Raw genomic sequence first — 72,089 nt, 5'->3', positions numbered from 1 at the left:
GAAAAGTATAAGCATGCATACTATATGTACTCAGTACTTGGTTTGGGCCCCTTTTGCAGCAATCACTGCCTCAATGCGGTGTGGCATGGAAGCTATCAGCCTGTGGCAGTGCTGAGGTGTTATGGAAGACCAGGATGCTTCAATAGCAGCCTTCAGCATTGTTCGGTCTCATGTCTCTCATCTTTCTCTTGGCAATGCCCCATAGATTCTCTATGGAGTTCAGGTCAGGCGAGTTTGCTGGCCAATCAAGCACAGTAATCCCACGGTCATTGAATCAAGTTTTGGTGCTTTTAGCAGTGTGGTCAGGTGCCAAGTCCTGCTGGAAAATTAAGTCAGCAACCCCATTGAGCTCATCTGTGGAAGGAAGCATGAAGTGTTCCAAAATCTCCTGGTAGATTGCTGCGTTGACCCTGGACTTAATGAAGCACAGTGGACCAACACCAGCAGATGACATGGCTTCACAAATCAGCACAGACTGTGGAAACTTCACACTGGACTTCAAGCATCTTGCAGTGTGTGCCTCTCCATTCTTCCTCCATACTCTGGGTCCTTGGTTTCCAAATGAGATGCAAAATTTGCTCTCATCAGAAAAGAGGAGTTTGAACCACTGAGCAACAGACCAGGTCTGTTTTTCTTTAGCCCAGGTAAGACGCTTTTGACGTTGTTTGTTGTTCAGGAGTGGCTTGACAAGAGGAATACGACATTTTGAAGCCCATGTCCAGGATCCATCTGTGTGTAGTGGCTCTTGATGCACTGACTCCAGCCTCAGTCCACTCCTTGTGAAAGTCCCCAACACTTTTGAATGGCCTTTTCCTGACAATCCTCTCCAGGCTGCGGTCATCCCTGCTGCTTGTGCACCTTTTTCTTCCACACTTTTCCCTTCCACATAACTTTCTATTAATGTGCTTTGATACAGCATGTTGGGAACATCCAAGTTCTTTTGCAATTACCTTTTGAGGCTTTCCCTCCTTATGGAGGGTGTCAATGATGGTTTTCTGCACAACTGTCAGGTCAGCAGTCTTTCCCATGATTGTGATTCCTACTGAGAGACCATTTAAAGGCTCAGGAACCCTTTGCATGTGTTTGGCTTAATTAGCTGATTAGAGTGGGACACTTTGAGCCTAGAGAATATTGCACCTTTTCACAATATTCTAATGTTCTAAGATTGTGGATTTGGGGTTTTCATGAGCTGTAAGCCATAATCATCACAATTATGACAAATCACGACTTGAACTATCTTCCTTTGCATGTAATGAGTCTATCTAACATAGTAGATAAGGTTGAAAAAAGACTGAAGTCCATCGAGTTCAACCTATACAAATCTAAAATACTTACAAAAAGCTCCAGTTAAGCTTAAATAACCCCATTAAAATGTGACCCATTTAATACTAGCAATCATATCCATGAATTTTGTTTATATACAGAAATTTATCCAGACTATTTTTAAATGTATCTATGGTATTGGCATTCACTACCTCCTTTGGTAATGAGTTCCACAATTTTATTGCTCTTACAGTGAAAAAACGTTTCTGTTGCAGGAGATTAAATCTCCTTTCCTCCAACCTTAAATTATGACCTCTTGTCAGAAACAATTTTCTTGGAATAAACAGAGCTTCTGCCATCTCTGTAAATGGGCCTTGAATATATTTATATAAAGTAATCATGTCACCTCTCAAGCGCCTTTTTTCTAAAGAGAACAGACCCAGTTTGGCAAGCCTCTCCTCATAGGTTAATTTCTCCAATCCCCTTATTAGCTTTGTGGCCCTTCTCTGAGCTTTTTCTAGTTCTGCAATATCTTTTTTAGCAATTGGTCCCCAGAACTGCACTCCAAACTCAAGGTGAGGTCTTACCAGGGCTTTATATAATGACAGAATTATGCTTTCCTCCCTTGAATCAATGCCTCTTTTAATACATGCTAGTATCTTATTAGCCTTTGAAGCCGCTGCCCTGCATTGTGCACTCATCTTTAGCTTGTTATCTATTACTACTCCCAAATCCCTTTCCTCCTGTGTTTGGCTAAGTCTTGTCCCATTTAAAAAATACGTAGCCTGCTTATTTTTACTTCCAAAATGTAGAACCTTGCATTTTTCTGTATTAAATCTCAGTTTCCATTCACTTGCCCATAGTTCTAATTTTAGCAAATCCCTTTGTAAAGAGAGTTCGTCCTGCTCTGACCTAATGACCTTACTTAACTTAGTATCATCTGCAAAAATAGAGATGTCGCTATTTAATCCTTGCTCCAAGTCATTTATAAAAATATTAAAAAGAACAGGGCCCAGTACTGATCCCTAGGGGACGCCACTGATTACCTTTGTCCAATCTGAGTATGATCCATTTACTACTACTCGTTGCTCCCTATCTTTTATCCAGTTTTTTTATCCAGTTATTTATCCAAGATAAATCTCATATATTAGTTTCACCTTTTAAGTTGGATTAGTGAAATAAATTAACTTTTATACGATATTCTAATTTTTCGAGTTTCACCTGTATACACAAAGAAGAAATGAAGTGCGGAGTCCCTAAAAAGTGAGAATATCACAAGTAATGTGTTTTCTAGGTGTAAAAGAATATTTCATCAGGTTTATAGAGCTATGAAACGCGTTGCTTGTATTTGAACCTAGACAATACTGAGACCAGAAAGTTCTATGTAGGTAATTCAAACTTTCTATAGATATATAGACAGCTGGTGAACAGCTTGTGCACTAGCATCTTATTTAAAGGGACATGAAAACCCAAATTTTCTTTCATTATCCGCATACAGAATACAATTTTAAAAAGGTTTCCCATTTACTTCTATTATCAAATTTATGGGTTTTTTTTATTGAAGAGATACCTAGGTAGGTAACGTGCACATGCCTGAAGCACTACATGACAGGAAATTGTGCTGCCATCTAGGTGCTGCCATCTAGTGCTCTTGCTAATGTATAACATTGCAGCAAAACTGCTGCAGACACGTGCACACTCCTGAGCTTACATCCCTGCTTTCCTTTAAAGGACAAGGACATGAAGAAACTGTAATAGAAGTAAATTGGAAAGTTGTTTAAAAATGTTATGAACTGGTCATGCTCTAGGAGAGAGAGAGAGGCTGGTGGGAGGAGCACAGGTGTAAGGACCTGCACACACCTGTTCTCTGATTCCCTGTAAGAGCTGTTAGCAGAACATAGCGTGCTTCAAACCCTTGCCCTGGGTGGCTCTTTTTGTAAGTGGAAAAGAAAAACTTATCCTACTCCCAGCACTCTGACAGTGCCACCCAGCGCACTGGGCTGCAAACTGCAGCAAATGAATGGACTGACTGTATTACGGTAATACCATCTAAAACTCTAAACTTTCTAAAATTGAGAACCCATAATAGTACCCAGGGCATATAAACCCTTACCTTTATCCAAAGACACCTAAGTCCTGGAACAAGAAAATCTTATACAAAAAGATCAAACGACAGGTACTAAGACTCTCCCTCCCACCAGTGCTGCGTGAGGGGGGGTCTAGTAGCGCTGTATGCCCTACACCTGGTCCGGCAATCTCCGAAACAAGAAAAAGCAAGAAAAATAAGAAAAATCTCTGAGGATTGCGCTCACCTCCACCAGGGGATCCTCATGGTTGCTTGCCTGAACCGGGCCTGAGCGTGGCCTATAACAGAGGATTTTGACGCTTGCCCTTGCTGCAAGGAAGCCGGTGAACAGCTGGAGACAGGGCGGCTCCTTCCGCGAAGAAAGCAGGATCCGATAGTTGACCTGGTGACGCTGTGGATCGTCAGTGGGAAGGCGCGCCCTGCGCTGTGCGTGTTTGGCGTTCTGCCGAATTTGGAGGAGGCTTGACTCTGATCTGTTTGGCGTCTGGCTGTAACAAGAGGAGGCTCGACTCTGACTTCGCTCCCCCCCACCGGTGCTGCGTGGGGGAGCAGTGGAACTAACGGGGTGATTGCCTCTTGCGGTGATAGTCGTTTGGATTTTAAAAACTCCAGGTGAAGAGACAGGTGCTTCTTTTTGAATTAAAGGACATTCATTATCTATCTGTATTAAGGGTGCCCTGGGTCATTGACTACCTCTTACTTTTAAGACAAACTTTTCCTTGGATTATTGAAATTAAAAAAGGAACTTGGACGATGTGATAAACAGTGGCAGTTAATATCACTGCAATAATTCCTTACTTACAAAAGTATTGTGGGCTATACTAATTCTGGCTGTATGGAATATTTTTAAATGAAGGGGGTATTGTTTTTCCTTTTCCACAAAATTCAACAGGTATTAAGCAAAGTGCATTAATAGGGCTATCTAGCTAAAGCTCTTACAATTTGATTAACCTCATTATTAGACCCACCATTAGACCTAAGTGTGCAGGGACCATCTTAGAAGGTGATATTGATATCAAACAAAAGGAATAATAAGTAATCCCTGCTAACGATCTAACTCCAACCCCTTGAACAAGACATTAGTGTTTTAATATCTCAAGGAATATTAGGTACAAAGGCAAAGTGGCCTACAATAAGTCTGCGCGGGTAAGGGGAAGAATATAGAAGGGGAACATTAATTAAAAAGAGAATTATTTCTATAAACAAAGGGCATTGATAAGGCCATCCATTTAAAGCCTTGTTAACCTCAATATCAGACATAAGTGTTTAGAACTCATTTCAGTGGCTGGCACATAAGGACAGCATTAATACCTGTTTTAAAATAAGGCAAAAACGTTTATGATATATGAAGTAGGGGTAAATTGCACTGATTAATGTGTAGATATCCTGAGAGCTTGTGTTTTCTTTGCTTGAACCACATATTTAAGAATCTGCCCATTGTTTGAAATTTGAAACAAACTACTCACAAAAATAACTAGGGTTATATTATCCATCTCTGTTTGAAAAGTTCTGAAGTGAAAGGGGAACTGTTTTTTCTTTTTCGTTTTGAAGGGGTTATTTTTAAGCCTGGTATACAGTGTTCTACAATGTAAATATTGTGCATATAGTGTTACATATTTGGTATATAGTGGCATATAAGAGTGTTATACACTGATATTATGAATGCATGTTTGTAAAACCAGGTGAAAATGATCAGACTCTACAGAAGATTAGGTAAACGGTACTGAGCAGGTATTGTAAGAGTAAGCAAGGCTGCAGAGAGTTTCCCCATTGTATGGCCAATAAGTAATTAGGTTAGAAGGGGGAGAAAGTAAAGGGAAGGAAATCAACCCCTATTATAGGATTAACATAAACTGAACACAGAGTTTAAGAACTACCTACTGTATTAAAATCTAAATAATAGCAGTAAGAATCTCTAACTAAACAAACCTCTACTTCCTGAAGAGTTAATATACTTTAATATATCCAGCTAAACTTAAAATAACAATAGAGAACAAGGCCCAATTTTTTGAAACAGCTAAAGAGGCTGAAAGATACATAACACAGCTCACACCTCGAGCACAAGGGAAAAGGTGAAAATAACCACCGAAACAAAAATTAACTCAATGGAGGTTTTTTTTCTTCTTTTCATATTCTCTTTTTTTCTTTTTTTTTTCTTTCTTCATCCAAGCTCAATAATGTACACTCAGTCTATAAACTGGGATGATGTGTCGGTCAGAGTCATTCTGATTACCGATGCACTAATTAGGGATCAAGGCTACCGGGACTACCCACTAGCAATTGGGACCGAATTAGGAGGAGGGGGGGATAGTTGGGGGGGAAGGGTGGGTATGAGGGGAGAGCTTCGCCTTTTTTTAATTTTATTTTTTTTTCTCTTTTCCTTTTCTCTAGAGAATAATGTCTGAAAATACTTGTATAATGGCCTCCTGGAACATTGGAGGGCTAACATCCCCTATAAAAAGAAACACAATCATAGCTCAGCTCAAAAAAATGTATGTGGATGTGGCCTTCCTCCAGGAAACCCACATTAAGATAGAAGAAGCATACAAACTGAAAAGGTCTTGGGTCCGGGAAGTCATAGCCTCCCCGGCGCTAGGAAGGAAAAGAGGGGTAGCAATCTTATTAGGGAAAAAAATAAAAACAACATCCACAGTTTTCGAAGTAGATCCAGAGGGAAGGTTTTTAATAGTAAAGATTAAAATTGTTAACACTACATATACACTCTGCAATCTATATGCACCGAACATTATAGATTATGATTTTTGGGAAAATCTGCAAAATAAGATACTGTCAAAAGCAGAAGGAATGTTAATAATAGGAGGAGATTTTAATATGTCTCCGCATTATGCTGTAGATAAATTCAGACACAATACTACAATTCTGAAAACCAAGAAAGACAATCTAGAAACAAAATTTTTTAATAAATTATTTAATAACTTAAGAGTTAAAGACATATGGAGGTCTCAAAATTCGAATGGTAGAAATTTTACCTGTCTATCAAAAGCCCATAAGTCTCTTTCGAGAATAGACTTATTTCTAATTGATGAAAAGCTATTGAATTTTAAAATTGAAGCTAAAATTCTCCCGATTACAGTCTCGGATCATGCTCCTATAACTATTGAAATTAGTTCATATGATTCTAAAATTAAGAATAATCAATTTCACTTTCCTCAATACTTGGCTACTGACCCAGAATTTAAAACAATGTTAAATTTAAAATTTGAAGAATATGTTTATTTAAATAGAGAATATAGTAATCGTCCAATGATATTCTGGGAAGCTGCAAAGGCAGTTATGAGGGGAGAGATACTGGCATATAACATCAATAGAACTAAAGGTTATAAAAAAAAGGAAGAAAATATTATAAAAAAGTTGTCAAATGCCTATAATAGTTATATAGTAAATAAAACATCTGAAACCTGGAATAACTATATACAAGTCAAGAAAGAAAGAGATTCTTTTCTCTTGCATAAAGCAACTCAACGCGAACTGAGACTCCAAGCGAAGTTGTATAAATATGGGAATAAGGCAGGCAAATTACTTTCTAGATTAGTTAAGCAAGATAAAGGAAACACTGCAATCGAACATATTCAGAAAGATGATAAACTTCTCTCAGATTCAGAAGAGATTTTAAAAATAATGGTAGAGTATTATCAAGGTCTTTACTCTTTAAGTACATCAAATAGCAGAGAGAGCGAGGAGTTTTGGGAAAAGATTACCTGTCCAATTATTTCAGAAGAATTGAACGAAATGATGAATCTCCCCATTACAGAGATAGAGGTTGTGAAAGGTATAGAGGAACTGCTCATTAATAAAGCGGCAGGACCGGATGCCCTGCCTAGTGAATTTTATAAATTATTATCACCTTCCATAGCCTCACACTTAACAAAACTGTACAATGACATGTACAGGGAAGGAAATCCACCCTCAACCACTTTTTCAGCCTCTTATACCACCCTTATCTTAAAACCTGGGAAAGACCCAACACAGAAAGAGTCATATAGACCTATAGCTCTGCTCAACACAGACTATAAACTTTTGACATCTATTCTGGCACGTAGATTACAAATCCCCCTTGCACAGATAATACATAAAGATCAAGCAGGTTTCATGATAAATAGAAACTCCTCAGCTAAAATTCGTGAGCTATTCCTTACGATTGATTTTTTTAATGCACAATCGAACCAAGCCCAAGAAGCAGAACATAGTATTAGCGATAAGGCCATTATCACAATAGATGCTGAAAAGGCGTTCGATTCGGTCTACCATGACCACCTCTTCCATACACTTTCTCAATTTGGTTTTAGAGGTAATTTTTCTAAATTTATTGAAAATCTTTATAAAACAGCCTATACTAGGTTACTAGTTAACACCAGACAATCAACTATTATACATTTAGCCAAAGGTACAAGACAAGGATGTCCTCTTTCACCCTTGCTCTTCAATATTGCAATTGAACCTCTTGCGATTTTAGTTAGACAAGATGTCGAAGGAATTAGAATAAGGAAAAAAGAACTCAAAATGGCGCTCTACGCAGATGACATCCTAATATATATGAGAAATACCCAGTTAAATATCCCCAAACTCTTGTCTATCATAACACAGTTTAGCTCATTTTCGGGATACAAGATAAACACTAAAAAATCAGAACTTTACTGGTTAAGACCCCCAGATCAGCCCTTAGTTAACATGCCCTTTAAAATCGCAGAAGATGCATTTAAATATTTGGGTATTATAATTTCTTCAAACCCAGAACAATGGTACTCTCTCAATATACCTCCAATTTTGAAAGTAATTAGAGAAACAATGAAGATCTGGCAAAACCTACCTATTTCACTTTCAGGCTGAATTGCTCTATACAAAATGATATTATTCCCAAAAATCATATATATTTGCCAAAATATACCTATCTTACTAAAGGAGAAAGATATTAAGATCTTAAACACGGCACTTAGAAAATTTCTATGGCAGGGCAAGAAACCCAGAATATCTCTTGAAAAACTCTCCCTACCCAAAAATTATGGAGGCTGTGCTTTATCTGATCTACGGATATATAATCTTGCCTTTTTAGCCCGTATAGTAATAGATTGGATCTGCCTTAAAGACTATGCAACAAATAATGACTTAGAAAAGAACATAAGCTTTACCTATCACCCTGTAGCTCTAATACATACTAGAAGTGGTGAAATTCCAAAGGAAATTAAGAAACTTCAGTCTATTTTTGTTCCAATTAAAGCTTGGTTAAAGATCTGTAATATATTAAAAATAAATGAGAAAATCTATAATTACCTACCCTTAAAAGGAAGCCCACAGTTTGAACTAGGGTTACAAATATCACCCCTTCTAAGATGGGAAGCAAATGGTCTTGAAAGAGTAATGCAATTGATTGATACATCAAGGAAATGTATTAAATCATTTGATGAGCTCAGAAATGAATTTGACATTCCACAAAAAGATTTTTTTGTCTATCTCCAGGCAAGACATTATACTTGGAAATTAATAAGCGAAGCAGGCTGGAATTGGTCTCTGGGTTCATTAGAAAATTGGCTATTACTGGCTAATAGGGGCCAAATGTCAATGTCTCCATGTTATCAAATGCTGAAGCTAAGTAAAGGTGTAAATAATATAAATAATATTGAACTAAAATGGGCTCCAATTATTGAACCAATCTCTATAGAAGCAGGATACATTCGAACATCTATCCTAAAGGTAAATCAAACAACATTTTCCTCTACTTGGAGGGAATCACACGTGAAACTTCTGTACATGACTTATGTAACCCCTGAAAAGGGACATAGATGGGGCAACACGCAATTTAACAAATGTCCAAAATGTTCAATGGGGGCGGCCAATCTAAAACACATGTTATGGGATTGCCCAAAGTTAAGAGAGATGTGGAAGAAAGTGGAATATTGGTTAAATAGAAAGCTTGGCATATCATATGCGATTCTCTCTTTCATAAATGTAATTTTTCTTAAAACAGATGAAAGACTCCCCCCAGATAAGGAAAAAATAGTAAATGTCACTGTATTAGCAACAAGATACCTGATTTTTAAAAAATGGAAAGAAACATCAACCCCTAGTATCCCAGAGATAAGAAACTGTATAAAAAAGCAATGTATACTTGAACAATATGACACAAAACTATTTGAAACCCAAGATATTAACAGGTTTTTCCAAAAATGGTCATCATTTATAAAAATCTTTCCAAAAAAAGAAATAGATCATCTAATTTACCCCTTTAGGAATTCAGACTTCGTTCTTTTAGGAATCTGGTAGGAACAGAAGCCAGTCTCCTTTCCCACCCCCCTTTTTTTTTTTCTCTCTCCAGTCCTGTCTCTCCCACTGCCCCCCGCTGCTCTCTCCTCCTCTCATATACATTCTTTTCTAACTCATCAAATCAAAACTTAGAATTGAACTGGGTACCCCGTAAGCCTAATAAGGAAAATTGAGGAAGTCCAATGCAGTTAAAAATAACAGTGATAAAACTCGAAGTTTTAAGAGACCTACACAGGTAGTAATTCAAGATAATATAATAGGTTAGATCAAGTCAGATGGAATTAGTCGATATACAAGAACAAATTGGGATTGGCTCTGTCTTGTCATCTGTATTGTTTTCTTTTTATCTTGTTCCTGCTGATTATAAGTATTTTTGTTTACTTTTCCTTTGATACAAAGCCCTGCAAGGCGCAACAGGAACCTACATGTAGTAGGACCCAAACTGATATTGTATTGGAAACTGAATAAAAATAAAAGATTTAAAAAAAAAAATGTTATGATCTATCTGAATAATAAAAGAAAAATTTGGGATTTTATGTCCCTTAAACTAAACAGACACCTAACTTTACCTTTGTAATTTCACCCAACTCTCATCCCCCAACTTTAAAATATTTTTTAATGGGGGCGTGTCTCTGGGCAGCACCTTGAATGGTAGCAATATTGGGAGCTCTGTGTGGATCACTGATAATTTGCCTGTTACCAGTGAATTAAATTATCAACTAGTCATATCATTCTAAAATTCAGACTCTACTGATCAAGATAGTTTGACAGCTGAACTTTTTGTGAGCATTCCGCAGTTGCACTCCAATCCGGAGCATTGAGGCCTAAGGGAAGCTCTTAATTGAGAGGCTCTCAACACCCCCCACCCCCCCCGGTAATACTACAGGCCGGGTAATCAGTGCATAGTCACTGTAAGAACTACTTCACTTCAAACCAACATTATTTGTGATTCTTCAGTACCGTACATGCTATACACTACAGATAGGAGAATTGAGTGCCTTTTCAACAACGCACGCACCTGTTAAAGATGGCGTCTGGCGCCAGCATCCTACTTGAGGCTGTGGCAAGCTTACTCCAGGAACACCATGAGAAGATTTTGCAATCCTGGTCTGCTGAATGGAGTAACCTCCGTGCGCTAACTCAGCGAATTAGCCAGCAACGTCTGATTCCAAGCGAGTCACCAGAACAACCTGACAAAGTTTTAAATGTTCGGGAGCTCATCCCCGGCCTGCCAAACCCTCCACCCCAAGCCCAAGTTCAAGTTAAGGCAATCCAGAATATAAGTATACCCGTAAGCAATCCCCAGGCTAATTACCCAGAGGGCAGCTTAGACAAGAGCGTTAAAACTATACCCCTCAGTGAAGCAACTTGACTTAGAGGCGACTCACCGCTCCTCAAAGACACAGACGAGCTGTTTCACGAGCAGGAAGACTTGGAGGTCGATGGCCTTGCAGAGTTACAGACCATAGTAGTGCAGCCCAATATTGCGGAGGGGGAGATAGTGGCCGGGGGAGACATCTCAAGGTTCGCTTTACATGCGGCTTCCACTATGCAGCGTCCCAGGCGATACATATTAGAGAAGACTGGCCAGATAACAGGATATGTTTACCATAGGGCAAACTCGGATCCTATGAGGAAACCCACAGTAAGAGACACTTACACCTCCTTAATACCAAGAAGCTCACAGAGGGATCGGCTTTCTAGGTGGACCTGCGGGACTTCATTAAGCTTCTGCAGCGGTGAAGGGTCAGCTGGACAAGAAACAGCGAGTCGGCCCCTGAAGACACGGTTTGTAGGCACAGAAGTGGCCAGCTTGACTCAGCGATGTGGAGTGGGTTAGAACATATACTCTGGGGGTCTTGTTGGACATACTTTGGGTGCTTTTTCTTTCGATTTGGACTTCTTTTTTTTTTGCCTATGCTTATGTTGTCTGTATGGGCAACATGATTGAGTCAGATCCAGTAAAAGTTTATATCTTTTTCTTTTTTTTTTATTCATGTTGCTAGTGCATTTGGTATATGCTGGGCAATGTGCAACTTGTATGCAGCTGTATAATACTCTATGCAGAGCCGCGTTACAGTTTAGCCATATTAACCCAAATCCAGTATTTGTAGACAGGTAATGGTAACATTAGGTTGGGATCACTTGCTACTCACCTCATATAGGGGAATGGTTTTTATGTAAGGATATTATAGTAAATCTTATGAGCACGCCTCTGAAATATCTATGGCATTTTAGCTAAAAAAATTACTAAGACCTTAAGTATTCAAACTAAGAATAAACAATGCCCGAGATACTCAATATATCTGAAACTGATAAGGTGGCCTTTTAGCAGATTTTTGAATGTCTACTGCTAATGTTTGATTGTTATGTACATGTCTATATTATTTTACTAGCCTATTTACCATCAATTATATTTTGCAATAGTACATTTTAGTAGTTACAAATGTACCCTTAAAAGGCAAAGGACACTCTAATCTATAGCTATCTGTATTATATTATAGAGCACCCCCCACTAGGGGTCAGATAAGATTTCCCCTGCTTCTGGGTAAAGTTTGTGTGACTAGTTTTATAATAGCACTCACTATGTGTATGCCATACTGTCTGGGTACTAAGTTTTCCCACCAGATGATAATGCAGTTTCAATCATAAAATTTACTTGGGCAACACAATTTACCTAGCCTTCATGTGACATAAGGCTTGTAGATTCTTATTAGACCGGCGTCTTTCTTCCCACACAGCCTTTCCTGTCATTTACTAAAAGTTGAGAAAACATCCGCAAGCGCTATGCTTACTTATGGCCCGATTCAAGTGGTACCTGTATTAGCAATGCACTATATTTAAGTGTTGGTTAATCACCTTTCTAATTCACATATTGGGTCCAAGAGTGGCCCAGCTTATTATTTTCTTTCCTCCCCATTGCCCTCCATTATGCCATATTAACAGCTTAGGGGGTCCAAGAGTGGCCTCTATAATTCTCTGGGGGTAACCGTTATATTTCATATTTTATTATATTCTAATTTGAGCTCACTAAAACAGAAAACATGAGGTTTTTTATTATTATTGCATTGCTAAATTACATTTATATCCCTTTCTAGCCTTGACTGTAAATCGAGATTTTGTGCAAGTTAATGCTTTTCCCTTTTCTTTGCCATTGATATGATCTCTTTTTCATGTCATGCAAATTACCGTCTAATGATTATTGTAAGTATCAAACCTCAATAAAAAGGTTTTTAAAAAGGAAAAAAATTAATATTTTTTTTTAATGGTCATGATTTAACTTTAGCTAGATTTATAGCTGTACAAAAGTTCAAAATGATTTGCCTCAGTATTTTAATATTCCAACACCCCATCCTTCAGTACCTTACATAAGAGCACAGGAACTATTATAATCAAAATTGCTAGATAAATCTGTATCTATAAACCACACTTTGGTGCATATTGAGAACAAAACCCCTAAAATGCATAATTTGTGCTAAATGTATCTCTACCTAACCTACAATTTGTTGTATTCCTGTAGCTATACTAGAGTGCAGACCAATCTTATGAAGTAGACACATTAGGAGCAAAAGGTTTTACACTTTTGTAATTTGTCCAGACCTCTTAAAGGATTGAAATCGGGGGTCTCAAATCAATCTCAACTTACTCATAAGCCGCTGACTTAATTGTTGCCTTTGTGGGCAACGAACAAAAATATATATATATTTTCCAAAAGTTTTTCTTAAAAAAATAATTAAGTTCTATATATCTTTAATATACAATTTAAACTAAAACTCAGTTCTAACTGCTAGATGTTTGGCAGTGTTTCTGGAAAGCCACATTTGCTTTGAGGGAGTTGGCAGTATATACAGCTGACACAGTCCTGGAAATAAGCATCCGTCTGTCTAGATTGTTTATTTTGTAAAGTTTATAGGTTGCTCTCCGCCGCTCTCAAGATCCTACATAAGTGTTGTGCATGACCAGCTTCCAGCCTCCTCAGGCTGTAAACCTCTTTCTTCGCTGCTTTTGACTGTTCCATGCAACATTTTTTTTGTAGTTTTCGTCCTTCTAAACAGATTTAGGGCCTGATTAAGGCTGGGTCTAATTCAATTTAAGAAGATGACTGAAAGGCTGCAAATAGCTTGTAAGCCACAAGTTTGGGATGCCTGACTTAAAGGGACACTATACAGCTTGTAATAACAATACATTTCTTTTGTACTGTTAAAGATCATCATATTAGCCAACTCTTAACTTTTTTTGAGACAAATTAACATCCAATTTCTGCAATCAACTTAAACTTCACTTGACTTATTTGGAGGAGCGAACCAGGCTAGCTACAGCCATAAAATTAGTATAAAATGCATTTATTGGCCACTATCAGTTAATGTCAATTAAGGACAGGTGTCTAGCAGAGTTAGCCATAAGAATTAAAGGCAATTCAAGTTCTGAGTATTATGAATTGTTCAATTTTTCAAGCAAATTTACAAGAAAATGGGGCAAATTAAATAATGAAAATATATTGCAAAGTAGTTTCATTACACAAGCATTTTATATACAAATCTCGAGGTATTTACTGTCCCTTTGAATCTGTGTGTGGAGATAAAGAATCATATTAGTAAAAGGGAAAGGAGCCGTTGGGGTATTTTAATATGCATTTGTTTTTCCCTTCTAAAGCCAGCGTTTTTAAGTATCAGTTTTCAAGAAACTACATTCACTAATTCATATGTAGATTCTTTTTAGATGTTCTTGCATGCACCATAAACAAATGTCATATCAAATAACACCCTTACAGGACACATACGAGTACATAATATTTGTAAGAATGTGGCTAAAGTTTTAGTGATGAAAATTTTTTTATATCTTACCTGATAAATTAATTTATTTCATGGTGGCGAGAATCCATGACCTGTTACATATGGGATATACATTTCTCACCATGCAAACCACCCCTCTCTATTCAAGGAATAAAGACTATTAAAAATGTTGTATATTTTAATGTGGCAGGGAAACAGCAGCGCACAAACAATTCAAATAATTTAATATTGACTAAAACTTAGTCAACAAGGATAACAAAAATAGTATAATCCATTTCATCCTTGAATATAAGGCAGTGACTTTTAAACATGGCAGATTTCACATTTACAGAAGAGGCAGGAGAGTAGGCAGTGTGCAAACATTTCTTCCAAGATTGTAACTTCCACTTGTAACATGAACAACTACAGCTTAAAAGAATAAAATTAAAAACTAGACATCTTCGTAATATCTTTTAAAATTAGAGACCCAATTTTCCCAGGAAAAGTAGAGCAACCATCATATAGGACCAGTACTTAAAGATGATTTCAATCAGAATTGCAGCAATATTCATGTATCATGACAAGTGAGGCCATTATGGCTTAGGCACCTTGACCAGAAATCCCTGACCTCAGCTAATGATCCATTTTAGGCATTCCTATTTTATATATACACATCATAAAGCAGGGAAGCAACAAATTAAAATATTCCCTACTATGTCCACATAAAATTTGAATTACACTTTAGTCAATATTCTGGCAGTGAAAAAAAGGCTGTTGAAAGCTGCAACAAAGCACCAGTGTGCAATACAAACATGTCGGACAGAAAAAAAGAAGTTTCTGCTAATGAACAGGTGCAAGTTATTTTCTAGAATCAATGTATAAAAGTGCTTATTATTTCCAAGTATATTTGTAGTCCTTCATGTCTAGCTGACGAATTGATGATTTTCCAAGCACTGAAGCTTGAGCCAGTTGCTGTAACGTTAATGGATGAAGGCCACAATTTCCAAGTTCTGTAAAAGTGCTCTGAAAAAATAAAATTGAAAGCAGAGGTTAGTTTATCTAAACACAGAACAGTAGATGCAGTAAAACTAGACAGGAACACGTACACATTTAGATGCCAAGAGTATCAGTTTTTAACCCTGCTGAAAATCCCGAAAGCAACAAAATACTCCTGGTATAACAAAGTACTGACCTGGGAGGCTTCTTGATTAATTGCTGTATTGAATACTGCTGTTGGCTCGTGTGTATACAGACCGGCTGAAAAAGAGCCACTCTGAGCAGCTTTGAGCAAAATAGTCAGCAAATGCAAAGAATGTGGCATAATGGGGCCGGTTATCTCCAGACTAAATTGATCCTTGTAAGTGGAATGAACCTGAGCCTTGACATTGACACTTCTGGCCTAAAACATAGAACACATTATCAAAATTAACTTGCAGCTAATGAAACTTCTTAAAATTATACACATACGTCTGTAAAGCAATATAAATAAATTAAAAAAAAGAGATAGTCATCTATATGGTGGAGAGAGTGTGGGAAATTGGGCTCGCCAATTCATATCTTGTGGGAATGCCACAAGATTAAAAAATCTTTGGAGATTTGTTTTTAACTTACTCCATCGCCTAAATATCAGCCTACCCATGAATCCTTCCCTAGGACCCCATCATGGGTCCTCTAAGCTTTCAGTTACTGATGGATCTCTTCTGATTTACATATTAATGGCCACAAAGCTGACAATTGCTAGAGATTGGAAGCAAAAGACTACTCCCTCCTTTTCTAAAATTGTAGATTTAGTTGAGTTCATTAGAGACATGGAATCATACACGTTTAAACACACTGGTAAAATGGAGCTTTTTCATAAAATTTGGCGAGGGTAGGACTCTTACGGGGTATCACCCAAGTAGACGGGGTGGTCCACATCCCTCCCTGTTTTCACAAGAGATAGCGGTACTTTCTGGACTGATGAGACCTAAAATTTCCTTCCCTTCCTCCCCCCGGTTTCCCCCCCCCTTTTTTTCCCTCCTATTCAAGTGTTGCTGGTATATATAGGGAGACAGTATTTGACAGTAGCTCAGGCAATATACCCTATTATTGTAGTTTGTCCACTCTAGACATTATTTCAAGATATTATTAAGTTATGATTGTCTTGGTTTTCTTTTTCTCTTTTTTATGGCTATCACAGTTATAGGGGTAACTTTGCCTATATCGGTTGGTCCATAAAGGACCAGTATATTAGCCATTGGTTAATAAGCTATATTTGATTAATGTATTAAAATATGAGTTCCTAAAATGTACATAACCTTATAACGGTTTAAACGTTTGTTGTGCAGTTTTATGTCACATTGTATAACCTTGTACCTTTGCAAACAGAGCCATTTTGACAACTGCACCTGTATTGTATTTGTCTTATTTACTTATGCTACCATTGTATGTATTTTGAGGTTCTCAATAAAAGATTTAAAAAAAAAAAAAAAAAAGATAGTGCAGTGTTCTCACTATTAAATTAAAATTTGAGATGCAGTGCCATATTTTTACTGTTTCGCCTATCAGAGGGATAGATAGAAAATATATAATTTTTTAATATTGGCAATATTGGCAAATCCTTACATTCTTAATTATAAAGGTATTGGTATTCTCAATATCTGATTTAAGCGTTTAAAGGGACAGTCAACTTTTTTTGTTTTAAAAAGATAGATAATTCCTTTATTACCCAATTCCCAAGTTTTGCACAGAAAACAGTTATATTTATACACTTTTTACCTCTGTGATTACCTTGTATCTAAGCCTCTTCTGACATCCCCCTGATCACATGACTATCTATTGACTTGCATTTAAGCCAATTAGTGCTGTGTTGTTGGAACCAACGGGCATCAGCACAATGTTATCTATATGGCTCACATGAACTAGCTTCCCCTGATGTGAAAAGGAAATACAAAAGCATGTGATCATGGGGCTGTCTTTAGGGACTTAAAAAGACAGAAATTTAGAGGTTTAAAGGTTATAAATTATGTTAATATAACAATGTTGGTTGTGCAAAGCTGGGGAATAGGTTAAAAAAAAAAAAAAGTAATTATCTATCTTTTTAAACTATTTTTCTGTTGACTGTCCCTTTAACGACAGGGTTAACTTGTCTACATCGGTACAACGTTCCAATGTAGACAAATTGAAATCCCGCGATTGTGAGATTTCAATGATAGGATCGGGTCGGGGGGCGTCCCTATGAAGCTAGGCATGCCCTACAGACAGCGATCCCATCCAGGAAGCTTCAGGACAGTCAAACAGCTTGGACTTTCTATTCCACCTGAACGGCGCTTAAGCCCGGCACAGTTAGGACGGAATAGAATGCTGCAACGGCGTTAAAAGGTTAATGTGGCTATATCTCCATATGCAGCGTTACAGTTGCTAAAAAAAATAATTTTAATTCCAGTGGTAAAACTTCTCTACCTTTAAGGTCTGCATTGTAGCTCCCCGGAAAGCAATTGGCGAGAGCAGAGTTGGTGGGAGTCCTGCCTGAGAACCTGCTGCAGCCACTATGCTCTTGCAGTTAATTAGAAAATTTAGTAAAGTGAAAGTGTTTGTCCCTTTCACCAGTACAACAGATTCAGGCTTGTGGTCCAGTTTGACTTCGTTCTTTTCTTGCCGACTAGTTCATTTAAAGTTAAGAAAATATATTACACGTTGATTGTTTAACCATCACACGCACATATTAGATAACGGATTCTCAAAACCCAATTGAGAAAATTGCAAGCTTCTTTATTTATATAGTTAAAAGGATACAGTTTTATAGAAATAGAATCTGGCTTTTTAATTTTATCTTGAACTCCCATTTCCTCCAACCAAGAAAAGCTTTCATCCTCCTCACTGTCTACCAAAGCCCTAAAAAAAAAAAATAATTAAAAAACAGTGGTCACACGTAGCTTATTTATTTAAAGGAAAAATACATTCTACCATTTAAATAGTTAAAATGAGAAGTTATTTTATTATGCCAACCCTTGCTTATTATAGATGGATTACAAAATGTATGTTTTCAAAATATAGTGATCTTCTGATATTACAGGAAATATCCCTCATGTCACCAACATGCCAAATCCCTGCTTCTGTCACAGATAATATCCCACAATACAAATTGTCCAGCCAGTTAATAAAATGTAATTTACTATAAAACAGGCAAAACACAATATATGTATAATGCCACACAAGGTGTATATAATTCAAGTGTTTGTGTAATTAATAAATCAGAATCATACTTTGTATATTTCTGTGTATCTTACACAAATTGTGTTGTGCTCATTTTTTTTGTGTGTGTGAAATAAGTGACAGTGTAAGAAAGTGGGAGGGACAGGGGAGTTACCTGTGTGTCTGAATCTCTCTAACCTCTATGTTTTCTAAGCAATTTACGGCTGCAGGTCTCACTGATTTATATCCCCAGGTGTATGCAGGTGACGGATGTTCAAAATACACAATGCACTTAAAGTCTCTTCCTATGTCAAAAATGAAGAATCTGGCTTCCTCCAATCACGGCTTGGACTCAGGCAATGTTGCTCGGGGTGGTGGAAAGGCACAGCCGTGGTTGGAGGAAGCCAGGCAGGGGTGTGGAGGAGAAGGAGGAGGATAGCACTAGAGCGGCTTTCAAGAATAAAAAGTATTTTAACAAAACAAGTAAAATGTAAAGTTTGATGAATGAAAGTGCCTCTGTTTTGAATAGGATTTTTAAAATCCAGGCACACATTCGTCAAACTTTACATTCACTTTAACTTACAGAAAAGTATTGTGTAAAACAAGAAGCAAATGCAAGTTACATTGTAATACATTTCAATTTAATGTGTACTTGCTTCAAACTCAGAATTTAAATCTGCCAGGTGGTGCTCTCTTTTCAACCCTCCATCCCACCTGCTACATTTGTGGTATGTACCAGTTTTAATGTGAATGCTCAATGAACACAAATAATGAAACTTTAAACATTTACATCGCTGAAATGATTATGCACTGTGTGTATTAAAAGTTATTACCGATAGTGCACTAGTTTTTGCTAAATGATTATCATGTTCTTTAACTGTGTATATTTTACACTGGAGCAATCAAATCTTTGAGACATTAAAAAGTTTTGATTTTTATGATTCAGGTAGAGCAAGCAAATTTTAAAAACCTTATAAATTTACTTCATGCTCTTAGTATCCTGTGTTGAACAGCATACCTAGGTAGCCCCAAGCATGTGCATGTGCCTTCAAGCACTCTCAACGAAAGCAACAATACTGTTATGCATCATTGCAAACACTGTGGCCATTGAGAGTGCCGAAGACACATGCTTGAGGCTACCTGGGTATACTGTTCAGAAAAAAAAGATACTAAAAGAAAGTAAATTGGAAAGGTTTTTGTTCATTTTAAATTCAGTTTGTAGTTTTTAAAAATTAAAAAATAAGTGCAAATCAAGCGTTTAATAAACTTTCAATGTTAAGCTTTTTATACTATATACATACACTGTGGCAAACGTTACCCTGTAATCGTGTTAGCGACAACATTGCCACACTTACTCATCTCCTCCACTATTATAACCAGTTTGACTAGTGCCATCATCATTTTTCAAGGTTGACTCAGAGTTCTTTTGCCTTTTGTTAGGATCCTCTTCTACCAAAGGAAGAGAGAATTCAATACCTATAAAGAAAAAAAGGTTTTAAATCGCAGTGTGGTGCGCAGCGGCATTTAGCGGCCTTCTAATTACCATAAAGCAATACCAAAGCCATATATGTCTGCCATTTCTGAACAAAGGGGATCCCAGAGAAGCATTTACAACCATTTATGCCATCATTGCACAAGCTGTTTGTAAATAATTTCAGTGAAAAACCTAAAGTTTGTGAAAAAGTGAACTTTTTTTTGCATTTGATCGCGTTTGGTGGTGAAATGTGGCATGAAATACCAAAATGGGCCTAACTATTGCTACTTTTGAAAACATTCCAATTTACTTTTATCATCAAATTTGCTTTGTTCCCTTGGTAATCTTTGTTGAAAGCTAAACCTAGGTAGGCTCATGCTAATTTCTAAGCCCTTTAAGGCTGCCTCTTATCTCAGTGCATTTTGACAGTTTTTCACAGCTAGACAGCGCTAGTTCATGTGTTCCATATAGATAACAGTGCTTACTCCCATGGCGTCAGCACTTATTGGTTAAAATGCAAATCTGTCAAAAGAACTGAAAAATCACAGAGGTAAAAAAAAATGTATTAATATAACAGTGTTGATTATGCAAAACTGGGGAATGGGTAAGAAAATTATCTTTTTAAACAATAGAAAAATCTGGAGTAGACTGTCCCTTTAAGGGTGAATATTTTTGGAAGAAGAATAGGTTATGAGTCTCTGAAATGCAGATTTCTAGGACTTGATCCCATAAAATGATTATAGATCAGAAAAAATTAAATTTAAATGTTATTTTCCGAACACCAAGTACATACATTTTCTATCAAGCAAATGAAAAAGCAAAAAGGACATGTTAAATATGCTAATCATTTGAGTCACAAGTACTAAGTTAATCGTTTCCCAAATACTGGTATATGGAAGCTTAGTTTATCAAAGCGTGAAATTATATCCATGGACAGCATCAAACTGCTACAAAATCTGCTTAAAGTTTTACAGAAGACAAAATGTACATTTTGTAATTTCCTCTGTAGCTGTATACCTGAAATCCCTTTGGTTTGAGGGCATAATGTGGGGTCTATGTGCATAAGAAGAAAAAAAAAAAGAAAAATATAAATCTAAAAACTGGGGTACGGTTAAAAATGGTAAAAGAATGGGATTAAAATAAAAAAAAACTGCTATAATTCCAGCAACAGAAAAATAGGCACTGTACATTCATATTTAGCTTGGAATTCAAATGCGTGTTAAAGAAATAGACTACCATGAACCCACATGGAACAGTCAAATTATTTTGCAAAATTAAACAAAATAAAGAGTTTGATACCGGATCATTGAGCATAAAAATGATATTCAAGAGTTAAATGGCCATTATAGTGAAAATATTACAGGTTCTCATTTAGAAACTGAAGCTGAGCTAACCAGATTTCCAGAGTCAGTTGTGATCAAAATTACATTTTTTTTCACTATAATGGCCCTTTAAACAAGTTTGAAAAGCAACACGCTTAAAAGATCAACACCTGCTTCAAGAGTCCTATAAAACCATAAGAGATCTTTGGTTGTAACATCAAAAGTGTTACAAGTCCTCTTGTTTATTAACCAGATTGTCAGAGTCAACATTTAATAGGTGGTTTAGTAACAACAAATATCTAAAAAAACTAAACTGCCGTGTTTTGCCATTTTAGAGCTGTATGGGCTTTCAAACCATGCATTTTTAAGAGTTCCTGATGCACGAGGTGTCGTCTATCCGCGACTACCTTGGTGCTGTAAGCTGTATTAACTGAAGACTCAAGAGCCTCAGATAGTACATAGGATAGATTTTTTTAAAGCATTCTGAACTCCTTATGTACTTTTCTTATATGAACTGGTTCCTTGAATAGCTAACATTACATGGTATAGGAACACTGTAAAGAGTATGGTAATCGTACAGCCATATAGCGCGGTCAGCCAGCCACAAACTAAATTATAAAAGGATTTAGAGACACTGATGTCAAAATTAAAAACTTTTAGGGTTCGGAGAGAGAATGCAATTGTAAGAGTCTTTTTAATTCACTTTGTTTCCTTGGTATCCTTTAATGAAAAGCATACATAGGTAAGCTCGGGAGCAGCAATATGCTACTTGGAGGTAACTGGTAGTTGATGGCTATGCAAATATGATATCGTTGGCTAACAAGAGCTAGCTCACAGTATGGAATTGCTATGCGTTTAACCTCTTTGCATTTGCACGTTCCTTTGATCTGGTATTATTCCATGAAACCTTATGCCCAGTAAATATCACATACACCATTTATAATTTTGTGAATGACACTAGAAACGTAAAAAAACAATCTGTGTACATTCTGCTCACCTTCGTTTTTCATGGCCTCCCTCAATCCTCGTGTAGATGGAGACATGACCGCAGTAATCGCATCACTACCTCCTAAGCCAGCTGCCCGAAATAACACAGTAAACTGATAGGTGCAGACATAAAAGTACGGGCACAGCTTCGCTTTCAACAAATTATATAAAGACGTGAAACTGAGGGCCCTGAAAAAACAAGTAAATATAGGGATTAGTTACATTACTTTTATATCAGTAATTATAAAGGACAGAGCATAGAAGCAGCATTTGTAATAGCGGCATGTGTTTTATGGTACAAACATGTCTATATTTAGCTAGAGAATGTCACACAATAAAAAAAAAGGCATTGGGCGCCATGTACTAAGGCGTCAATTTTTTCGCACAGACCGTATCGAAATAACCCGCCGGCATTCGCACCATGCGGATGGCACTTCGTTACATGAATGTACTAAAAACCAAGCCGTAAAATTTCGCGTCTATTGTGTGTCGAAGAAAATCGGATTGATAACTTTGAAGCTTCGTTCGGCGCGAAAGAGCAAAGTTAAGAAGCAGTCTGCGACCTGATTGGTTTAGTTCTTTACCCACGTGACGATCATCAAAGCATCAATAACTTTGGTTAGGTTCCTCGAAAAAGCAGACTGGCTGATGCCAATTATAACGCTAGACACAGCTTGGAATGAACCGGTGGCAAAAAAGTGTAAGGCTGCCAACAGTTTTAATAGTCCGGGTATGGCTTGTGAACGCGCTGTCATAGGTTCCAGGTATTCTGCTATTTCATAGTAAAGTTCCATAATAGCTTCTCTGTCCAAACGGAATCTCTGGATAATCTCTCGATCAGAAATGCTTTCCAAACCCATACGTGGAAGGAAAACTCTAGGGACTCTAATTCTTCTACCTCTCCTTCTTTGCAAGTTGTCAACCAGTGCCTGTATAGCCCTTCTTCCTCGTAATTGAATTAATCGGAAAAGAAACATGTGTAAAAGTGTCTCCATCTTCATTCAGTGATCCAAAAACCAATACTGCTACAATAGTAGTCTAGTCCTTCTACCTGGCATCAGGTTGAGACGCCCTATAGTTTTCTATTGTATTAGCTACCTAAATGGTCGCGAAGCAAATCACGCGAAGTTACAGTGAAAGTTGGAGCGGACGGATTAGTTGTAACATTCATAATTTCCGATTACAGCGAATTTACGTGCGATCGAACATGTAGTAAGTGGAAAAAGGCTTCGGAACGATCACGATCGCTGATGAAAATAGTGGTTTTTCGACCAGATCGCAGATTGGTACATACGAGAAGCAGATCGTGAGCGAATTTTGACGCGGAAATACAGACGGACGGTCACTTCGAAGCTTAATACATGGCGCCCATTATATAAATCAGAAGCGCCACATGGCCCAATATTGTTTGGTCCGGAACTAATAGAACTTAAAGTAATGAGTAAACTCACATTTAGTAGAGCACCTCAATTAGTGCTAAAGATGCGGTCTGGGATCTATTCGGTCACCCAGAAGACCAACTTCCTGCACTGGAACTGATATAATGAATAAAGCACCTCTTGTGATGCTATAGAGGCATGAAGGGATTAATTCAGTCACCCAACAGACTTGTGGCCAGACATCCAAGTGGATTCAGAAAGGTAGATGGATCCCACAGTGAGCCAGAGGGAGATGATTCTCAGGAGAAGGATAAACAATATATCCCAAAACAAAGATGCAGCAAGTGTTCAAATATTAAAAATGACTTTATTAAAAATTATAAAATCACAGGCAACGCGTTTCTCAGCCAATGGCTGTTTCATCAGGCTTCATAAAATATTTACTGAACACTTGCTAAAATATACCCTAAACTTAATTAATTGATATTAAACAGGTGATAGTGGGGTGGGTCCACTTGATTAGTAGTGTGATCCCAACCAATCAGCTGCTATCAAATGGAGCACACATTGAAACATAAACAATATACAGTATAATATACAATGCATAGTAACAAATTTCATACATTCTTAATTAATATTATTCGTATTATATTTCATTTGAACAGATTCAATAAGCTAATAAAATTTAATGAGCTAAAAAAGTCATATCTTATTGTAAGTGATGTAAATAGAGCACACATTGGAGCACGCATTGAAACACAAACAGGACACAATATGGGATATATTGCTTGATGATCATTTTCATGCATTCTTTGGTTCATAATATATTTCATTTGAGCAATAATTTTGATAGACTTACATAGGTCGTACCTTATAAGTGAAATGTTGGAGTGACATGCATGATTTAGTTCAAACAGAACGCAACAATTCCAATGTTTATGAGCGATATAAGTTTTTTCCCAAAATGGGTGTCCCAATCAGCTGTTATTTAGTAGTTGTAATTATATGTAGTTTGAATTAAGCGCCGACGAAGACCGCGTCCATAGGCGCTTAGTGCGCATGACCAACCTCAATCAGCTGTAAGCCTAATTACTACAAACGCTCAAGAGTAGGCGTCGGCAATAACTGCATCCCAAAGCGCAGAGTGCGCATGACTAGCATCAATATATCAGTCAGATCAGGATCGCACAATAGCGATCCTGACTCGATTGCGTGGCGCTATATAATAGGACTAAAGTAGAAAAGGGGCGTGAACTGTAGCGTCCACAATATACCCTTCTGTAATATCCAATGTGTGATTAAAATCATATTCATATCACACCATAGTGGAATTAATGGAAGGAGAGCCCAAACGAACATTAACACCAAAAGTAAACTTGTGGAAACTAACCCACTGCCACTCGCACCATCCGTGTCCCAAATAGCAATACAATCAGACAAGTTCCGGCACCACAGCGAGAAAAGGACATTAGAAGTGCCCAACAGATCAAACATTCAGCATCGGCCAGTCAGGATAATAATCAATCACAAACTGTGATATACCTGTACCAATCAAATAATACCTATCCGTCAGTAGATTAATACATTATATATCAGACTACACCATGAATATAGGATGCAGCAATGGGGCATAATAAGCACAAAAGTCTACAGTTGAACTGCACAAATTCCTAACACAGAAATAAAGATTGCTAGATGTAAACAGTATAAGGGGTGGATATTTGATATAATACCAAGATCGGTGCTTATAAATATTATATATTCCTTAAGCTATATTCTCATAACTTAGCCAATGTGGTATCATTTAAGCCGTTTGTATACATAGGTTATAAACAGATAGAGAGGTTCCACTAACCCTAATAGCAGGATTTAAATCTCATATATAAAAACACAAAATATAAGAGCCAAATATAACTAATATTGCAATGATGGCTAGCAAATTCCATTATAGGAAATTTAAAAACCAAAGGGTATAATACCATCAGAATATAATAATTAAGGAAAAATATATATAATAATAATAAATATGAGGTAATGTGTGATCAATACTAAGTGAATAATATAAACTGAAATAATGAAAGAAGTGACAATCGTTAATCTGACAACTGTAGTCAGTATTTCACCAAAATAAAAATAATAATAATAATTGTTATGATCAGTCAGTCTATAAACAACTCGTATACAGATAAGCGATAAGAGTAAAGGAGCTACTACCAATCTATAAAGGGCATCTCTAATATGGCAATGTTCACAACTAAATGGAAACAAGTGATAAGTGGTTAGTTGTATTGTCCCAACACAAGCCCATAAAGTCGGGTTCCTGATGGGCTCATGGGTAGCAGATTTGATGCATCCATATATATGTGTATATATACAACCAGAGATATATATACACACACACAAACACTAAATGGTAATCAAAATAGTCAGAAGACCAATTGATCAGATCCAGTGGTATAACTGGTTCCCACCTATAGCAAAGTTAAATAACACTCATAAATCGAAAGCTGCTAGATCGACACATTCGTTGAGGCCTTCTGGGGCCAAAGTGTGTAGTTTGTGGATCCAGTAAGTCTCTCTACGTCGTAGAGTGAGCATAGCATTATGGCTATTTCGAGGTATTTGTTCTATAGGTAGTATAGAGAGTGTTTTAGCACTACCTTTGTGTGCATAAGCACAATGTCTGGAAAGGCTATGTTTCAAGAGTTTCTTTTTGATGTTGTAGGTGTGTTCGCTCCATCGTTTTTTGATGGTGCGTCCAGTGCGTCCTACATATTGGACCCCACAAACACAGCTAACAAGATAAACCACATAGGTAGACTCACAGGACATCCTCTTTGTGATTTTAAATTGTTCTCCTGTTTGATTGGAAAGAAATGTGTTTGTTCCACTTTTCACGGCTTTGCACATATTGCACCTCGGTTTCAAACATTTAAATATTCCATGTCTTGGTAAAAAATTGCCCATAAAAATCTTATTAATCCCTATATTAAAGTTGTGAGTGCCCACCTTGTCCCTCACAACTTTACTAGGGGCCAGTTTGTTCTTAAGCGTGGGGGCCCTTCTAAATACTACCCTCGGTTTCCTATAAGTGTATTCCTTAAGATAAGGATCATTACAGATAATAGGCCAGTGTTTATGGATTATTTGCTTGATTTGTCGGAATTGGTTACTATAACCAGTTACGAATATTGGTATTTCTAAAATGTCATTGGATTGTTGCTTGGTAATAGATTTTTTGTTGTAATTTTTCTTTTTGTCTTGTACTAGATATTTATTTCTATCATCTTCTAGGGCTCTGAGATAGCCTTTGAGTACCAGATCCAAGGGATAGCCCTTCTCTAGGAACCTATCCTTTAATATTTGGGATTGTGCTATATAGCTTTCAATTGTGCTACAGTTCCGCCTAATGCGTCTGAACTGTCCGTATGGTACATTCTTTTTCCAACTATGGTAATGGTTACTATTGTAGTTCAAAAAGCTGTTACAATCTACCTTTTTAAAAAAGGTTTCAGATATAATGGTTCCAACTTCTGAGAAGGATAATAACAGATCAAGATATTCTATCTTAGAGGACTGAATGTTACTAGTAAAAGTTAAACCAAATTCATTGTCATTCAAAGATGACGAATATAGTAGAGCATCTTCATATGAGCCCTTAAATATGAATATCAAATCGTCAATATAACGTCCATAGAACACCAGACCCGCACCCATAGGAGACCCATAGACATGAGTCTCCTCAAATTTGCCCATATAGAGATTGGCAAAACTGGGTGCGAATCTGGTGCCCATGGCCGTGCCTTTGACTTGAAGGTGGTATTTACCTTGATAGATAAAATAATTATGGTGTACCCAGTTTTGCCAATCTCTATATGGGCAAATTTGAGGAGACTCATGTCTATGGGTCTCCTATGGGTGCGGGTCTGGTGTTCTATGGACGTTATATTGACGATTTGATATTCATATTTAAGGGCTCATATGAAGATGCTCTACTATATTCGTCATCTTTGAATGACAATGAATTTGGTTTAACTTTTACTAGTAACATTCAGTCCTCTAAGATAGAATATCTTGATCTGTTATTATCCTTCTCAGAAGTTGGAACCATTATATCTGAAACCTTTTTTAAAAAGGTAGATTGTAACAGCTTTTTGAACTACAATAGTAACCATTACCATAGTTGGAAAAAGAATGTACCATACGGACAGTTCAGACGCATTAGGCGGAACTGTAGCACAATTGAAAGCTATATAGCACAATCCCAAATATTAAAGGATAGGTTCCTAGAGAAGGGCTATCCCTTGGATCTGGTACTCAAAGGCTATCTCAGAGCCCTAGAAGATGATAGAAATAAATATCTAGTACAAGACAAAAAGAAAAATTACAACAAAAAATCTATTACCAAGCAACAATCCAATGACATTTTAGAAATACCAATATTCGTAACTGGTTATAGTAACCAATTCCGACAAATCAAGCAAATAATCCATAAACACTGGCCTATTATCTGTAATGATCCTTATCTTAAGGAATACACTTATAGGAAACCGAGGGTAGTATTTAGAAGGGCCCCCACGCTTAAGAACAAACTGGCCCCTAGTAAAGTTGTGAGGGACAAGGTGGGCACTCACAACTTTAATATAGGGATTAATAAGATTTTTATGGGCAATTTTTTACCAAGACATGGAATATTTAAATGTTTGAAACCGAGGTGCAATATGTGCAAAGCCGTGAAAAGTGGAACAAACACATTTCTTTCCAATCAAACAGGAGAACAATTTAAAATCACAAAGAGGATGTCCTGTGAGTCTACCTATGTGGTTTATCTTGTTAGCTGTGTTTGTGGGGTCCAATATGTAGGACGCACTGGACGCACCATCAAAAAACGATGGAGCGAACACACCTACAACATCAAAAAGAAACTCTTGAAACATAGCCTTTCCAGACATTGTGCTTATGCACACAAAGGTAGTGCTAAAACACTCTCTATACTACCTATAGAACAAATACCTCGAAATAGCCATAATGCTATGCTCACTCTACGACGTAGAGAGACTTACTGGATCCACAAACTACACACTTTGGCCCCAGAAGGCCTCAACGAATGTGTCGATCTAGCAGCTTTCGATTTATGAGTGTTATTTAACTTTGCTATAGGTGGGAACCAGTTATACCTCTGGATCTGATCAATTGGTCTTCTGACTATTTTGATTACCATTTAGTGTTTGTGTGTGTGTATATATATCTCTGGTTGTATATATACACATATATATGGATGCATCAAATCTGCTACCCATGAGCCCATCAGGAACCCGACTTTATGGGCTTGTGTTGGGACAATACAACTAACCACTTATCACTTGTTTCCATTTAGTTGTGAACATTGCCATATTAGAGATGCCCTTTATAGATTGGTAGTAGCTCCTTTACTCTTATCGCTTATCTGTATACGAGTTGTTTATAGACTGACTGATCATAACAATTATTATTATTATTTTTATTTTGGTGAAATACTGACTACAGTTGTCAGATTAACGATTGTCACTTCTTTCATTATTTCAGTTTATATTATTCACTTAGTATTGATCACACATTACCTCATATTTATTATTATTATATATATTTTTCCTTAATTATTATATTCTGATGGTATTATACCCTTTGGTTTTTAAATTTCCTATAAAGGAATTTGCTAGCCATCATTGCAATATTAGTTATATTTGGCTCTTATATTTTGTGTTTTTATATATGAGATTTAAATCCTGCTATTAGGGTTAGTGGAACCTCTCTATCTGTTTATAACCTATGTATACAAACGGCTTAAATGATACCACATTGGCTAAGTTATGAGAATATAGCTTAAGGAATATATAATATTTATAAGCACCGATCTTGGTATTATATCAAATATCCACCCCTTATACTGTTTACATCTAGCAATCTTTATTTCTGTGTTAGGAATTTGTGCAGTTCAACTGTAGACTTTTGTGCTTATTATGCCCCATTGCTGCATCCTATATTCATGGTGTAGTCTGATATATAATGTATTAATCTACTGACGGATAGGTATTATTTGATTGGTACAGGTATATCACAGTTTGTGATTGATTATTATCCTGACTGGCCGATGCTGAATGTTTGATCTGTTGGGCACTTCTAATGTCCTTTTCTCGCTGTGGTGCCGGAACTTGTCTGATTGTATTGCTATTTGGGACACGGATGGTGCGAGTGGCAGTGGGTTAGTTTCCACAAGTTTACTTTTGGTGTTAATGTTCGTTTGGGCTCTCCTTCCATTAATTCCACTATGGTGTGATATGAATATGATTTTAATCACACATTGGATATTACAGAAGGGTATATTGTGGACGCTACAGTTCACGCCCCTTTTCTACTTTAGTCCTATTATATAGCGCCACGCAATCGAGTCAGGATCGCTATTGTGCGATCCTGATCTGACTGATATATTGATGCTAGTCATGCGCACTCTGCGCTTTGGGATGCAGTTATTGCCGACGCCTACTCTTGAGCGTTTGTAGTAATTAGGCTTACAGCTGATTGAGGTTGGTCATGCGCACTAAGCGCCTATGGACGCCGTCTTCGTCGGCGCTTAATTCAAACTACATATAATTACAACTACTAAATAACAGCTGATTGGGACACCCATTTTGGGAAAAAACTTATATCGCTCATAAACATTGGAATTGTTGCGTTCTGTTTGAACTAAATCATGCATGTCACTCCAACATTTCACTTATAAAGGTACGACCTATGTAAGTCTATCAAAATTATTGCTCAAATGAAATATATTATGAACCAAAGAATGCATGAAAATGATCATCAAGCAATATATCCCATATTGTGTCCTGTTTGTGTTTCAATGCGTGCTCCAATGTGTGCTCTATTTACATCACTTACAATAAGATATGACTTTTTTAGCTCATTAAATTTTATTAGCTTATTGAATCTGTTCAAATGAAATATAATACGAATAATATTAATTAAGAATGTATGAAATTTGTTACTATGCATTGTATATTATACTGTATATTGTTTATGTTTCAATGTGTGCTCCATTTGATAGCAGCTGATTGGTTGGGATCACACTACTAATCAAGTGGACCCACCCCACTATCACCTGTTTAATATCAATTAATTAAGTTTAGGGTATATTTTAGCAAGTGTTCAGTAAATATTTTATGAAGCCTGATGAAACAGCCATTGGCTGAGAAACGCGTTGCCTGTGATTTTATAATTTTTAATAAAGTCATTTTTAATATTTGAACACTTGCTGCATCTTTGTTTTGGGATATATTGTTTATCCTTCTCCTGAGAATCATCTCCCTCTGGCTCACTGTGGGATCCATCTACCTTTCTGAATCCACTTGGATGTCTGGCCACAAGTCTGTTGGGTGACTGAATTAATCCCTTCATGCCTCTATAGCATCACAAGAGGTGCTTTATTCATTATATCAGTTCCAGTGCAGGAAGTTGGTCTTCTGGGTGACCGAATAGATCCCAGACCGCATCTTTAGCACTAATTGAGGTGCTCTACTAAATGTGAGTTTACTCATTACTTTAAGTTCTATTAGTTCCGGACCAAACAATATTGGGCCATGTGGCGCTTCTGTTTTTTCTTTTCATAGATTGCTGTTCCTGGATCCTGGCCTGGATTATCACAGATAGCTGCCTCTTTCCTTAATAGAGACTTTCACTTTATTGTTACTTTGTTTGTCTATATATATCATTTGTATTACTTTGTATCACATTGTTATTGGTTTACACTGATTAATATTGCACATTGTATGATATATTATTTTGTATCATAATTTATTCTGGTGAACACTGTATATTGTTTGATATATCTCTTTAGACTAATTTTGCTAACATTATCTAATAATTTTTAGATTAATATATTATTATTTGGTTATTTCTCCATATTCACACTTAGGGCGCCCCCTCACTTTTTTCTTTGATTATATAAATCAACCAACTACACAGTAATGTTGGAAATTAAGTAACAGGAATCTAATGTAACAGGTACACTTCTATCTTGAGAATTACGCCCATTAACCTTACACAAATTGAATACTTATATTAACTTTAAAGGGACAGTCTACACCAGAATTGTTATAGATAGAAAATCCCTTTTTTAGCCATTCCCCAGTTTTGCATAACCAACACAGTTATATTTATATATTTTTACCTCTGTGATTATGTTTTATCTAAGCCTCTGCAAACTTCCTTTATTTCAGTTCTTTTGACAGATTTGCAGTTTAGCCAATCAGTGATGGCTCCCAGGTAACTTCACGTGCAGGAGCACAGTGTTATCTATATGAAAAACATGAACTAACACCCTGTAGTGGTGAAAAACCTGTTAAAATGCATTCTTAAGAGACGGCCTTCAAGGTCTAAGAAATTAGCATATGAATCTCCTAGGTTAAGCTTTCAACTAAGAATACCAAGAGAACAAAGCAAAATTGGAAAATGACATGCCCTATCTGAATCATGAAAGTTTTTTTTGTACTAGACTGTTTCAAGGGACATGAAACCAAAAAAATGTCATGATTTAGGTAGAAAATACTAATTTTAAACAACTTTCCAATTTACTTCTATTATCAAATGTGCTTCATTCTTTTGGTATAATTTGTTGAAGGAGCAGCAATGCATTACTGTGTTCTAACTGAAAAATGGGTGAGCCAATGACAATCTGTGTGTAATACATATATATATATATATATACACATATATATACACATATATATATATATATATATATATATATATATATATATATACATATATATATATATATACATATATATATACACACATATATATACATATATATATACACACATATATATACACATATATATATATATATATATATACACACATACATACATATACACACATATACATGTATACATATATACATATATAATATATATATATATATATACAGCCACCAATCAGCAGCTAGAACCTAGGTTCTTTGCTGTACCTGAGCTTTCCTAGATAAACCTTTCAGCAAAGAACAAGAGAATAAAGCTAATTAAATAGAGGTAAATTGGAAAGTTATTTGAAATTGTATTTTCTAAATCATGAAAGAAATGTTTTAGGTTTCATGTCTTTAAGCAGTTTATCTGCATGACCTGTGATACACAATGGTCTTGTGCAGACTACTAACCCAGGGGAAGTATAGACCCTAAGTATTCTGAATGGGAGGAAGTAAAATAAGTTTTATATTTACTGTTCCTATGAGCCAAAAGAAAAGAAGAAAAAAAAAAAAAAAAAAAAAAAAAGTAGCTATGTACTAAAACGATGGAAATTAAAGGGACATTATACGCTCATTTTTTTCTTTGCATAAATGTTTTGTAGATGATCTATTTATATAGCCCATGAAGGTGTTTTTTTTGGGTTTTTTATATAATTTTTATTGAGGTTTTTTTTTTGTCAAGACAAACAATTAGTAATTGCCAAAACATAATATAAGAGACAAAAGACTATTACAGAATAAGCTACAGACATATGCCAAATAAAGAGACAATATAATCGAATGACAAATTACTTTCCCATAATACATAAGTGCCTTGTTAACTGAACACCCACTGTATGATGTAAGCGACCACTTTTAGGCCACGTGGAGTCGTCAGAAACATAATATAAAGTGGGCAACCATGAATTGGAGTGGGCCACTCGTAGACCCTTATTGAAAAAACTATTTTTTAACTTTTTTATACTGTAGGATTATAGATAAATTCTAGTAAATAAACTTGTATTCAGTATAGTATAATAAAATCCAAACTCCCTTAGTAATAAATAGGTGAGTTTCGCATTATGGAGCTATGTGAATTAGAGGAAAATACCAAGGGGGTGGTGGTAAGTGCGGTATAGGAGAGAGAAGCCGCTTTTTTAGTTCTCCTAAGACTAGGAGACACATTGTAGAAAGGGGAGGGGGAGGTGGTAAATTAATGCGATCAATAAACTATATGCCAAAAGGAAGCTTTTAATATATAGGGTATCAATTATATAATGCTGTTACTCTGAGGAGGAGAACAAGTGAAGCTGTAAAGAAGACAGGGTGTATGCAGGGGTTGTAAACTCAACTGGTTAGTATAATTGATCAGTCCTGCTGATCTAAATAAAGTAGGTAAAGTCAATAGGGGGGGGGGGGTTATATGTGTGAATAAAACCTTTTAATAATAGTGTAATATACAAGAAGCTCTCAGCTAGTGGGTAGGAGGCAAAGAGGAACACTATGTGACGATGATGGCTTACCAGAAGAATATAACCCCCGGCAACCGTTCCTAAGCTCAACTATAAACAAGCGGATATCCCAAAAATCATAGGGGACTATACACATCTGTGTACACGCACCCTCATACACATATACCTGTACGCATGTACATATGTTTGGATAAGACTAGAATTACATAGGCCCGTTAAGTGTACTATGGTACCCCTATAGTATGAACATTGGTTGATATGTGATATGGTGAATAATCTTGCCATATACGTCAAATATCCACTATGGTATAAATAAATAGGTCACTGGAGCTAGTGGGCATTGGATGCTACCTCGGCTGCTGGCAGCACAGTTACACCAAGTGAGTGAATTGTGGCAAGTATAGTGGTGGAGATGGCTTTATGAGGATAGCTAAAAAAGTGTGAATGCTGAGCTAAAGGATCTATTAGTGTGGAAGCGATAAACTAAATGTTGAGGCAGAATTCATACATATGCACAAAAATCAGGAGGCATTATATAGTCTAGTAATGGGAATACCAGGAGGGAAATGAACAGCCTAAAAATCCTAATGTAAATTAGTACAACCAAAGTTGGGTATATATTGACATGCTAGCAAACAGATAATCCAAAAATCAGTAATATCCTAGCAAGTTGCAATATTACAAAAGTGCTTAACAGTCATTAATATTTGATGGGTTGTCATAAGGGGTTCATTTCTCCAGGCTCTAGAGAGAAGGGCAGTAGCTCAGTCTCTTATATAAGAAAAGGACCACAGCTTGGTAAACAGCCTGTGTTAACGTCTAAGATTAATATTAAATGAACCTATTATGAATGCTAACAATCCTGCACAAGGATCCTATCTTCAATAATGAGCAATGTCCATACTGTGCTCATTTACATTTGGCTTTAAAAATCAAACTAGGTTGCTGCAGTCATAACATTAAACAAGCATTAACTTTAAAATAACACATGCATCATAAAAAAACAACTGTCATATAAACCTGTCGTGCTAGACATAACTGTTCAGTGTTAAGGAAATTAGAATGACCATGTCCTGGGGTAGGTTTCCATAGGAATCAAACTTAGTAGGTGACCAGAGAGAAAATGTCTTCAGTGAGGCTGTCGGGAGCAGGCTAGCCGATACCCAACTTGACACCAACTTGCCCTAAAATCAGTGGGAAGCTGTAGTGCTGAATATCGCTGGGGCAGTTTAGTTGTGGCTTATACTCGGTCGCTCCTGCCCCTACACCACGGAGCAAGGGGAAAGCCCCACAAACATGGTCGCAGTCTGCAAATTTCATGCGCCCCGTAGCTGCAGGCCTGATATGACCTGTGTCCTGTACCCCAGAGAAGTGTTGATAGGTTAGTTGCGGCACGGGAATCCCACACGAGCCTTGCGCCCAGATCAACCCCTGAACAGGTTGGGGAGTATGTGTTAGCAGTGGTTCCTTTATGTCACTATGAAGCGCACCTGAATGAGAGACCTGCAGCGTAGTAACGGAGCTCAACTCCTCATTAATATCTCGCCCCCACACAGTCAGTTTCATCATAGCACCACATGGAGTGCCCTGGTGTTAAGATTAAAGATGGCGACTGTCGTGGGCCTGCTGCATCCTCCTCTTGTTGCTCATCTTCGCCAGCGGTTAGGGCAGTCGGAACAGAAGTGACAGCCATAAGAGGCTTAAATGCCTCAGTCACTGCATCCAGAAGAGCGTTGTTGTGGTGGTCTAGTAAGTCTTTTAGCCGAGATAGAAAAAGCGCAGCCATGTATTCCTGTACTCAGTATCACATTAGAAGGCAGAAAAAAGGGATTGCAAAAATCACGATGTTTAGCACTGCAAAGTTCCCCCAGCAGTAATTCAAGAGATAACATCCAATTTAAATCTCCAAGATAAAAAGGTAGAAGTAGGGAAAATATGCCGAATAGCCTTGTAAAATTATTATATAAAGTAGGAGCTCATGATATGTGCGTCTAGCATAAAGGGTCTTTCTATAAGCAAAGGAAGGGGGGGGGGGGTGTCTGCAATTTCCCACTTGCAGTGGGTGTTCCAGTTACCTTTTTAACAGCGCTAAACTGAGAGCTTGTAAGTAAGTTTTTAAACAGTTTTTTTTACTGGATTTTTATATCCGTATCTGTGCATATTATTCTTTATAGTAGTGTTTAGTACATGCAGTTATATGAAAGTCTATACTGTCCCTTTAACACTCTGTTCAATAAATTTGTGTGACATTTTCAGTAAGGTAGATTCCACAAGGAATGTAAACACAACAGTTTTCTAAAGACACGTCCCTGCAAGATTGTCTCAGTTGTGATTATTGGGGATCCACCAACATAAGGAATCATAAGCACATTATAATAGGTCTACTCTGAAATCACAGCAGTGCTTAAAAAAAACACAAATTAATCATCAGGGACACCTACCATTCACTCATTAAAACTTGTTGTAAATCTTCATCATGCGACCAGGGGCTATTTTTTCCTGCCATTTTGCGATCTGCCCCAATTCTAGGGAAAAGCTGAAGCCAAGGAAGAGATGGGTGTAGCCAATAAACAAGACTTTGCTGGAATGCACAGCGAAGGTCAGCGGATAGCTTTGGTTCCTGAAAAATGAATGATCATAATTATTAAGTGTTAAAGCTCTCCAATAACACAATCGGAATAACGTTAAAATGAAAGATTTCAAAATGCATTTTTCCAAAATGAACTTAAAAATAAAAAAACACATCACAACAACTACCAACAAAATGTCTCTACGGACTTTGACTGACTAGTAAACTAGAGTTCTGCGATAATCCTGCAGCCCAAAACAAGACACGCGGGAGGGGGCACTCTACGCCGGCTCCACCATAAAGCTCCAAAATAGACTCCAGCGCACCCAGAACGCCTCGGCCAGACTCATCCTCGACATCCCTCGCCAATGCCACATTACCAAAAGAATAACCTTCAAGCTTCTCACCCATACATTCAAGGCCCTCCACAACATCTGTCCCGAATACAGACGAGCAAGCCCTCACAGTCATCCCCTGCATCAGGAAAACCACAGCGGGAGGCCGATACTTCTCTCACCTGGCAGCCAAGACTTAGATCACCCTCCCGCTGCAGAAAGGACATTAAGACCGGACCTTAAGACCTGGCTCTTCAACTGAGCTGAAACCCTCAGCGCCTTGAGACCCTTACGTGTGAATAGCCGTGCTTTACAAGAACCCAATAGACAGACACATCTGAAGCATCACAGTGAATCAAATTAGAATAAGCTGTACTATTTTTTCTTTATTTTTAATCAAAAGGAAAACACAACAACAAAAGGAAGCCTAAAGACAATGGTGGCCAGGTGTCATTTGTAAGGGAAAGAAATGGATCTCATTTTTCACCTTTATAGCACAGTAAAATGTAGATCTGATAACTTTACATCCTGGCAAAAGAATATTTAGAAACCACATTAAAAAAAACTGTATACTCAGCATTCTTGACTTAAAAATTGTTTCTTTGAATACGTTTTCAGTTCAATGAACTAATATTGAAGTTTCATCTGCAAATCATTTACAAGATGAATTTTACATACAATATAATTTGTTTTTTCCAACCACAATGGAGGGGGAAGAAATAAAAAAAAAAAAAAAAAAAAAAAAAAAAAATGAATTATCACACACACACACACACATTATTTCATCCACAAAACTTAAATCTTTTTTTATTTTTTTTAATAAAAAAAAACACAACCAATATGATGCTGGGGTCGTACAGAAACTATAACACTTCATATAAAGAAAAGAAACAACTCTAGCTAGGTAATGTCCTTTGTGTATACAGTGAAGATAAGGTGGCCTGTGTGTATAGAAAGAATGTATGTCTCTCTGCAAGTTCAGCCCATTAGAACACTGTGTGGTTTCAATGACCAAAGGCAGCTGCTTCATATATAAAAGATAAACCTAAAGGAGCAATTTCCCTTACAGTATGTACGCTGCAGCTTGTATAACAAGCCATTTGAAAAACATTAAGGGGAAACCAATTTTACACTACACTGTCCTTTTAAAGGGAGTTTTAAATGCACAAATTTGTATTTAACTAACTTTCTATAGACAGTGCTATTTGTATTACAATTTCTTAACAAACGGTAAAGTTTATGTGCAAGAGGCCATGTTTTCTACTTTTGTGGTACGAAAAAATAAAGCATCTGCAAGAGTTATGCAGCAACTGTGTATAAACTGGTCAAACAAATTTATGTACAGACTTTTCTGAAAGAGGTAAGGAGGTGACCTTGTGCAAACTGACACATTGAAAATAAGTGGATGATGAATGCAGTTATATCTGAACATTAGCACATGGAGAACACATACTGCCCCAAACAAACCCACGTCTCTGACTCAAGCAGTGTATAGCCATGTTTGAGTCTGAAGATTGTTTTATCATACCTGTATACTGTGTGGCAAATTGACCGGTGTAGCACGAGAATGCAAAATAAACCCTTGAGCTTCTTCTTGGGCTTTCAGGTGATCAGCCCAATTGAATGATTGGGAAGATGTGAATAGCAAACGTGTCTTAAGGCTCCAGTCAGCAGGAAAAGTAACAGATCCCTTTGGAGGCTCATGTGAAATAATTGTTTTTTCTGGGGACTAAAAATAAATAAAAATCTTATATGAACATAGAAGTACAAGCACGTAGAATATTCTGCTCTCATGGAAGCATTTTTGCTCTTTTATAAGAAAGTAGTCTATTAAACCACTTAAAGGGTCAGAAAACCCAAACATTTTCATTCGTGATTTAGACAGAACATACAATTTCAAACTACTTACTAATTTACTTCTATTGTCAAATGTGCTTCATTCTCTTGTAATTCTTTCCTGAGGGAACAGCATTGCACTACTGGCAGATAGCTGAACGCATCTAGTTAGCCAATCACAAAAGATGTGTATGTATTTTTTTAACAAGGGATACCAAGAGAACATTTGAAAATAGAAGTGAATTTAAAAAGTATCTTAAAATGACATAATTTATCTGAATTATGCACATTTAATCTCGACTTTCCTATCCCTTTAAAGTACCCACCCCAAGGTAGAATAAAAAGGAAATTTATGCTTACCTGATAAATGTATTTCTTTTACGATATGACGAGTCCACGGATTTCATCCTTATGGGATTACGCCTCCTGGTCAGCAGGAAGTGGCAAAGAGCACCACAGCAGAGCTGTATATATATAGCTCCTCCCTTCCCTCCCACTCCAGTCATTCCACCGAAATTAGGAAGAGAAAGGAAAAGCCAAAGGTGCAGAGGTGACTGAAGTTTAAAAAAAATAAACTCCATGGTGGAGCAATTGGTCTAAACACAGTCTTGATTCTGGTCAGAGCCTGACAAAAAGACTGAACGTCTGGAACATCTGTCAAACGCTTGTGTAGTAAAACCGATAAAGCAGAAATTTGTCCCTTTAAGGAACTTGCTGATATAACCACTTCTCCAATCCTTCTTGGAGAAAAGATAAAATCCTGGGAATCCGAACCTTACTCCATCAGTAGCCCTTGGATTCGCATAAATAAAGATATTTACGCCATATCTTATGGTAGATCTTTCTAGTGACAGGCTTACGTGCCTGAATCAAAGTATCAATGACCGAATCAGAGAACCCCCGCTTAGATAAAATCAAGCGTTCAATCTCCAAGCAGTCAGCTGTAGAGAAAATAGATTTGGATGTTGGAAGGGTCCCTGAATGAGAAGGTCCTGCCTCAATGGAAGCTTCCATGGCGGCAGAGAGGACATGTCCACTAGATAGGCAAACCAAGTCCTGCGAGGCCACGCAGGCGCGATTAGAATTACTGAAGCCCTCTCCTGTTTGATCCGTGCAATCACCCGGGGAAGGAGAGCAAATGGTGGAAACACATAAGCTAGGTTGAACGACCAAGTCATCTATCAGTTCGGCCTGAGGATCCCTTGACCAGGATCCGTATCTTGGGAGCTTGGCATTCTGACGAGACGCCATCAGATCCAATTCCGGTCTGCCCTATATGAGAATCAGAGTGGCAAAGACCTCCGGATGGAGTTCCCACTCCTCCGGATGAAACGTCTGTCTGCTTAAAAAGTCAGCTTCCCAGTTGTAGATTGCCGACAGAAAACAAGAGTGAGCCTCCGCCCATCAAATTATCTTGGATACTTCTGTCATCGCTAAGGAACTCCTTGTTCCTCCCTGATGATTGATGTAAGCCACAGTCGTGATGTTGTCCGACTGAAAACGGATGAATTTGGCCGAAGTCAACTGAGGCCAAGCCTGAAGCGCATTGAATATTGCTCTCAATTCCAGAATATTGATTGGAAGTAGAGACTCCGACCAAGTACACACACCCTGAGCCTTCAGGGAATTCCAAACTGCACCCCAACCTAGTAGACTGGCGTCCGTTGTCACTATCACCGAAGAGGGTCTGCAGAAGCATGTCCCTTGTGACAGATGATTCGGTGACAACCACCAAAGTAGAGAGTCTCTTGTCTCCTGATCCAGATCTATCTGAGGAGACAAATTTGCATAATCTCCATTCCACTTCCTGAGCATGCTCAGTTGTAGCGGTCTGAGATGAAAACGAGCAAACGGAATGATGTCCATTGCCGCCACCATCAATCCAATTACCTCCATGCACTGAGCCACTGATGGCCGAGGATTGTACTGAAGAGCTCGGCATGTATTCAGAATCTTCAACTTTTTGACCTCTGTCAAGAAAATTTTCATGGATATGGAATCTATTAGAGTTCCCAAGAAGGGAACCCTGGTCTGTGGAATTAATTAACTCTTTTCTAGATTCACCTTACACCCGTGAGTCCTCAGAAAGGACAGAACCATGTCTGTATGAGATTTTGTCAGATGGTAAAACGCTTGGATCAGAATATCGTCTAGATAAGGCGCCAGTGCAATACCCCGCGGCCTGAGAACCGCCAGAAGGGACCCTAGAACCTTCATGAAGATCCTGGGTGCTGTGGCCAACCCGAAGGGAAGAGCCACGAACTGAAAATGTTTGTCCTGGAAAGCAAACCTTAGGAACTGATGATGATCCTTGTGGCTAGGAATATGAAGATGTGCACGGTAGTCATATATTGACACTCCTGGATCAATGGTAGAATTGTTCGAATAGTCTCCATCTTGAAGGATGGGACTCTGAGAAACTTGTTTAGACTCTTGAGATCTAAAATGGGTCTGAACATTCCCCCTTTTTTGGGAACCACGAAAAGATTTGAGTAAAACCCCTGCCCCTGTTCCAGTATTGGAACGGGAAAGATTACTCCCATAGTTGAGTTACTCCCATAGTTGAGAGGTCTTTTACACAACGTAAAAACGCCTCTTTATCTGGTCTACAGACAATCATGAAAGAAGAAACCTCCCCCTTGGGAGAGAATTTTTGAATTCCAGTTGATACCCTTGGGACATTATTTCCAGTGTCCAGAGGTCCTGAACATGTCTTATCCAAGCCTGGGTAAAGAGAGAAAGTCTGTCCCCTACTAGATCCGGTCCCGGACCAGGGGCCACCCCTTCATGCTGTCTTGGGAGCAGCAGTGGGCTTCTTGGGTTGTTTACCTTTGTTCCAAGCCTGGTTGGGTCCCCAGACGGACTTGAGCAAATTTTCCTTCCTGTTTATCGGAAGAAGCGGGGATTCCTTTGAAATTCCGAAAGGAACGAAAGTCATTTTGTTTACCCCTCAGTTTAGCTGCTTTATCCTGAGGTAGGAGATGACCCTTACCTCCCGTAATGTCAGAAATGATTTCTTTCAAGTCGGGCCTGAACAGGGTTTTCCCTTTGAAAGGAATAGCCAAAAGCTTTGACTTAGATGACACATCAGCAGACCAAGATTTTAACCATAACGCTCTAAAATGGCAAATCCGGCAGTTTGGCAATCTGAAAGGCAGCATCCGTAATAAAAGAATTAGCCAGTTTAAGAGCCTTAATTCTATCCAAAATTTCCAATAAAGGAGTCTTAGTCTTAAGAGACTAAGGCATCAAATCAGAAGGCCGCAGCAGTGGTAACTGGTACAATGCAAGCTGTTGGATGTAAAAGGAAACCCTGATGAATAAATAACTTCTTTAGAACCTCTAATTTCTTATCCATAGGGTCTTTGAAAGCACAATTGTCCTCAATAGGAATAGTTGTACGCTTAGCCAGGGTAGATATAGCTCCCTCCAAATTAGGGACTGTTTGCCAAGAGTCCCGAACAGTGTCAGATATGGGATACATTTTCTTAAAATTAGGAGAAGGTGAGAATGGGATACCCGATCTTTCCCATTCCCCAGTAATAACTTCTGAGATTCTCTTAAGAACCGGAAAAACATCAGGAGTAAGCAGGCACCTTTAAGTATTTGTCCATCTTACACAATTTCTCTGGTGGTACCACAATAGAGTCAGTCACCCAGAGTCGCTAAAACCTCCCGAAGTAACAGGCAGAGGTGTTCAAGCTTAAATCTAACGGACATCACGTCCGAGTCCGTCTGAGGTAGGACTTCCCGAATATCACGCACCTCCTGAGCGGGAGGCGAAGGTACTGACACGTGAGGAGAGTTAGTCGGCATAACTTCCCCCTCGTCTGGTGATATTTTTTTAACATATAAAGTTTGACTTTTATTCAAAGTAACATCTATACATTGAGTGCACAAATTTCTATTGGGCTCCACATTGGCCTTTAAACATAGTGAACAAACAGATTCATTTGTGTCAGACATGTTTAAACAGACTAGCAATAACACTAGCAAGCTTGGAAAAAAACTTTTAAATAAATTTACAAGCTATATAAAAAACGCTACTGCGCTTTTAAGAAAACATAAAAATGTGACAGTTGAATTAACAATGAACGAAATATGTTAAAACCAAATTTTAACAGAAAATGTATAAAGTTAGCAGAGGATTGCACCCACCAGCAAAAGGATGATTAACCCCTTAATACCCAAAACGGATAACAGTTGAAATAATAAACGTTTTTATCACAGACAAACACTGTCACAGGTCTGCTGTGACTGATTACCTCCCTCAAAACTAGTATTGGAGACCCCTGGGCTCTGTAGAGACGTCCTGGATCATGGAGGAAGAAATAGGAAGACTGTGACTAAATTTTTACTGCGCAATAAAGCGCTAAAATAGGCCCCTCCCACTCATATTACAACAGTGGGGAAGCTCAGTAAACTGTCTTTATTCAGAAAAAAAAAAAACGACAGCCATGTGGTAAAAATCATGCCCATAAAGTTTTATCACCAAGTACCTCAGAAAAAACGATTAACATGCCAGTAAACGTTTTAAAAATTGAAAATTATGAAGTGTTATTAATAAGCCTGCTGCTAGTCGCTTTCACTGCAGTGCAGGCTCAAATATTACTTTAATATTGACAGTATTTTCTTAGTGAAATTCCATTCCCCAGAAATACCTCAAAGTATACATGCATACATATCAGCCTGATACCAGTCGCTACTACTGCATTTAAGGCTGCACTTACATTACATCGGTATTAGCAGTATTTTCTCAGTCAATTCCATTCCTTAGAAAATAATTTACTGCACATACCTCCTTGCAGGTGGGCCCTGCATGCTATCCCCTGTTCTGAAGTTACCTCACTCCTCAGAATGGCCGAGAACAGCAAGTGGATCTTAGTTACGACCGCTAAGATCATAGACAAACTCAGGTAGATTCTTCTTCTAATGCTGCCTGAGAACAAACAACACACTCCGGTGCCGTTTAAAATAACAAACTTTTGATTGAAGAAATAAAAACTAAGTTTAACACACCACAGTCCTCTCACACGTCCTATCTTTAGTTAGGTGCAAGAGAATGACTGGATATGACGTAGAGGGGAGGAGCTATATAGCAGCTCTGCTTGGGTGATCCTCTTGCACTTCCTGTTAGGGAGGAGTTATAATCCCATAAGTAATGGATGACCCGTGGACTGACTACACTTAACAGGAGAAATTTGCTCTTTACAGTGTAAGGCCCTTTCAGTACATGGACAAAAAGTAAGAGGGGATTCCACAATGGCATCTAAACACATAGAACAAGTATGTTCCTCAAGTTCAGACATGTTAAACAGACTAGCAATAATAGTCGTTCTATACTTGGACTCTGAAGTCAAAACATACACTCAAAAAACCTTGAACTAAAAAGCGTACTGCGCCTTTAAATAAAAGCACAACAATTTTTCTGTTATAAGTCAAAACAACCTCTGTGGCAATAAACAATGCCCTTATGTGCCCAGATTAGCTTAATAATATTGCACCACTTGCTTGGTAATGTTAAATATCAATTTTATCAGTTTTATAAAGTTTTATCAATTTTTATAACTCCAGGCCCTTGCACCTCGCCACAGCTCTGCCGCGGCACCTACCTGCCCCCAGATCACACTTGTTCTGTATAAGAAGCGCTCCTAAGTCTCTTCCTCCGTATACAAAGACAACTTAGGCCCCATCGGAGCCCAGGACCTTACTGCCGATATGGATGAGAACTGCGCGTCTGAGTGTGCAAAATAAGGCTCCGCCCACCATGGGTGTAACTCGGGCCGTACCAAGACCCGCATGGGAAGAAAAAACATGTCAGTTTCCCAACATAAAACGTTAAAGCCATGTGCCCCTCTGTATATACACTTGAATAATAAGCGCAACTTATTAAAAACTGCACTCTCACATGCCAGCTATAGTAAAATAACGATAGCCCTTAGGCAGTAAACCGCATCTCCCAGCGTCAGCCCACACTGAATACACATAAGTGAAACATACTGATTGTATACTGATATAGTGAAGTTATCACTATAAAAGGGAATTTCAAGTACACCATTCCCATACATATAGTGCATACCGATTACCACTCACCAGATTGGGGAATAATGTCAGCCTGTTCTGATGTATCAAGTCTCCCCAGAAACAAATGACTGAACATACCTCAATGCTGCTTGTAGCATGACACGGTTCTCCACACTGAAGATATTTCTTTACACTACCTTCTACTGCTCTGTGGAAACCAGCAGGATCTTAGATAATGTTTGCTAAGATCATCAACATCAGGGCAGAAAAATAAGATGTCTCCACTCCCCTTATGGAATAAGTGATTGACTATTTCTCCCTGAGAAAAATAGTACTCACTGGCACCATTTTAATATAAAAAAAACTTCTTGATTGAAGAATCTAAACTAACACCTCACTTTACCTCTTCCTATCACTAACACAGGCAAAGAGAATGACTGGGGTGGGAGGGAAGGGAGGAGCTCTATATACAGCTCTGCTGTGGTGCTCTTTGCCACTTCCTGCTGACCAGGAGGCGTAATCCCATAAGGATGAAATCCGTGGACTCGTCATATCTTGTAAAATAAAATAATTTTAAAAATCAAAGCAGTGCAAGTAGATACTTGTACATGGAGGTAAAATATCAAAACATACTAGCAAAGTCTGGGCTGACTCTCACTCTTGGGCTAAAACTTTTTTTCATATAAACTTAATTCACAATATAGCCCCATATTAATATTTTTTAAAGCTGAGCAAAGTGATTGTATTGATAAATAATAGCTGAAAAATAACATGCTCTAATCCATTAGCGTGTGTAATTTTAAGACTATTAACCCCGCTCTACTGTGTGTTCAACCCCACAAAGATGTTAAACACACAGTAGAAGTGCCACTGAATACCTTGAGCACTGCTGGTCCAGAGCCGAATAGATTGCTGGAGAATCAAGGAGTGCGAAGAGGCAATTGTGGTCCCACATATAAATCAAGCACTCAGATAGCATTTGTGCACATGCGTTGTATGTAACTTGGCTATAAATTATTATTATTAGCTCTTACCAATGTGAAGAACACTGCCTGTGTGTGCTGGGTTAAAGGGGTATTAAACAGTACTGTAAGACTTCAAAAGCAATGTAATACTTAAAAGGGCCATTATGCACTCAAAAAAAAATTTGGGCTAATTAAATAAAACATTAAAAGAAAATTAAGTTTTCAATTAACATGTATTAATTTTGCTGCTTAAGGTCCTAAAAATTATGTTAAAGTTTAAAGTCCTCTGACTTCATGAGAATACGTTCGTAATACCCAGTAGCTAAAGAACAAGGCTTTTTCCCCCACACTCCCTAACTTGTGTTTAGGCAGCACTCCTGCTGGAGCGTCTGTGTAATGTGCTTTGTAGTGCAGTAATATGTTCAAAGGCAGAAACGATGTAGATACACAGAAGCTGCAGAATTCCACTTCCCTTTCCCCCTCCGGTTGCCACAGATCTCCTCCAGTCTCTGCACACCCTAATTAAATGCTGTGGTAACAGGGAGGGAAGAGGAATTCCTGCAGCATTAGAACGGACAGAAGGGAAAATATGCTGCAGAGTTTAGCAGTTTCTGGTTATATCTGCATCTGCTGATTTCACACAGTCAGTTATAACGCTGCATTTGTATTGTCTGACGAAGGGGGTAACACCCCAAAACGTTACATTTAATGGTAACTTTGAAAATCCTGGATAGATATATATATCTGGAGGGAGATAGCGTGCTGCCTCTGTATTGAAACAGAGTACCCCTGACTCTGTAAAGATGTGTATAGAAAGAGAGAAAATCAATATTATGGTGGAGGCGCTCAGCAATATGATGGTATACTTAGTATGTCATATACAGGTATAAGTGTAAGTCCACAAATAGTATGTAGTGGTATCCTGGGGAAAATCTTCACAATAATTCAGTCAAGTAAGAATTTACTGCTTATCAGCTATTACCTCAATCATATGAGGTAAGGTGTTGGCCCAATTAGAGATGGTACACTTTTTCCCCGTCTCTGTCCTGGTCCGGGAAAGCTTTGTTGAAATGGGGTCCCCTCTCTGGATTTCTTGAGCTTGTGAGAATGAAAATCCTGGACTCTTTGGTGAGAAAGATGTGGACTGTAATTCGTCTGTGTATATCTCTTTTCAATGGTGGTAGGAATACTTAATCCCTTCTGAATGATCCTTGGGATGATGTGCCCTCAGATGGTGAGAATCTCTGTCTCATATACACTTTCTGTTGCTATTTGGATTTAATGTATTAATGAGTTTTCATAAACTTCAGTTTTTGTCCTCAATATGGAATCCAGGGTCCCATGATCTGACTGGAAGTCTCCTGTGAGCTGCACTGTTAGCTGTTATGGTGGAGCCGTGTATACTTTAAATGGGACCCTGGATTCCATATTGAGGACAAAAACTGTGAACTTTATGAAAACTCAATACATTAAATCCAAATAGCAACAGAAAGTGTATATGAGACAGAGATTCTCACCATCTGAGGGCACACCATCCCAAGGATCATTCAGAAGGGATTAAGTATTCCTACGACCATTGAAAAGAGATATACACAGACGAATTACAGTCCACATCTTTCTCACCAAAGAGTCCAGGATTTTCATTCTCACAAGCTCAAGAAATCCAGAGAGGGGACCCCATTTCAACAAAGCTTTCCCGGACCAGAACCAGGACAGAGACGGGGAAAAACACAGTGTACCATCTCTAATTGGGCCAACACCTTACCTCATATGATTGAGGTAATAGCTGGTAAGCAGTAAATTCTTACTTGACTGAATTATTGTGAAGATTTCCACCAGGATACCACTCTATACTATTTGCGGACTTACACTTATACATGTATATGACATACTAAGTATACCATCATATTGCTGAGCGCCTCCACCATAATATTGAATTTCTCTCTTTCTATACATACACACAATATAATATATATATCCGAAAAATAACTGGCTCCTAGATTTTTAACATTTGTCAAGCACTGCTCTTAGGGATTAGAGCATGTAATTTCGACTACTATGGCCCTTTAAATTAAAGGTCGTTGATATGCAGATGAGGTAGCCATTGCATGAATTTATGTTACCATGACAACAAAATAAAAAACATTACTTGAATCTTTGTTGTTGCAGAGGACTCAGTGGAAAGTTGCTCCCCCCAAATGACATCTTCAATTGATTTAAACTGAAAATAAAACACAAACACGTTATTAAGCAAACCAACTCGAGTGCAGAATTAAAACTTGTGAAATTCTCTGCAGCAAGGGAACAACTTTCTAATTTACTTCTATTATCAAATTCTTAGTTTTCTTGTTATCCTTTGAGGAAAAGCAGAAATGTAAGCTCAAGAGTGTGCACGTGTCTGCAGCACTATATAGCAGCAGTTTTGCATCAATGTTATACATTAGCAGGGGCACTAGATGGCAGCACTATTTCCTGTTGTGTAGTGCTTCAGGCATGTGCACGCTACCTACCTAGGTATCTCTTCAACAAAGAATAACATGAGAATGAAAATAAATTGATAATAGAAGTAAATTGGAAACGTTTTAAAAATTGTATCTATCTGAATCATGAAAGAAAGTTTTGGGGTTTAATGTCCCTTTAAGCGGTGCCATACGTCTATTGTAAAACCCAATAGATTGAAGGGGACATTGCGAAGCAAACATTTAAAGTGAATATAAAAAGTTTAATGAAAAAAAGTGCCCGATATCTAAAAATATTCTTTAAAAAAACAGGGGCTCTTTCATTTAATAAAAAGGGACAGTCAACACAAAAACTATTGTTTAAAAAAAATAAATACCTTTACTACCCATTGTCCAGCTTTGCACAAAAACATGGTTATATTGATATACTTTATAACCTTTAAGCCTCTAAATTTCTGTCTGTTTTGAAGTCACTAAAGACAGCCCCTTGATCACATGCTTTTGTATTAGCTTTTCACAACTGGGGAGTGCTAGTTCATGTAAGCCATTAGATTACATTAACCTCACGTCTGATTTCTAACATAGCACAAATTGGCTTAAATGCAAGTCAATAGATAAGATAAAGTCATGTGATCAGGGGGCCGTCAGAAGCTTAGGTAAATCACAGAGATAAAAAGTGTATTAATATAACCATGTTTTCTGTGCAAAACTAGGGAATGGGTAATAAAGGGATTATCTATTGTTTTAAACAATAAAAAAAAAAATTAAAAAAAAAAAAAATGTGGTGACCGTTCCTTTAAACGTTACATTAAAGTGAAGGTAAAGTGTTCACATTTGGAAGACATCAATGCATTGTCTAATATTAACAGAAGCTAATCGATAATGTTTTTTTTTTTTTATCTAATATTTTTCAAGTTTGCCTAATATATAAATCTTTTAAAGTGAATGTCAAGTTAAGGGTATTAGATAAAATCAAGCGATAGAAGTTAAAAAATGAATGACACTTTCATTCATGAAATAGTCAGGATATACTTATCTTCAGAGAGATTTAATATGAAACGCTGTACAGAGCAGAGTTGACGCTCCGGTCACCATTTTCAGCAATTGATTGACAGATGACTCATCTGCAATCAACTAATCATCGTTTTTCAGCCCCTTCGCACAAACGTCACGGCCCGGGGAGAAACAACGATTAGTTGATGGCAGATGAGTCATCTGTCAATCAATTGCTGAAAATGACGACTGGAGCTTCAGCTCTGCTCCGTACAGCGTTTCATATTAAATCTCTCTGAAGATAAGTATATCCTGACGATTTCATGAATGAAAGTGACATTCATTTTTTAACTTCTTTCGCTTGACTTTATCTTATACCCTTAACTTGACATTCACTTTAACTACAGCAGGAGCTGCGGGCAGAGGGTCGCCGATCTGTTTTCAATAAAGAAAAAGGTAAGCATTTGAAAAAGAAGCTTTAATATAAAAGTTTAATTAATTAAAAGGGACACTGAACCCAATTTTTTTCTTTTGTGATTCAGATAGAGCATGATATTGTAAGCAACTTTCAAATTTACTCCTATTATCAATTTCTCTTCTTCTCTTGGTATCTTTATTTGAAAAGCAAGAATGTAAGTTTATATGCAGGCCCATTTTTGGTGAACCTGGGTTGTTCTTGCTGATTGGTGGATAAATTTAACAACCAATAAACAAGTGCTGTCCAGATCTGAACCAAAAAAATGCTTAGATTACTTTTTCAAATAAAGATAGCAAGCGACTGAAGAAAAAATGATAATAGGAGTAAATTAGGAAGTTGCATGCTCTATCTGAATCGCGAAAGAAAAAATTTGGATTCAGTGTCCCTTTAATAAAAGTGACCTGTTTTAGATTTTAAGATATAATGCACTTATTCATTAAACTTTACATTCACTTTAAAGGGACATTAAACACTAAATACATGCTAGATAGAATGATGCATTTAAAGAAAAGATTAGTCCATGACTAACATGTAGATGTATTTTTTAAAGTTTCATTAGTTGTTTAAAAAGTGACAAAATAAGTGTAAAGTTTTAGTGTCTGTAAAACACTGGGAGCTGCCATGTTGTAACTTGTGTTACCTTCTCAGCTGTGGCCAATTAGGGACAGTTATAAATAGGTCATTAGAGTGTGCAGCCAATGGTTGTGCTGGATTTAACAGTGTTCTGCACTTCCATTTCTAACAGGAACTGAAAAGCTAACAATTTCAGAATGGAATTACAGGCAAAGAGGACAAAATAATTAATGAAAGTATATTGCAGAGTTGTTTTATTATATACAATTTATCATTTTATATTACCATCTCAAAGTGCTTAATGTCCCTTTAAGTCACTGAATCATATACCTGTTAAAGGGACACTGAACCCAAATGTTATCTTTCATGATTCAGATAGAGCATGCAATTTTAAGTAACTTTCTAATGTATTCATTCTCTTGATATCTTTATTTGAAAAGCAAGAATGTAAGTTTAGAACCCAGCCCATTTGTGGTTCACAACCTGGGTTGTGTTTGCCGATTGGTGGTTGTCCAGAGTTCTGAATCAAAAATTGGCTGGCTCCTTAGCTTAGATGCCTTTTTCAAATAATGATAGCAAGAGAACGAAGAAAAGAATATAAGAGTAAATTTGAAAGTTGTTTAAAATTACATGCTCTATCTGAATCATGAAAGAAAAAAAATGTGTTTTGTAGGACCAGTCAACACTGTAGATTTGCATAAACAACAAATGCAAGATAAGACAATAGCACTTAGTCTGAACTTCAAATGAGTAGTAGATATTTTTTCTGACAATTTTAAGTTATCTTTTTCCACTCCCCCTGTACCATGTGACAGCCATCAGCCAATCACAAATGCATACACGTACCATGTGACAGCAGTCATTCACAAATGCATACACTTATTCTTGCACATGCTCAGTAGGAGCTAGTGACTCAAAACGTTTAAATATAAAAAGACTGTGCACATTTTGTTAATGGAAGTAAATTAGAAAGTTGTTTAAAATTGCCTGCTCTATCTGAATAATGAAAGTTTAATTTTGATTGAGTGTCCCTTTACCAGCACATAGAAATTGACTACACTTTCTAAATACAACATTTGCAAACATTACAGTCCCTGCTTGAGAACTTGCTCCGAGCAGATGGATACATTTTCCTTTTAAAACTACCTTTTTTGTTAGCATGTGCCCCGTTTACAGTACAGGCACATAACCTTAGAAACCACTTGAGTATTGTTTACATTTGCTGAGCCAACTAGTACCAGGTATAAGTAAGTTCCTGCACTGATAAAACATTTGCTGTGAAGAATGTTGCAGGGTAAGGTTGTGAAGTCTGTAACATCCACTTAAGCCTCTGCAGAACCACTGTTGTAAACTGGGCAAAATAAACTACAATTAAAGTGTTGCACAATATGTTATGGGGATTTAGTTTTATTATCTCGTTTACACACTGGTTACAAAGCAAGATATTCAAGCACAAGAGCCCTTTATTGCTACAGCTGCACAGAGTCAATGCATAAAACACCACAGACTTGCCCACTTTACACCATCGGGTTTACCTCGGGTATTCGCTGGCCGGGTGCCTCGTTCTCTGGCTCATTAACGGGAGGGTGCACCAGATCAAGTAGCCGGGGCTCACACAGCACAGGGCTACAATCCGATATACTCTCCGCTCTCCTCTTCACCGGGCTACCCACTGTGTTATCCAAATTAGCGAATGGATTCCTGCGCTTAACTCCAACGACCGTCTTCTGTGGCCCGGGGGAGAAAGGCCGGAGACCGGGGATACGTTTGGATGCATCGCCAGGGGAGAAGGGACGGCTCTTGGAAGCTTCGCTCCGGCTTCTCCGCCGACTCAATCTTAAGATTTCTGAAGGTTTCTTAAAGCTAGGAGAGTAACCGGGGATATGTTCCGACATAACGATTTAAAGGGGAAGGAGGTGAACGTATTTAATGTATAACAGCGCGATCTGCCTCACGCCTGCTGCCCAGCTGTGTTGTTCTTTACAAATCTGGCGCGCTCGGAAACTAAGGGCTGTTACGTCACTGGTCATTACGCAGATTTCGCGCGTCAGCTTGTAGTTCTAGTGCAGAGATACTGATGGCTGAGTTATTCCACCTTTTGCCAGCAGGAGGCACTAGTGAGCTTCATCAGGCTTTCAATATTCTAAAAAGTGCCCATAATAGAATATACATTATTATTAGTTTGTACCAAGCAGCTTCTGCATCGTTATTATACATATAATGTTGTTCATAATGACATGCGGGAAAGAAGAAGGGTTTCCAGATGTCCTCCACAAAAATACCGGATACACAACAACAAATAAACGGGGGTGAAATATATTGAAAGAGAAAATTATATATATATATATATATATACACACACCCCTGAAGTTAAGACACTTTCTCCTGTTAAGTGTAGTCAGTCCACAGGTCATCATTACGTCTGGGATATTAACTCCTCCCCAACAGGAAGTGCAAGAGGATCACCCAAGCAGAGCTGCTATATAGCTCCTCCCCTCTACGTCACACCCAGTCATTCTCTTGCACCCAACTAATAGATAGGATGTGTGAGAGGACTGTGGTGATTATACTTAGTTTTTATATCTTCAATCAAAAGTTTGTTATTTTAAAACAGCACCGGAGTGTGTTGTTCCTTCTCAGGTAGAATTTGAAGAAGAATCTACCTGAGTTTTTGGATGATTTTAGCCGGTGTAGCTAAGATTCATTTTGCTGTTCTCGGCCATTCTGAGGAGTGAGGTAAACTTCAGATCAGGGGACAGCGGGCAGGTTCACCTGCAAAGAGGTATGTTGCAGTATATTATTTTCTGAGGAATGGAATTGACTGAGAAAATACTGCCAATACCGATATAATGTAAGTTCAGCCTTAAATGCAGTAGTAGCAACTGGTATCAGGCTGTTATGTATATATGTCTACACTTCAGTATTCTGGGGAATGGCACTTCACTGGGATAATACTATATGCATATAACTTTTAGCCTAACTTGCAGTGGGAACGTCTAGCAGCAGGCTGTTTAATGACATTTCATATTATTTGATTTTAAACGTTTTGCTGGCATGTTAAATCGTTTAATTATCTGAGGTACTGGGTGAAAAATTGTTTTGGGCACTGTTTTTCCACTTGGCTGTCGTTTATTTTAATTTAAGACAGTTTACTGAACTTCCCTCACTGCTGTGTGTGAGGGGGAGGGGCCTATTTTGGCGCTTTTGCTACGCATCAGAAATTCAGTCACAAGTCTGTTTCTCTCCCTGCATGATCCGGATCGTCTCTACAGAGCTCAAGGGTCTTCAAAAATTATTTTGAGGGAGGTAATCACTCACAGCAGACCTGTGAGATTGTGCTTTGACTGTGATAAAAAACGTTTATATTTTGTACATTTTTTTCTGCTATTAAGGGTTAGTTATCCATTCTAATGGGGGCAATCCTTTGCTAAATTTATGCCTTTACCGGGAAAAATTTGGTTTTTATAATTCTCCGGTTCATTGTTATTCAACTGTCATAGTTTTTTTCTGTGCTTCTTAAAGGCACAGTGCGTTTTTCATATTACTTGTAAATTGAGTTGAAAAGTATTTCCAAGCTTGCTAGTTTAATTGCTAGTTTGTTAAACATGTCTGACTCAGAGGAATATCTCTGTGCTATATGTGCAAAAGCCAAGGTGGAGCCCAATAGAAATTTATGTACTAATTGCATTGATGCTACTTTAAATAAAAGTCAATCTGTACAAATTGAACATCATTCACCAAACAACGAGGGGGAAGTTATGCCGACTAACTTGCCTCACGTGTCAGTACCTGCATCTCCCGCTCGGGAGGTGCGTGATATTGTAGCGCCGAGTACTTCAGGGCGGCCATTACAAATCACACTACAGGACATGGCTAATGTTATGACTGAAGTTTTGTCTAAATTACCAGAACTTAGAGGTAAGCGAGATCACTCTGGGGTGAGAACAGAGTGCGCTGATAATAATAGGGCCATGTCAGATACTGCGTCACAATTTGCAGAACATGAGGACGGAGAGCTTCAATCTGCAGGTGACGGATCTGATCCAAATAGAGTGGATTCAGACATTTCAAATTTTAAGTTTAAACTAGAAAACCTCCGTGTACTGCTAGGGGAGGTATTAGCGGCTCTGAATGATTGTAACACCGTTGCAATCCCAGAGAAATTATGTAGGCTGGATAGATACTATGCAGTACCAGCGAGTACTGACGTATTTCCTATACCTAAGAGGCTTACAGAGATAATTACTAAGGAGTGGGATAGGCCCGGTGTACCCTTTTCCCCCCCTCCTGTATTTAGAAAAATGTTTCCAATAGACGCCACCACACAGGACTTATGGCAGATGGTCCCTAAGGTGGAGGGAGCGGTTTCTACTTTAGCTAAGCGTACCACTATCCCGGTGGAGGATAGCTGTGCCTTTTCAGATCCAATGGATAAAAAATTAGAGGGTTACCTTAAGAAAATGTTTGTTCAACAAGGTTTTATATTGCAACCCCTTGCATGTATTGCGTCTGTCACGGCTGCGGACGCATTTTGGTCCGAGTCTCTGGAAGAGACTCTTGACTCAATAACTATAGATGAGATTTCAAATAAGCTTAAAACCCTTAAGCTAGCTAATTCATTTATTTCAGATGCCGTAGTACATTTAACTAAACTTACGGCTAAGAATTCCGGATTCGCCATTCAGGCACGTAGAGCACTGTGGCTAAAATCCTGGTCATCTGATGTTACTTCTAAATCTAAATTACTTAACATACCTTTCAAAGGGCAGACCTTATTCGGGCCCGGTTTGAAAGAAATTATCGCTGACATTACAGTAGGTAAAGGCCATGCCCTGCCTCAAGACAGAGCCAAACCTAGGGCTAGACAGTCTAATTTTCGTGCCTTTCGTAACTTCAAGGCACGAGCAGCATCAACTTCCTCTGCACCAAAACAGGAAGGAGCTGTTGCTCGTTACAGACAAGGCTGGAAACCTAACCAGTCCTGGAACAAGGGCAAGCAGGCCAGAAAACCTGCTGCTGCCCCTAAGACAGCATGAATTGAGGGCCCCCAATCCGGGAACGGATCTAGTGGGGGGCAGACTTTCTCTCTTCGCCCAGGCTTGGGCAAGAGATGTCCAGGATCCCTGGGCGTTAGAGATCATATCTCAGGGATATCTTCTGGACTTCAAAATCTCTCCCCCAAAAGGGAGATTTCATCTTTCAAGGTTGTCAACAAACCAAATAAAGAAAGAGGCGTTTCTACGCTGTGTACAAGATCTTTTGCTAATGGGAGTGATCCATCCGGTTCCGCGGTCGGAGCACGGACAGGGGTTTTACTCAAATCTGTTTGTGGTTCCCAAGAAAGAAGGAACCTTCAGACCAACCTTGGATTTAAAGATCTTAAACAAATTCCTAAGAGTTCCATCGTTCAAAATGGAAACTATTCGGACAATCTTACCCATGATCCAAAAGGGTCAGTACATGACCACAGTGGATTTAAAGGACGCTTACCTTCACATACCGATTCACAAAGATCATTACCGGTATCTAAGGTTTGCCTTCCTAGACAGGCATTACCAGTTTGTAGCTCTTCCATTCGGATTGGCTACGGCTCCAAGAATCTTCACAAAGGTTCTGGGCGCTCTTCTGGCGGTACTAAGACCACGAGGAATTTCGGTGGCTCCGTACCTAGACGACATTCTGATACAAGCGTCAAGCTTTCAAACTGCCAAGTCTCATACAGAGTTAGTACTGGCATTTCTAAGGTCGCATGGGTGGAAGGTGAACGAAGAGAAAAGTTCTCTCTTTCCACTCACAAGAGTTCCCTTCTTGGGGACTCTTATAGATTCTGTAGAAATGAAGATCTACCTGACAGAAGACAGGTTAACAAAGCTTCAAAATGCTTGCCGTGTCCTTCATTCCATTCAACACCCGTCAGTGGCTCAATGCATGGAGGTAATCGGCTTAATGGTAGCGGCAATGGACATAGTACCCTTTGCACGCCTACATCTCAGACCGCTGCAATTGTGCATGCTAAGTCAGTGGAATGGGGATTACTCAGATTTGTCCCCTACTCTGAATCTGGATCAAGAGACCAGAAATTCTCTTCTATGGTGGCTTTCTCGGCCACATCTGTCCAGGGGGATGCCATTCAGCAGACCAGATTGGACAATTGTAACAACAGACGCCAGCCTACTAGGTTGGGGCGCTGTCTGGAATTCCCTGAAGGCTCAGGGATCATGGACTCAGGAGGAGAGTCTCCTTCCAATAAACATTCTGGAATTGAGAGCAGTTCTCAATGCCCTTCTGGCTTGGCCTCAGTTAACAACTCGGGGGTTCATCAGGTTTCAGTCGGACAACATCACGACTGTAGCTTACATCAACCATCAAGGAGGGACAAGAAGCTCCCTAGCGATGATGGAAGTATCAAAGATAATTCGCTGGGCAGAGTCTCACTCTTGCCACCTGTCAGCGATCCACATTCCTGGAGTGGAGAACTGGGAGGCGGATTTCCTAAGTCGTCAGACTTTTCATCCGGGGGAGTGGGAACTTCATCCGGAGGTCTTTGCCCAAATACTTCGACTTTGGGGCAAACCAGAGATAGATCTCATGGCGTCTCGCCAGAACGCCAAGCTTCCTTGTTACGGGTCCAGGTCCAGGGACCCGGGAGCGGTCCTGGTAGATGCTTTGACAGCACCTTGGACCTTCGGGATGGCCTATGTGTTTCCACCCTTCCCGATGCTTCCTCGATTGATTGCCAGGATCAAACAGGAGAGAGCATCGGTGATTCTAATAGCGCCTGCGTGGCCACGCAGGACCTGGTATGCAGATCTAGTGGACATGTCATCCTGTCCACCTTGGTCTCTGCCTCTGAGACAGGACCTTCTAATTCAGGGTCCTTTCAAACATCAAAATCTAATTTCTCTGAAGCTGACTGCTTGGAAATTGAACGCTTGATTTTATCAAAGCGTGGATTTTCGGAGTCCGTAATTGATACCTTAATACAGGCTAGGAAACCTGTTACCAGAAAGATTTACCATAAAATATGGCGTAAATGCTTACATTGGTGCGAATCCAAGAGTTACTCATGGAGTAAGGTTAGGATTCCTAGGATATTGTCTTTTCTACAAGAGGGTTTAGAAAAGGGTTTATCTGCTAGTTCCTTAAAGGGACAGATCTCAGCTCTGTCCATTCTTTTACACAAACGTCTGTCAGAAGTTCCAGACGTTCAGGCTTTTTGCCAGGCTTTGGCCAGGATTAAGCCTGTGTTTAAAACTGTTGCTCCACCATGGAGCTTAAATTTAGTTCTTAACGTTTTACAGGGTGTTCCGTTTGAACCCCTTCATTCCATTGATATTAAATGGTTATCTTGGAAAGTTCTGTTTTTAATGGCTATTTCCTCGGCTCGAAGAGTCTCTGAGTTATCGGCCTTACATTGTGATTCTCCTTATCTGATTTTTCATTCAGACAAGGTAGTTCTGCGTACTAAACCTGGGTTCTTACCTAAGGTAGTCACTAATAGGAATATCAATCAGGAGATTGTTGTCCCATCATTGTGTCCTAACCCTTCTTCAAAGAAGGAACGACTTCTACACAATCTGGATGTAGTTCGTGCCCTGAAATTTTATTTACAGGCAACTAAAGATTTTCGCCAAACTTCTTCCCTGTTTGTCGTTTATTCTGGACAGAGGAGAGGTCAAAAAGCTTCTGCTACCTCTCTCTCTTTTTGGCTTCGTAGCATAATACGTTTAGCCTATGAGACTGCTGGACAGCAGCCTCCTGAAAGAATTACAGCTCATTCTACTAGAGCTGTGGCTTCCACTTGGGCCTTTAAGAATGAGGCATCGGTTGAACAGATTTGCAAGGCTGCAACTTGGTCTTCTCTTCATACTTTTTCCAAATTTTACAAATTTGACACTTTTGCTTCTTCGGAGGCTGTTTTTGGGAGAAAGGTTCTTCAGGCAGTGGTCCCTTCCGTATAAAGATCCTGCCTGTCCCTCCCGTCATCCGTGTACTTTAGCTTTGGTATTGGTATCCCAGAAGTAATGATGACCCGTGGACTGACTACACTTAACAGGAGAAAACATAATTTATGCTTACCTGATAAATTCCTTTCTCCTGTAGTGTAGTCAGTCCACGGCCCGCCCTGTTTTTTATGGCAGGTCTAAATTTTTAAATTATACTCCAGTCACCACTGCACCCTATAGTTTCTCCTTTCTCGTTTGGTTCTTGGTCGAATGACTGGGTGTGACGTAGAGGGGAGGAGCTATATAGCAGCTCTGCTTGGGTGATCCTCTTGCACTTCCTGTTGGGGAGGAGTTAATATCCCAGAAGTAATGATGACCCGTGGACTGACTACACTACAGGAGAAATGAATTTATCAGGTAAGCATAAATTATGTTTTTTCGTTTTTCATTATTCAATATATTATGGGGATATCCATGTTAAATAAAAGCAAAGAAAAAATATGAAAAATAAGCTTTGTGTCACTTAATGACTACTAACAAACCATACCCCTGACTGAGCATAACACAATAATGTCAAAGTTACAAATCTAACTTGGGGATTAGACCCCTCAGTAGCCCCGAATGCACTGCCCCTATCCACTCTCATAGGTGATTCATAGATCATATAAGCAACTGCCCTACAAAAACTAGGCTTTGCGTCACTTAGTGACTAATACACAAGTACTGAGCATAATCAAATAACACCAAAGTTAAGACCCTAACTTGGGTATAGGACTACTCAAGAGCCCCCTGAATGCACTGCCTCTATCCACTCTCATAGGTGATAATGCAAATACATACATAATATAGACATCTGCCTCGTAAAACTAGGCTTTGTGTCACTTAGTGACTATTATCCAAGTAACTCCCAGAGAGAGTAGAATCCAATGACATCAAAGTTAGGACCCTAACTTGGAGATAGGACCCCACATGGCACCCTAAATGCACTGCCCCTATCCACTCTCATAGGTGATACATACATTATATAAACATTTGCCATTTCCATGATTTTCATTTATAAATAATTGGGTGTTTGGATCAGCATTTTCATTTTGATCTATCAAATAACTGAAGGGCACAGTAATATTTTAATAGTGAAAGGAGGTTTATTGGATTAATAGAAAATGTGCAATATGCATCCAAACAAAATTAGACAGGTGCATAAATTTGGACACCCTTGTCATTTTGTTGATTTGAATACCTGTACCTACCTAGCACTGATTAATTGGAACACACAATTGGTTTGGTGAGCCCATTCAGCCTTGAACTTCATAGACAGGTGCATCCAATCATGAGAAAAGGTATTTAAGGTGACCAGTTGCAAGTTGGTGTTGTTCTCTTTGACTCTCCTCCGAAGAGTGGCATCATGGGGCCTCAAAAAAAACAAACTCTCAAATGACCTGAAAACAATGATTGTTCAACATTATGTTTAGGGGGAAGGCTACAAAAAGCTATCCCAGAGATTTAAGCTGTCAGTGTCCACTGTGAGGAACATAGTGAGGAAATGTAAGACCACAGGCACAGTTCTTGCTAAGACCAGAAGTGGCAGGCCAAGTAAAATATTGGAGAGGCAAAGGATGGTGAGAACGGTCAAAAACAGCCCACAGACCACCTCCAAAGATTGAGTTATTTGGTCATAACAAGGGGTGTTATGCATGGTGGCAAAAAGACACAGCATTCAACAAGACAACAACCCAAAACACTGCTCAAAATCTACTCTGGCATTTATGCAGAGGAACAAGTACAATGTTCTGGAATGGCCATCCCAGTCCCCAGACCTGAATATCATTGAAAATCTGTGGGATGATTTGAAGCGGGCTGTCTATGCTCGGCAACTATCAAACCTTACTAGACTGGAGATGTTTTGCAGGGAGGAATGGTCCAAAATACCTTCATCCAGACACTAATTACAGGCTATAAGGAAGTGTCTAGAGGCTGTTATTTCTGCTAAAGGAGGCTCTACTAAATACATGTGGCCCTCGTTTTACAATGGTTCAATTTACACCGTTTCAGAATAACAACCTTTTTTTTTTCAGTCATGTGACTGCTATTGAAAAGCATTGAGAAGCAGTGCATTTATTAAAATAGCCAGTAGGTGGAGCTGTCCGCTTGTGTTGCAGCAAAGCCAAGCAAGCTGAAATTAATCAGTTTAACCAGACCTGAGCTATCGAGCAGATTTCAAAGGAACAAGATCTTCCTGTCTATAAATCAGTCCAGATTGGAATGCATAGAAAGAACTGTTTGCAGAAAAATGCAAGTGAAGTCTGTGTTGTGTGATTATTGTATTAGGTTTATAATGCTGTTTAGCAAATGTTTTTGTTCATTTAACTTAGTTTAATTATATATTCTGTGTTGTGTGATTATTTTATTAGGTTTATAATGCTGTTTAGCATTTAAAGTCTTCATTTCAAAGCTTTAAAAGTAATGTATTAGGTGTTACTTATGACAATTTTGAGAGGGACCTGGAACCTATCTCCCTCACTTCCCATTGATTTACATTATAAACTGGGTTTCAATTTACAACGGTTTCGATTTACAACCATTCCTTCTGGAACCTAACCCCGGTGTAAACTGAGGGCTACCTGTATTGATGCAATATTTCTGTTGGTGTGCCCAAATTTATGCACCTAATTTAATTTGTATGCATATTGCACATTTTCTGTTTATCCAATAAACCTCATTTCACTACTGAAATATAACTGTGTCCTTCAGTTATTTGATAGATCCAAATGAAATTGCTGATCCAAACACCCAATTATTTATAAATGGAAATTATCAGGGGTGCCTAAACTTTTGCATACAACTGTAATAACAAGGCTTTGTGTCACTTAGTGACTATTATGCAAGTAACCCCCAGAGAGAGCAGAATTCAATGACATTAAACTTAGAACCCTAACTTGGGGATAGGACCCCGCCTTGGGGATAGTGACTACTACACAAGTATACCCCATACTGAGCATAATCAAATGACACCAAATTTAAGACCATAACTTGGGGATAGGACTGCTCAAGAGCCCTCTGAATGCACTGCCCCTATCCACTCTCATAGGTGATCATGCAAATACAAACATCATATAAACATCTGTCCTATAAAAACTAGACTTTGTGTCACTTAGTAACTATTACCAAGTAACGCACAGAGAGAGCAGAATCCAATGACATCAATTAGGAGCCTAACTTGGGGATAGGACCCAGTAAGAGCTTCCTAAATACACTGCCCCTATCCACTCTCATAGGTGATACATAGATCATAGAAGCACCTGCCCTATAAAAATTAGTCTTTGTGTCACTTAGTGACTAATACACAAGTATACCCCAGACTGAGCAGAATCCAATGACACCAAAGTTAAGACCCTAATATTGGGATAGGACCCCTCAAAAGCCCTCTGAATGGACTACCCCTGCCCATTCTCATAGTTGATAATGCAAATGCACACATCATATAAACATCTGCCCTATAAAAACTAGGCTTTGTGTCACTTAATGACTACTATCCAAGTAAACCCCAGAGAGAGCAGAATCTAATAACATCAAACCTAGGACCTTACCTTGGGGTTAGTACCCCACCAGAGTCCCCCAAATGCACTGCCCCTATCCACTCTCATAGGTGATAATGGCAAACGCATACATGGTATAAACAACTGACCTATAAAAACTAGGCTTAGTGTCACTTACTGACTACTACCCAAGTATAGCCAACACTAAACAGAATCAAATTACACCAAACTTAGCACCCTAACTTTGGGATAGGATCCCCTTAAGAGCCCCCTGAATGCACTGCCCCTATCCACTCATAGGAAATAATGGCAAATGCATACATCGTATAAACATCAGAGCTATAAAAAACATAATTTATGTAAGAACTTACCTGATAAATTAATTTCTTTCATATTAGCAAGAGTCCATGAGCTAGTGACGTATGGGATATACATTCCTACCAGGAGGGGCAAAGTTTCCCAAACCTCAAAATGCCTATAAATACACCCCTCACCACACCCACAAATCAGTTTAACGAATAGCCAAGAAGTGGGGTGATAAGAAAAAAGTGCGAAAGCATAAAAAAACAAGGAATTGGAATAATTGTGCTTTATACAAAAAAATCATAACCACCACAAAAAAGGGTGGGCCTCATGGACTCTTGCTAATATGAAAGAAATGAATTTATCAGGTAAGTTCTTACATAAATTATGTTTTCTTTCATGTAATTAGCAAGAGTCCATGAGCTAGTGACGTATGGGATAATGACTACCCAAGATGTGGATCTTCCATGCAAGAGTCACTAGAGAGGGAGGGATAAAATAAAGACAGCCAATTCCGCTGAAAAATAATCCACACCCAAAATAAAGTTTAAATCTTATAATGAAGAAAACTGAAATTATAAGCAGAAGAATCAAACTGAAACAGCTGCCTGTTTTACTACCAAAAACTGCTTCAGAAGAAGAATACACATCAAAATGGTAGAATTTAGTAAAAATATGCAAAGAAGACCAAGTTGCCGCTTTGCAAATCTGAACAATCAAAGCTTCATTCCTAAACGCCCAGGAAGTAGAAACTGACCTAGTAGAATGAGCTGTAATCCTTTGAGGCGGAGATTTACCCGACTCGACATAAGCATGATGAATTAAAGATTACAACCAAGATGCCAAAGAAATGGCAGAGGCCTTCTGACCTTTCCTAGAACCGGAAAAGATAACAAATAGACTAGAAGTCTTTCGGAAATTCTTAGTAGCTTCAACATAATATTTCAAAGCTCTAACAACATCCAAAGAATGCCATGATCTCTCCTTAGAATTCTTAGGATTAGGACATAATGAAGGAACCACAATTTCTCTACTAATGTTGTTAGAATTCACAACCTTAGGAAAAAAATTAAAAGAAGTTCGCAACACCGCCTCATCCTGATGAAAAATCAGAAAAGGAGACTCACAAGAAAAGAGCAGATAATTCAGAAACTCTTCTAGCAGAAGAGATGGCCAAAAGAAACAAAACTTTCCAAGAAAGTAATTTAATGTCCAGTGAATGCATAGGTTCAAACGGAGGAGTTTGAAGAGCCCCCAGAACCAAATTCAAACTCCAAGGAGGAGAAAATTGACTTAATAACAGATTTTATACGAACCAAAGCTTGTATAAAACAATGAATATCAGGAAGAATAGCAATCCTTCCGTGAAAAAGAACAGAAAGAGCAGAGATTTGTCCTTTCAAGGAACTTGCAGACAAACCTTTATCCAAACCATCCTGAAGAAACTGTAAAATTCTCGGATTTCTAAAAGAATGCCAGGAAAAATGATGAGAAAGACACCAAGAAATGTAAGTCTTCCAAACTCGATAATATATCATCCTAGATACAGATCTACGAGCCTGTAACATAGTATTAATCACAGAGTCAGAGAAACCTCTTTGACTAAGAATCAAGCGTTCAATCTCCATACCTTTAAATTTAAGGATTTGAGATCCTGATGGACGATTCTCTCTTTAGAAGAGGCCATGACTGAAGAGCTCTGAAAATTGCACGGAGTTCCAAAATACTGATTGGAAATCTCACCTCCTGAGATTTCCCAAACCCCTTGTGCTGTCAGAAACCCCCATACAGCTCCCCAACCTGTCAGACTTGCATCTGTTGAGATCACAGTCCAGGTTGGAAGAAAAAAAGAAGCCCCCTGAACTAAACGATGGTGGTCTGTACCACGTCAGAGGGTGTCGAACAATCGGTTTTAAAGATATTAAATGAGATATCTTTGTATAATCCCGGCACCACCGGTTCAGCATACAGAGCTGAAGAGGTCGCATGTGAAAATGAGCAAAGGGGAACACGTCCAATGCAGCAGTCATAAGAACCTAGAATTTCCATGCATAAGGCTACCGAAGGGAATGATTGAGACTGAAGGTTTTGATAAGCTGAAACCAATTTCAGACGTCTCTAATCCAACAGAAACAGAGACATGGACACTGAATCTATCCGGAAATCTAAAAAAGGTTACTCTTGTCTGAGGAATCAACAAACTTTTTGGTTAATTGATCCTCCAACCATGTTCTTGAAGAAACAACACTCATAAAAAGCTGGAAAGGATCTTTCCATTGAAAATGAACAAAGGGAATTGAACCCAATGCTGTTAAAACTTCTATGCATATATAGCAACTGAAGGAAATAATAGAGACTAAAGGTACCGACAGACGGAACCCAAATCAAATTGTGCCTTGTCTGATAGAGACAAAGATAGTGACATAAACCATCTGGAAACCTAAAAAAGGTGACCCTTGCGTGAGGAATCAAGAGCTTTTGAAAAAAAGATCCTCTAACTATGTCCTGAAGAGCAAGTGAAACATATGAGATTCCGCATCCACAGGAAATAATCTGAATGAAAACAGAAAAATGAAGAATATGCATTTATTGTATCTAATGAAAACAAATAATGCTATCAATGACCATAAAAAAGGCAGAATAGTTTGAATAAAACTCCAAAACCCAGTTCCTAGAAAAAGAACTGGAAGAAATACCCCAGAAGATTCCAGGTCTGAGCAGCGCTTGAACCATGCTTCAACAGTATCCAGAATATATAGGACAGAAACACACTGAAAGAAAGTGTTAGCCTTACTGGAATAAAATCAAAGAAATTTGGACAGAATAGAACCAAATAAATTTCAAAGAAGTCTTAACCTGCCCCTTACCAGCCAAGCTGGAATACGGCACGTACATCGCAATATTAGGGAGCTGATTTCGAACCCCAATTATAAACATGTTACTTGGGAAATAACTCAGGAATTTGTTCCTTAATAAGAACAACCAAACTAATATAAGCTTAAAGTTTAGTCTTAGAACTCAATCTTGAAGCCCATAGTAACAGTTAAGAATTGAATCCAATTATAATTGATTATCTTAGAACAAAAGAAATATGGATTTTCTTTTTGTTTTTTTTTTGTTCTTTGTTTTTTTTTTAAAAAACACAAAATTCTTCTAGCTAAAATAGCTAAAGACATAGATTAACCCTCATTTGCGAATATATTCAATAAAATGAAGACACAAATCATTAGCATCAAGTCATTAGCATGATAGTCCAGTTTAAAGGACCAGTCAAAACAGAGGACTTGCAAAATGCAAAACAACAAGACAAATGCAACAGCACCTAGTCTAGTAAATGTTGTCCCTTTAACAATGCTAAAATAAATCATAATCTGATACTTAGAAAAGTACCTGAAACTAAATAATTTTCCATAAATAAGATATAACTATATAAAGGAAAATAAATACTATTTTGCAATAACAACAATAGCATAATTAGTAGGAGTAGAGAGAGCTCCAATAAATTGGAGAACCCTCCAAATTAAATTTAACTGCTGAAAAAGAATATAGTTTAAAAATAAAAGAAAATTCTCAGCCTATTCCATTCCCTAGTATGGGGAATTGGAAGCAGTGTTAATTTCGTCGACTAAAACTTGACTAAAATGAGCATAAAGCTAAAGAAATTCTGATGACTAAAATACGACTAAAACTAAAATGGCATTTTAGTCAAAAGACTATGACTAAAACTAAATCAAAATGGCATTTTAGTCAAAAGACTATGACTAAAACTAAATCAAAATTTGCTGTCAAAATTAACAGTTTCTAAATCTGTGTCTGTAATGGATGTTTAAACCTTAATTTAATAAATAATAACAGGTGTTATGTTTACTCCTAGAGTATATAATGAGTTTGGAAATGATAGAGAAATGCTTAAATAATACATTATACTTTAACTAAACCCCTTAGATTTTAGTCAACTAAAATCTACTGGAGATTTAGTCGACTAATATAAACTGAAGATTTAGTCGACTAAAACTAAAACAATTCAGATGACTAAAATATGACTAAAACTAAAGTGGCATTTTAGTCAAAAGACTAAGGGGCCCATTTATCAAAGGGCTTGCGGACCTGATCCGACACTGCGGATCAGGTCCGCAAGACCTCGCTAAATGCGGAGAGCAATACGCTCTCCACATTTAACATTGCACCAGCAGCTCACAAGAGCTGCTGGTGCAACGCCGCCCCCTGCTGACTCGCGGCCAATCGGCCGCCAGCAGGGAGCTGTCAATCAACCCGATCGTATTCGATCGGGTTGATTTCCGGCGGTTCCTGTCCGCCTGCTCAGAGCAGGCGGACAGGGTTATGAAGCAGCGGTCTTTAGACCGCTGCTTCATAACTTGTGTTTCTGGCGAGTCTGAAGACTCGCCAGAAACACGGCCCTTCAAGCTCCATACGGAGCTTGATAAATGGGCCTGTAAAACTAAGACTAAATTGAAATTTGCCGTCAAAATTAACACTGATTGGAAGGAAAACCTCTGAAATCACAGAAGAATAAAAAGGCAGAAATAGTGTCAGCTAGTTTTAAAGAACTAGTTACCTTAATATCCAAAATAATCAACACCTCTTCAACAAAGAACAAATGTACTTTAATAATAAAAAATTTATATAAAAAAGTAGATTTGTTAGTGTCAATATCTGATGAAGAGAATTTCTGAAAGAGAAAAAAACATCATCAGAGAAGGATAACTCAGTATGTTGTTGGTCATTTGAAACTTCAATAATTAAAAAAGAAGTGAAAAAGACCTAAAAATTGTATTAGAAGGCACGAAGTCAGACAAAGCCTTAATCAGAAAAAATATTTCTTATAAATCTTCTAAACATTTCTTGTACTTAAGAATGGAAATGTATAAAGCATAAATACTAATGGAATCTGCATGTAAAAGTATAACTTAATACAAACCATAGCTAAAGCTAAACATTTATAACATTTAAAATAAATGAACTTAGCTTTGGTAGAACTGAAACTCAGTTAAGCATTTTTCCAGAAGTGGCTTCTGACTCAGGGACAAACGGAGACATCTTGCAATATGTAATAGAAAAAACAACATATAAAGCAAAATTGATCAAATTCCTTAAATGACAGTTTCAGGAATGGGGAAAAAAATGCCAGTGAACAAGCTTATAGCAACCAGAAGCAATAAATAATGAGACTTAAATAATGTGGAGACAATAGTGACGCCCATATTTTTTAGCGCCAAAAAAGATGCCCACATTATTTGGCGCCAAAAATGACGCCACATCCGGAGCGCCGACACTTTTGGCGCAAAAAAACGTCAAAAAAATGACGCAACTTCCGGCGACACGTATGACGCCGGAAACAGAAAAAAAATTTTGCGCCAAAAAAGTCAGCGCCAAGAATGACGCAATAAAATGAAGCATTTTCAGCCCCCGCGAGCCTAATAGCCCACAGGGAAAAAGTCAAATTTTAAGGTAAGAAAAAAATTGATTAATCCATATGCATTATCCCAAATATGAAACTGACTGTCTGAAATAAGGAACGTTGAACATCCTGAGTCAAGGCAAATAAATGTTTGAACACATATATTTAGAACTTTATATAAAAGTGCCCAACCATAGCTTAGAGTGTCACAGAAAATAAGACTTACTTACCCCAGGACACTCATCTACAAGTAGTAGAAAGCCAAACCAGTACTGAAACGAGAATCAGTAGAGGTAATGGTATATATATGAGTATATCGTCGATCTGAAAAGGGAGGTAAGAGATGAATCTCTACGACCGATAACAGAGAACCTATTAAATAGACCCCGTAGAAGGAGATCATTGAATTCAAATAGGCAATACTCTCCTCACATCCCTCTGACATTCACTGCACGCTGAGAGGAAAACCGGGCTCCAACCTGCTGCAGAGCGCATATCAACATAGAATCTAGCACAAACTTACTTCACCACCTCCATAGGAGGCAAAGTTTGTAAAACTGATTTGTGGGTGTGGTGAGGGGTGTATTTATAGGCATTTTGAGGTTTGGGAAACTTTGCCCCTCCTGGTAGGAATGTATATCCCATACGTCACTAGCTCATGGACTCTTGCTAATTACATGAAAGAAACTAGACTTTGTGTCACTTAGTAACTACTACCCAAGTATACCCAACACTAAGCAGATTCCAATGACACCAAAATTAAGACCCTAACTTGGGTATAAGACCCATCAAGAGCTTCCTGAATGCACTGTCTCTTTCCACTCTCATTGGTGATACATCATATAAACATCTGCGCTATAAAACTAGGCTTTGTGTCACTTAATGACTATTACCTAAGTGTACCTGTCAAGGTATCTGTAGATGTCAGTGGACAATACATATGTATGTATGTATGTGTGTGTATATATATATATATATATATATATATATATATATATATATATATATATATATATATATATATATATGCAAAAACAGTCCCAGAGCTCTGCACACACAATTCAATTCCATATATTGCCCGGGGTGCATTAAAAAACATAATTTATGCTTACCTGATAAATGTATTTCTCTTGTAGTGTGTTCAGTCCACGGATCATCCATTACTTATGGAATATATTCTTTCCCTAACAGGAAATTGCAAGAGGATCACCCAAGCAGAGCTGCTACATAGCTCCTCCCCTCACATGTCATATTCAGTCATTCGACCAAAACAAGACGAGAAAGGAGGAACCATAGGGTGCAGTGGTGACTGAAGTTATAAATAATATTTAGACCTACCTACAAGAGAAATAAATTTATCAGGTAAGCATAAATTATGTTTTCTCTTGTTAAGTGTGTTCAGTCCACGGATCATCCATTACTTATGGGATACCAATACCAAAGCCAAGTACACGGATGATGGGAGGGTCAAGGCAGGCACTTAAACTGAAGGAACCACTGCCTGTAGAACCTTTCTCCCAAAAACAGCCTCCGAAGAAGAAAAAGTGTCAAATTTGTAAAATTTCGAAAAAGTGTGAAGCGAAGATCAAGTCGCAGCCTTGCAAATCTGTTCAACAGAGGCCTCATTCTTAAAGGCCCAGGTGGAAGCCACAGCTCTAGTGGAATGAGCTGTAATTCTTTCAGGGGGCTGCTGTCCAGCAGTCTCATAGGCTAAACGTATTATGCTACGAAGCCAAAAGGAGAGAGAGGTTGCCGAAGCTCTCCTTTGACGAAAATCTTTAGTTGCCTGCAAATAGAATTTGAGGGCACAGACTACATCCTGATTATGCAAAAGTCGTTCCTTCTTTGAAGAAGGATTAGGACATAATGATGGAACAACAATCTCCTGATTGATATTCCTGTTAGAAACTACCTTAGGTAAAAACCCAGGTTTAGTACGCAAAACTACCTTGTCTGAATGGAAAATCAGATAAGGAGAATCACAATGTAAGGCGGATAACTCCGAGACTCTTCGAGCCAAGGAGATAGCCATCAAAAACAGAACTTTCCAAGATAAAAGTTTAATATCAATGGAATGAAGGGGTTCAAACGGAACTCCTTGAAGAACTTTAAGAACCAAGTTTAAGCTCCACGGAGGAGCAACAGTTTTAAACACAGGCTTAATCCTAGCCAAAGCCTGACAAAAAGCCTGGACGTCTGGAACTTCTGCCAGACGCTTGTGCAAAAGAATAGACAGAGCAGAAATCTGTCCCTTTAAAGAACTAGTTGACAAGCCTTTTTCCAAACCCTCTTGGAGAAAAGACAATATCCTTGGAATCCTAACCTTACTCCATGAGTAACTCTTGGATTCGCACCAATACAGGTATTTACACCATATCTTATGGTAGATTTTTCTGGTAACAGGCTTTCGTGCCTGTATCAAAGTATCAATAACTGACTCTGAGAAGCTGCGCTTTGATAGGATCAAGCGTTCAATCTCCACGCAGTCAGTCTCAGAGAAATTAGATTTGGATGATTGAAAGGACCCTGTTTTAGAAGGTCTTTCCTCAAAGGTAGAGTCCATGGAGGACAGGACGACATGACCACTAGGTCTGCATACCAGGTCCTGCGTGGCCACGCAGGCGCTATCAGAATCACCAATGCTCTCTCCTGTTTGATCTTGGCAATCAGTCGAGGGAGCATAGGAAACGGTGGAAACACATAAGCCATGTTGAAAAACCAAGGAGCTGCTAGAGCATCTATCAGCTTCGCTCCCGGGTCCCTGGACCTCGAACCGTAAAGAGGAAGTTTGGCATTCTGGCGAGACGCCATGAGATCCAGATCTGGTTTGCCCCAACGATGGACCAGTTGAGCAAATACCTCCGGATGGAGTTCCCACTCCCCCAGATGAAAAGTCTGATGACTTAGAAAATCCGCCTCCCAGTTCTCCACTCCTGGGATGTGGATCGCTGACAAGTGGCAAGAGTGAGACTCTGCCCAGTGAATTATCTTTGAGACTTCCACCATCGCTAGGGAGCTCCTGGTTCCACCTTGATGGTTGATATAAGCCACAGTCGTGATGTTGTCCGACTGAAATCTGATGAACCTCAGTGTTGCTAGCTGAGGCCAAGCTAGAAGAGCATTGAATATTGCCCTTAGCTCCAGAATATTTATTGGGAGGAGTTTCTCCTCCTGAGTCCAGGATCCCTGAGCCTTTAGGGAATTCCAGACTGCGCCCCAGCCTAGGAGGCTGGCATCTGTTGTTACAATCGTCCAGTCTGGCCTGCGAAAAGTCATGCCCCTGGACAGATGGACCCGAGATAACCACCAGAGAAGAGAATCTCTGGTCTCTTGATCCAGATTTAGTAGAGGGGACAAATCTGAGTAATCCCCATTCCACTGACTTAGCATGCACAATTGCAGCGGTCTGAGATGCAGGCGTGCAAATGGCACTATGTCCATTGCCGCTACCATTAAGCCGATTACTTCCATGCACTGAGCCACTGACGGGCGTGGAATGGAATGAAGGACCCGGCAAGCATGTAAGAATCTTGATAACCTGGCCTCCGTCAGGTAAATTTTCATTTTTACAGAATCTATCAGAGTCCCTAGGAAGGAGACTCTTGTGAGTGGTGATAGAGAACTCTTTTCCACGTTCACCTTCCACCCATGCGACCTTAGAAATGCCAGAACTATCTCTGTATGAGACTTGGCAATTTGCAAGCTTGTCGCCTGTATCAGGATGTTGTCTAGATACGGAGCCACCGCTATGCCTCGCGGTCTTAGAACCGCCAGAAGAGAGCCCAGCACCTTTGTAAAGATTCTCGGGGCCGTAGCCAACCCGAAGGGAAGAGCTACAAACTGGTAATGCCTGTCTAGGAAGGCAAATTTTAGGAACCGATGATGATCTTTGTGAATCGGTATGTGAAGGTAGGCATCCTTTAAATCCACCGTGGTCATGTACTGACCCTCTTGGATCATGGGTAGGATAGTCCGAATAGTTTCCATTTTGAATGATGGAACTCTTAGGAATTTGTTTAAAATCTTTAGGTCCAAAATTGGCCTGAAGGTACCCTCTTTCTTGGGAACCACGAACAGATTTGAATAAAATCCCTGTCCTTGTTCCGTCCGCGGAACTGGGTGGATCACTCCCATTACTAGGAGGTCTTGTACGCAACATAGGAATGCCTCTTTCTTTATTTGGTTTTCTGATAACCTTGAAAGATGAAATCTCCCTAGAGGAGGAGAAGCCTTGAAGTCCAGAAGATATCCCTGAGATATGATCTCCAACGCCCAGGGATCCTGGACATCTCTTGCCCACGCCTGGGCGAAGAGAGAAAGTCTGCCCCCCACTAGATCCGTTTCCGGATAGAGGGCCATCCCTTCATGCTGTCTTAGGGGCAGTAGCAGGTTTTCTGGCCTGCTTGCCCTTGTTCCAGGACTGGTTAGTCTTCCAGGCCTGTCTGTAACGAGCAACGGTTCCTTCCTGTTTTGGGGCGGAGGAAGTTGACGTTGCTCCTGCCTTGAAGTTTCGAAAGGCACGAAAATTAGACTGTTTGGCCTTTGAGTTGGCCTTGTCCTGAGGAAGGGTATGACCCTTACCTCCCGTAATGTCAGCAATAATTTATTTCAAGCCGGGCCCGAATAAGGTTGACCAGGATTTAAGCCATAACGCTCTGCGCGCTTGAATGGCAAAACCGGAATTC

At 38.5% G+C, this 72,089-nt stretch overlaps 1 protein-coding gene across 1 annotated transcript; it reads right to left on the bottom strand.

The window, feature by feature from the left end:
• Positions 1–14,581: 14,581 nt before the first annotated feature.
• DONSON (DNA replication fork stabilization factor DONSON) lies at positions 14,582–52,176 on the bottom strand. Its single transcript, XM_053704548.1, has 10 exons — positions 51,736–52,176; positions 47,847–47,918; positions 38,401–38,601; positions 36,410–36,588; positions 22,367–22,545; positions 19,929–20,049; positions 18,175–18,273; positions 17,842–18,040; positions 15,593–15,799; positions 14,582–15,423 (listed from the first exon to the last, which is right to left on the bottom strand). Exons 1-10 carry the CDS (start codon positions 52,093–52,095, stop codon positions 15,292–15,294), a joined length of 1,749 nt encoding a protein of 582 aa, XP_053560523.1. The 5' UTR covers positions 52,096–52,176; the 3' UTR covers positions 14,582–15,291.
• Positions 52,177–72,089: the final 19,913 nt, after the last annotated feature.

This window comes from Bombina bombina, chromosome 3 (assembly GCF_027579735.1).
Source record: "Bombina bombina isolate aBomBom1 chromosome 3, aBomBom1.pri, whole genome shotgun sequence".
NCBI classification, from domain to species: Eukaryota; Metazoa; Chordata; class Amphibia; order Anura; family Bombinatoridae; genus Bombina; species Bombina bombina.
This window is presented reverse-complemented; position numbering and strand designations above follow the sequence as displayed.

Coding starts and splice junctions, on each gene's coding strand:
- DONSON (XM_053704548.1), bottom strand. CDS start 52,095: ATGTCGGAACATATCCCCGGTTACTCTCCTAGCTTTAAGAAACCTTCA. Junction 22,546..36,409: donor CAAGTTTTAATGAGTGAATG/GTAGGTGTCCCT, acceptor TTGTTTTTTCAG/GGCCCTCAGTTTCACGTCTT. Junction 15,800..17,841: donor CTACAATGCAGACCTTAAAG/GTAGAGAAGTTT, acceptor TCTATGTTTTAG/GCCAGAAGTGTCAATGTCAA.